Raw genomic sequence first — 72,089 nt, 5'->3', positions numbered from 1 at the left:
CTCATGAATATTCTCCAGGATAGACCATATCTTGGTATATCTTGGTCACAAATCAAGCTTTGGTAAATTTAAGAAAATTGAAATCATATCTAGTATCTTGTCCGACCACAACACTGTGAGACTAGATATCAATCACAGGAAAAATAAACTGTAAAAAATACAAACACATGGAGGCAGAACAATACGATACTATATAACCAAGAGATCACTGAAGAAATCGAAGAGGAAACCAAAAAGTACCTAGAAACAAATGACAATGAAAACACAGTGACCCAAAACCTATGGAATGCAGCAAAAGCAGTTCTAAGATGGAAGTTTATAGCAATATAATTCTATCTCAAGAAACATCTCAAATAAACAACCTAACCTTACACCTAAAGCAAAAGAGAAAGAAGAACAAAAAAACCTCAAAGTTAGTAGAAGGAAAGAAATCATAAAGATCAGATCAGAAATAACTGAAAAAGAAATGAAGGAAATGATAGCAAAGATCAATAATATTAAGAGGTGGTTGTTTGAGAAGAAAAACAAAATTAATAGAGCATTAGCCAGACTCATCAAGAAAAAAAGGGAGAAGACTCAAATAAACAGAATTTGAAATGAAAAAGGAAAAGTAACAACTGACATTACAGAAATAAAAGAATCATGAGTAATTACTACAAGCAACTCTATGCCAATAAAATGGGCAACCTGGAAGAAATGGACAAATTCTTAGAAAAGCACAACCTTCTGAGACTGAACCAGGAAGAAATAGAAAATGTAAACAAACTGATCACAAGCACAGAAATTGAAAATGTGATAAAAAATCTTCCAACAAACAAAAGCCCAGCACCAGATGGCTTCACAGGCGAATTCTATCAAACATTTAGAGACGAGTAAACACCTATCATTCTCAAACTCTCCCTAAATATAGCAGAGAGAGGAACACTCCCAAACTCATTCTACGACGCCACCATCACCCTGATAACAAAACTAGACAAAGCTGTCACAAAAAAAGAAAATTACAGGCCAATATCACCGATGAATATAGACGGAAAAATCCTCAAGAAAATTCTAGGAAACAGGATCCAGCAGGACATTAAAAGAATCATACACCATGATCAAGTAGGGTTTATCCCAGGAATGCAAGGATTCTTCAATATATGCAAATCAATCAATGTGAAACACCATATTAATAAATTGAAGGATAAAAGCCGTATGATAATCTCAGTAAATGCAGAAAAATCTTTTGACAAAATTCAACACCCATTTATGATAAAAACACTCCAGAAAGTAGGCATAAAGGGAGCTTACCTCAACATAATAAAGGCCATACATGACAAACCCAAAGCCAATATCATTCTCAATGCTAAAAAACTGAAACCATTTCCACTAAAATCAGGAACAAGACAAGGTTGCCCACTCTCACCACTATTATTCAACATAGTTTTGGAAGTCCTAGCCACAGCAATCAGAGAAGAAAAGGAAATAAAAGGAATCTAAATCGGAAAAGAAGAAGTAAAGCTGTCACTGTTTGCAGATGACATGATACTATACATAGGGAATCCTAGAGATGCTACCAGAAAACTGCTAGAGCTAATCAATGAATTTGTTAGAGTAGCAGGATAGAAAATTAATGCACAGAAATCTCTTGCATTCCTATATACTAATGATGAAAAATCTGAAAGAGAAATTAAAGAAACACTCCCATTTACCATTGCAGCAAAAAGAATAAAATACCTAAGAATAAATCTACCTAAGAGAAAAAAGACCTCTATGCAGAAAACTCTAAGGCAGTGATGAAAGAAATTAAAGATGATACAAACAGATGGAGAGATATACCATGTTCTTGGATTGGAAAAATCAACATTGTGACAATGACTATACTACTCAAAGCAATGTACAAATTCAGTGCAATCCCTATCAAACTACCACTGGCATTTTTCACAGAACTAGAACAAAAAATTTCACAATTTGTATTGAAACAGAAAAGACCCCGATTAGCCAAAGCAACCTTGAGAAAGAAAAATGGAGCTGGAGGTATCAGGCTACTGGACCTCAGACCATACTACAAAGCTACAGTAATCAAGACAGTATGGTACTGGCACAAAAACAGAAATATAGACCAATGGAACAGGATAGAAAGCCAAGAGATAAACCCACACACATATGGTCACCTTATCTTTAATAATGGAGGCAAGATAATACAATGGAGAAAAGACAACCTCTTCAATAAGTGGTGCTGGGAGAACTGGATGTCTACATGTAAAAGAAATTAGAACACTCCCTAACACTGTATACAAAAATAAACTCAAAATGGATTAAAGACCTAAATGTAAGGCTGGACACTATAAAACTATTAGAGGAAAAAATAGGAAGAATACTCTTTGACATAAATCACAGCAAAATCCTTTTTGACCCATCTCCTAGAGAAATGGAAATAAAAACAAATACAGCCCTCAGAATGGGAGAATATATTTGCAAATGAAGCAACTGACAAAGGATTAACCTCCAAAATTTACAAGCAGTTCATGCAGCTCAATATCAAAAAAAAAAACAATCCAATCCAAAAATGGGCAGAAGATCTAAATAGACATTTCTCCAAAGAAGATATACAGATTGCCAAGAACCACATGAAAGGGTGCTCAACATCACTAATGATTAGAGAAATGCAAATCAAAACTACAATGAGGTATCACCTCACACCAGTCGTAATGGCTGTCATCAAAAAATCTACAAACAATAAATGCTGGAAAGGGTGTGGAGAAAAGGGAACCCTCTTGCACTGTTGGTGGGAATGTAAATTGATACAGCCACTATGGAGAACAACATGGAGGGTCCTTAAAAAACTAAAACTAGAATTACCATATGAGCCAGCAATCCCACTACTGGACATATACCCTGAGAAAATGATAATTGAAAAAGAGTCATGTACCACAATGTTCATTGCAGCACTGTTTACAATAGCCAGGACATGGAAGCAACCTAAGTGTCCCTCGACAGCTGAATGGGTAAAGAAGATGTGGCAGATATATACAATGGAATATTACTCAGCCATAAAAAGAAACGAAATTGAATTATTTGTAGTGAGGGTATGGATCTACAGTCTGTAATACAGAGTGAAGTAAGTCAGAAAGAGAAAAACAAATACCGTATGCTAATACATATATATGGAATCTAAAAAAAAAAAAAGGTTCTCATGAACCTGGGGGCAAGACAGGAATAAAGACGCAGATGTAGCAAATGGACTTGAGGTCATGGGGAGGAGGAAGTGTAAAGTGGAACGAAATGAGAGGGTAACATTGGCAGTGAGTGTGTGTTCTAATTTCATTGATTTTCATGCAGCTGTCCAACTTACCCAGCTACTTGCTGAAGAGACTGTCTTTTCCCCATCACATATTCTTGCCTCCTTTGTCAAAGATTAATTGACCGTAGCTGTGTGGGTTTATTTCTGGGCTCTCTATTCTGTTCCATTGATCCGTATGTTTGTTTTTGTGTCAATACCACACTGTTTTGATTACTGTAGCTTTGTAGTATTGTCTGAAGTTTGGCAGGCTTATGCCTCCTTCTTTGTTCTTTTTGTTCAGCACTGCTTTGGCAATTCTGGCTCTCTTATGGTTCCATAAAATTTTAGGATTATTTGTTCTAGTCCTGTGAAAAATGTCCTGGGAAATTTGACAGGGATTGCATTAAATCTGTAGATTGCTTTCTGTAGTATGGCCATTTTAACAATATTAATTCTTCCAATCCTAGAACATGGGATAGCTTTCCATTTCTTTGAATTATCTTTAATTTTCTTCATTAATGTTACATAGTTTTCAGCCTGTAAGTTTTTCACCTCCTTGTTCAGGTTTAGTATTTTTTTTGGGTGCGATTTTGAAAAGTATTGTTTTTTTACATTCCCTTATGGATATTTAATTGTTAGTGTAAAGAAATACAGCTGATTTCCATAGCTTAATCTTGTATACTTCTACCTTGCTGAATTTACTTATCAGTTCCAGTAGTTTTTGTGTGGAGTCTTTACGGTTTTCTATATATAGGTTGGTTATATGACTGTTCTTGTGCAAATACCGCACTGTCTTGATTACTGTATCTTCTGAGTAAGATTTGAAACTGAGTAGTGTAAGTCCTTCAACTTTGTTCTTTGTAAACATTATCATGGCAATTTCGTATGAATTTTAGGATCAGCTTGTCCATTTCTGACAAATGCCTGCTCTATTTTCAGGATTATGCTGAATGTACAGACCAATTTGGGAAGAATTGCTGTGTTGACAACATTGAATCTTTTAATCATGAGCATGATTTCAGTCATGAATCATAAATGTCTCCCCATTTATTTAGATCTTCTTTAATTAATCTCCTCAATGTTTTGTTGTTGTCACTATATAACCCTTACACTTGTTTTGTTAGATTTATTCTTTTTTTCCCACATCTTTATTCGAGTGTAAATGCTTTACAATATTGTGCTAGTTTCTGCTGTACAACAAAGTGAGTCAGCTATACATATACATATATCCCCATATCCCCTCCCTCTTGAGCCTCCCTCCCACCCTCCCTCTCCCATCCCTTTAGGTCGTCACAAAGCACCGAACTGATCTCTCTGTGCTATGCAGCAGCTTGGTAGCGTATATATGTCCATGCTACTCTCACTAGATCCCAGGTTCCCTTCCCCGCAGGCCCTCAAGTCCATTCTCTACATCAGTGTATTTATTCCTGCACTGCCACTAGGTTCACCAGTACCATTTTTTAAAATTCCATATATGTGCGTTAGCATATGGTATTGGTTTTTCTCTTTCTGACTTACTTCACTCTGTATGACAGACTCTAGGTCCATCCACCTCACTGCAAATAACTCAATTTTGTTAATTTTTATGGCTGAGTAATATTCCATTGTATATATGTGCCACATCTTCTTTATCCATTCATCTGTTGATGGACATTTAGGTTGCTTCCGTATCCTGGCTATAGTAAATAGTGCTGCAATGAATATTGTGGTACATGACTCGTTTTGAATTATCGTTTACTCGGGGTATATGCCCAGTAGTGGGATTGCTGGGTCATATGGTAGTTCTATTTTTAGCTTTTAAAGGAACCTCCATATTGTTCTCCATAGTGGTTGTATCAATTTAAATTCCGACTAACAGTGCAGGAGGGTTCCCTTTTCTCCACACCATCTCCAGCATTTATTGTTTGTAGATTTTTTTTTTACAACTGTATTGGAGTATAATTGCTTTACAATGGTGTGTTAGTTTCTGCTTTATAACAAAGTGAATCAGTTATACATATACATATGTTCCCATATCTCTTCCCTCTTGTGTCTCTCTCCCTCCCAATCTCCCTATCCCACCCCTTTAGGTGGTCACAAAATACCGAGCTGATCTCCATGTGCTATGTGGCTGCTTCCCACTAGCTAGCTATTTTACGTTTGGTAGTGTATATATGTCCATGCCACTTTCTCACTTTGTCACAGCTTACCCTTCCCCCTTCCCATATCCTCAAGTCCATTCTCTAGTAGGTCTGTTCTTTATTCCTGTCTTACCCCTAGGTTCTTCATGACATTTTTTCCCTTAAATTCCATATATATGTGATAGCATACGGTGTTTGTCTTTCTCTTTCTGACTTACTTCACTCTGTATGACAGACTCTAGGTCCATCCACTTCATTACAAATGGCTCAATTTCGTTTCTTTTTATGGCTGAGTAATATTCCATTGAGTACATGTGCCACATCTTCTGCATCCATTCATCCGATGATGGACACTTAGGTTGTTTCCATCTCCTGGCTATTGTAAATAGAGCTGCAATGAACATTTTGGTACATGACTCTTTTTGAATTATGGTTTTCTCAGGGTATATGACAAGTACTGGGATTGCTGGGTCATATGGTAGTTCTATATGTAGTTTTTTAAGGAACCTCCATACTGTTCTCCATAGTGGCTGTACCAGTTCACATTCCCACCAGCAGTGCAAGAGTGTTCCCTTTTCTCCACACACTCTCCAGCATTTATTGTTTCTAGATTTTTTGATAATGGCCATTCTGAATGGTGTGAGATGATATCTCATTGTAGTTTTGATTTGCATTTCTCTAATGATTAATGATGTTGAGCATTCTTTCATGTGTTTGTTGGCAGTCTGTATATCTTCTTTGGAGAAATGTGTATTTAGGTGTTCTGCCCATTTTTGGATTGGGTTGTTTGTTTTTTGTTATTGAGCTGCATGAGCTGCTTATAAATTTTGGAGATTAATCCTTTGTCAGTTGCTTCATTTGCAAATATTTTCTCCCATTCTGAGGGTTGTCTTTTGGTCTTGTTTATGGTTTCTTTTGCTGTGCAAAAGATTTGAAGTTTCATTAGGTCCCATTTGTTTATTTTTGTTTTTATTTCCATTTCTCTAGGAGGTGGGTCAAAAAGGATCTTGCTGTGATTTATGTCATAGAGTGTTCTGCCAATGTTTTCCTCTAGGAGTTTGATAGTTTCTGGCCTTACATTTAGATCTTTAATCCATTTTGAGCTTATTTTTGTGTATGGTGTTAGGGAGTGATCTAACCTCATACTTTTACAAGTACCTGTCCAGATTTCCCAGCACCACTTATTGAAGAGGCTGTCCTTTCTCCACTGTACATTCCTGCCTCCTTTATCAAAGATAAGGTGACCATATATGCGTGGGTTTATCTCTGGGTTTTCTACCCTGTTCCATTGATCTATCTTTCTGTTTTTGTGCCAGTACCATACTGTCTTGATTACTGTAGCTTTGTAGTATAGTCTGAAGTCAGGGAGCCTGATTCCTCCAGTTCCTTTTTCCGTTCTCAAGATTGCTTTGGCTATTCAGGGTCTTTTGTGTTTCCATACAATTTGTGAAATTTTTTGTTCTAGTTCTATGAAAAATGCCATTGGTTGTTTGATAGGGATTGCATTGAATCTGTAGGTTGCTTTGGGTAGTAGAGTCATTTTCACAATGTTGATTCTTCCAGTCCAAGAACATGGTATATCTCTCCATCTATTTGTATCATCTTTAATTTCTTTCATCAGTGTCTTATAATTTTCTGCATACAGGTCTTTTGTCTCCTTAGGTAGGTTTATTCCTAGATATTTTATTCTTTTTGTTGCAGTGGTAAATGGGAGTGTTTTCTTGATTTCACTTTCAGATTTTTCATCATTAGTGTATAGGAATGCCAGAGATTTCTGTGCATTAATTTTGTATCTTGCTACTTTACCAAATTCATTGATTAGCTCTAGTAGTTTTCTGGTAGCATCTTTAGGATTCTCTATGTATAGGATCGTGTCATCTGCAAACAGTGACAGCTTTACTTCTTCTTTTCCGATTTGGATTCCTTTTATTTCCTTTTCTTCTCTGATTGCTGTGGCTAAAACATCCAAAACTATGTTGAATAAGAGTGGTGAGAGTGGGCAACCTTGTCTTATTCCTGATCTTAGTGGAAATGCTTTCAGTTTTTCACCATTGAGGATGATGTTGGCTGTGCGCTTGTCATATATGGCCTTTATTATGTTGAGGAACATTCCCTCTATGCCTACTTTCTGCAGGGTTTTTATCATAAATTGGTGTTGAATTTTGTCAAAAGCTTTCTCTGCATCAATTGAGATGTTCATATGGTTTTTCTCCTTCAATTTGTTAATATGGTGTATCACATTGATAGATTTGCGTGTATTGAAGATTCCTTGCATTCCTGGAATAAACCCCACTTGATCATGGTGTATGATCCTTTTAATGTGCTGTTGGATTCTGTTTGCTAGTATTTTGTTGTGGATTTTTGCATCTATGTTCATCAGTGATATTGGTCTGTAGTTTTCTTTCTTTGTGACATCGTTGTCTGGTTTTGGTATCAAGGTGATGGTGGCCTCGTAGAAGGAATTTGGGAGTGTTCCTCCCTCTGCTATATTTTGGAAGAGTTTGAGAAGGATAGGTGTTAGCTCTTCTCTAAATGTGTGATAGAATTCATCTGTGAAGCCATCTGGTCCTGGGCTTTTGTTTGTTGGAAGATTTTTAATCACAGTTTCAATTTCAGTGCTTGTGATTGGTCTGTTCATATTTTCTATTTCTTCCTGATTCAGTCTTGGCAGTTTGTTCATTTCTAAGAATTTGTCCATTTCTTCCAGGTTGTCCATTTTATTGGCATAGAGTTGCTTATAGTAATCTCTCATGATCTTTTTTATTTCTGCAGTGTCAGTAGTTACTTCTCCTTTTTCATTTCTATTTCTATTGATTTGAGTCTTCTCCCTTTTTTTTTTGATGAGTCTGGCTAATGCTTTATCAATTTTGTTTATCTTCTCAAAGAACCAGCTTTTAGTTCTATTGATCTTTGCTATCGTTTCCTTCATTTCTTTTTCATTCATTTCTGATCTGATTTTTATGATTTCTTTCCTTCTGCTAACTTTGGGGATTTTTGTTCTTCTTTTTCTAATTGCTTTAGGTGCAAGTTTAGGTTGTTTATTCGAGATGTTTCCTGTTCCTTAAGGTAGGTTTGTATTGCTATAAACTTCCCTCTTAGAACTGCTTTTGCTGCATCCCTTAGGTTTTGGGTCATCGTGTCTCCATTGTCATTTGTTTCTAGGTATTTTTTGATTTCCTCTTTGATTTCTTTAGTGATCACTTCGTTATTAAGTAGTGTATTCTTTAGCCTCCATGTGTTTGTATTTTTTTACAAATATTTTCCTGTAATATTTCCCTGTAATTGACTGGAGTCTCATAGCGTTGTGGTCAGAAAAGATACTTGCTACAATTTCAATTTTCTTAAATTTACCAAGGATTGATTTGTGACCCGAGATATGATCTGTCCTGGAGAATGTTCCATGAGCACTTGAGAAGAAGGTGTATTCTGTTGTTTTTGGATGGAATTTCCTATAAATATCAGTTAAGTCCATCTTCTTTAATGTATCATTTAAAGCTTGTGTTTCCTTATTTATTTTCATTTTGGATGATCTGTCCTTTGGCGAAAGTGGGGTGTTAAATTCCCCTACTATGAATGTGTTACTGTCGGTTTCCCCTTTCATGGCTGTTAGTTTGCCTTATGTATTGAGGTGCTCCTATGTTGGGTGCATAAATATTTACAATTGTCATATCTTTTTCTTGGATGGATCCCTTGATCATTATGTAGTGTCCTTCTTTGTCTCTTTAATAGTCTTTATTTTAAAGTCTATTTTGTCTGATATGAGAATTGCTACTCCAGCTTTCTTTTGGTTTCCATTTGCATGGAAAATCTTTCTCCATACCCTTACTTTCAGTCTGTATGTGTCTCTAGGTCTGAAGTGGGTCTCTTGTAGACAGCATGTATATGGCACTTGGTTCTGTATCTGTTCAGTCAATCTGTGTCTTTTGGTGGGAGCATTTAGTCCATTTACATTTAAGGTAATTATCGATATGTATGTTCCTATTCCCATTTTCTTAATTGTTTTGGGTTCGTTATTGTAGGTCTTTTCCTTCTCCTGTGTTTTTTGCCTAGAGAAGTTCCTTTAGCATATGTTGTAAAGCTGGTTTGGTGGTGCTGAACTCTCTCAGCTTTTGCTTGTCTGTAAAGGTTTTTACTTCTCCATCAAATCTGAATAAGATCTTTGCTGGGTAGAATAATCTTGGTTGCAGGTTTTTCTCCTTCATCACTTTAAATATGTCCTGCCAGTCCCTTCTGGCTTGCAGAGTCTCTGCTGAAAGATCAGCTGTTAACCTTATGGGGATTCCCTTGTGTGTTATTTGTTGTTTTCCCTTGCTTCTTTAAATATGTTTTCTTTGTATTTAATTTTTCATAGTGTGATTAATATGTGTCTTGGCGTTTTTCTCTTTGAATTTATCCTGTATGGGACTCTCTGTGCTTCCTGGACTTGATTAACTATTTGCTTTCCCATATTAGGGAAGTTTTCAACTATAATCTCTTCAAATATTTTCTCAGTCCCTTTCTTTTTCTATTCTTCTTCTGGAACCCTTATAATTCTAATGTTGGTGCGTTTAATGTTGTCCCAGAGGTCTCTGAGACATTCCTCAGTTCTTTTCATTCTTTTTTCTTTATTCTGCTCTGCAGTAGTTATTTCCTCTATTTTATCTTCCAGGTCACTTATCCGTTCTTCTGCCTCAGTTATTCTGCTATTGATCCCTTCTAGAGTATTTTTAATTTCACTTATTTTGTTGTTCATCGTTGCTTGTTTCATCTTTTGTTCTAGGTCCTTGTTAAATGTTTCTTGCATTTTGTGTATTCTATTTCCAAGATATTGGATCATCTTTACTATCATTATTCTGAATTCTTTTTCAGGTTGACTGCCTATTTCCTCTTCATTTGTGAGGTCTGGTGGGTTTTTATCTTGCTCTTCATCTGCTGTGTGTTTTTCTGTCTTCTCATTTTGCTTATCTTACTGTGTTTGGGGTCTCCTTTTTGCAGGCTGCAGGTTCGTAGTTCCCGTTGTTTTTGGTGTCTGTCCCCAGTGGCTAAGTTTGGTTCAGTGGGTTGTGTAGGCTTCCTGGTGGAGGGGACTAGTGCCTGTGTTCTGGTGGATGAGACTGGATCTTGTCTTTTTGGTGGGCAGCCGCGTCTGGTGGTGTGTTTTGGGGTGTCTGTGGACTTATTATGATTTTAGGCATCCTTTCTGCTAATGGGTGGGGTTGTGTTCCTGTCTTGCTAGTTGTTTGGCATAGGGTGTCCAGCACTGTAGCTTGCTGGTCGTTGAGTGAAGCTGGGTGTTGGTGTTGAGATGGAGATCTCTGGGAGATTTTCCCCATTTGAAATTACGTGGAGCTGGGAGGTGTCTTGTGGACCAGTGTCCTGAAGTTGGCTCTCCCACCTCAGAGGCACAACACTGACTCCTGGCTGCAGCACCAAACGCCTTTCATACACACGGCTCAGAATAAAAGGGAGAAAAAGTAGAAAGAAAGAAAGAAAGAGGATAAAAGAAAAGAAAATAAAGTAAGGTAAAATAAAATAAAGTTTTTAAAATAAAAAAATAATTATTAAGAAAATTTTTTTTAAAAAAATGTAACAAAACAAACAAAAAAACAAGACGGATAGAACCCTAGGACAAATGGTGAAAGCAAAGCTATAGAGAGAAAAATCTCACACAGAAGCATACACATACAGACTCACCAAAAGAGGAAAAGGGGAAAAAATAATAAATCTTGCTCTCAAAGTCCACCTCCTGAATTTGGGATGATTCGTTGTCTATTCAGGTATTCCACAGATGCAGGGTACATCATGTTGATTTTGGAGATTTAATCCGCTGTTCCTGAGGCTGCTGGGCGAGATTTTCCTTTCTCTTCTTTGTTCGCGCAGCTCCTGGGGTTCAGCTTTGGATTTGGCCCCGCCTCTGCGTGTAGGTCGCCGGAGGGCGTCTGTTCTTCGTTCAGACAGGACGCGGTTAAAGGAGCTGCTGATTCGGGAGCTCTGGCTCACTCAGGCCGGGGGGAGGGAGGGGTACGGAGTGCGGGGCGAGCCTGCGGCAGCAGAGGCCGGCAGGACGTTGCACCAGCCTGAGGCGCGCCGTGCGTTCTCCCGGGGAAGTTGTCCCTGGATCCCGGGACCCTGGCAGCGGCGGGCTGCACAGGTTCCCCGGAAGGGAGGTGTGGAGAGTGACCTGTGCTCACACACAGGCTTCTTGGTGGCGGCAGCAGCAGCCTTAGCGTCTGATGCCCGTCTCTGGGGTCCGCGCTGATAGCCGCGGCTCGCGCCCGTCTCTGGAGCTCCTTTAAGCAGCGCTCTTAAATCCCCTCTCCTTGTGCACCAGGAAACAGAGGGAAGAAAAAGTTTCTTGCCTCTTTGGCAGGTGCAGACTTTTTCCCGGCCTCCCTCCCGGCTAGCCGTGGTGCACTAACCCCTGCAGGCTGTGTTCACGTAGCCAACCCCAGTCCTCTCCCTGCGCTCCGACCGAAGCCTGAGCCTCAGCTCCCAGCCCCGCCCGCCCCGGCGGGTGAGCAGAGAAGCCTCTTGGGCTGGTGAGTGCTGGTGGCAGGCAGATTCTTAGCTACTGTGCCACCAGGGAAAGTCCCCAAATTCTTGAGGACAGAGTTTGTCAACTTCACTCAGCCATAGCCAGAGGTCTGCTGGTGATACTAGTTTTGATTGTTTGGTTAAGGTGTTGTATTTAAACAAATTGTTTCTTCACTGTACAGTTACTATTTTTTTTCTGTTGTAGTTAAGTAATTTGTGTATAGATACTCTGAGAATATATAAATGTTCTGTTCCTCATCAAACCTCTCCTCCCATATTTAGTATTCATTGATGTTTCCTGACTGATACAATTTTACTATTGTAAAATGGTAACTTTTCTACTTGGTACTGTGCTGTGAGGACGCAGTTTCGCTATCACTTCATCCATCCATATGTCCATCCATTAGGTTATAATTTATTGCTATTCTTTTTATTTTGATGCTAAAATTTATGCAGATTTGTCCAGTGAGAGCTTCTTCAAGTTGACTCTTTTGTCTTTTTGATATATTTCCATCATTTTCTTTTGAGCATTTCCTTACTTTCTGACATTCCAAGATGTCCTATGCTCATCAGTACCTTACCTACCACAGTTCTATCTTTTGCCTACCTTTCTATTATATGAACTTTTTTCCAGTGATTTGTAGAACTTTTATTTATTAATGATATTAATCCTTGCTAATATTTTCTCAAATCTGTTGTTTTCCTTAATTAATGTATCTTTTGTCATGCGGAGGTTTTATATTTTGATCTCACTTCACTTGATAAAACATTTTCCATACCAACTTTATAAATATACATTTAATTATTTTCTTCTAATGGCTTAGTAAATCCCCTCCTCCCTTTACCTTTAGGTCTTTGATTTGCTAGAAATTCTTAAAAATTAATATTCTGCATGAAGATTTTGTTTTTATTTTTTCAGTAAATAGCCAATCGTCTCTGCACCATTGTTGAATAGTTAAATATTTATCTATTTATTTGAATTGCCATCTTTATTTTACACAAAACTTTCCCCACATTTGTTGGTTTATTTCTAGACTTTTTGTTATGTTCATTAATCTGTGATATACTTTTTTCCTAATTACCAAACTATTTTTATTACTAACTTTTTGATTTCTAGTAGGCAAGTTTGCTCATTAGTCTTCTCTTTCAAAATTGTCTTGGCTATTCTGCACATGCTTTTTTTCCAGACGAATTTATTCTCAGTTAATTAACTTCCTTTTAAAGGCTATTATGATTTTGGGTTGGATTGAATTGAGTTACAGATTTATTTGAGGGTACTGATATCTTTATAATCTCATATCTTCCTGTCTGAGAACAGTACATCTAACAATTTATTCAGAATTTTTTAACATAGAAGTATTAATGCTTTCTCCATATAGGTCTTGTGAGCTTCTTCCTAGATTCATTCTTGTGGATGAATCAAAACAATATTGTTTTGTTGCTCCCATGAATAGGATGTTTCCTTTTTCTATTACATTCTAAAAATCGCTTGTTGTTGGTGTAAAGGAAAGCTACCCTTTGCATTTCCTTCCTTTCCTTTTCTCTTTCCCTTTTCTGAGGCTAAGTTAACCTGTGGATGCAGTTTTGTAACTGCACTCTGTGGTTGTGCAAGGGGAGGGAGCTGTTCAGGAGATGTGTCACTCGTTAGTCTCTGGCTATCGGAGCTCCTTGTTCTTTCTCAGAGTCTCCAGAACCTCTGTGCTGCCCTCCCTCTGTGGTCTCCCTCACTGACTCTACCTGGGCCAGGTATCACTGCCTGGTACTAGCAGGTAAGGGATGAAGGAGAGGATGACCCATCCAGCTACTCTTCCTGTGGTCTCCCTGACCATTTACCCAGTTGATTGCCTCAAGGCCTCTCTGTCAAGAACCGGGAAGTTCTGAGGTTCTGCGTGACCCTCAAGCTCACAAGTGAGCCTGCCACCATCTCATGGAAGCTGGCCGAAGACGTGAGACTCCTGGATTAGAGACAAATGACTTTATTACTTGGGGCTCAGTAAGCTGTGTAAGCTTCATTGTCATGTCAGTCCCCCTTGTCTTTCCTCTCCAAGTGCCATGGGGATGGCATAGTTGGCTCAGGGGGATGCTGCCCTTGCAAGAGGTTTGTATCAAAACTACAGGACCCTGTGCTTAGGAAACCACAGTCTTTTATAATGGGCTGTGAGTAAAGTTTTTCATCCTTTGTCCCTGAGGGTGACATTATTTTTATTGCACTGGACAGCAACCAAACTTGCTTTCTGCTCCTGGAGATAGCCTGTCTTCCAAGGCTATTCTTATAGCCTGTCTTCTAAGGCTGTTCTCTAGTTGAACATCCTTTAAAGGATAGTCTGGAACGAAAGCTTCCGGTACCTCTGTTTATAAGCCATGCAGAAACATGGGAAACCCATAGGGGAGTCCTCTTTCAATATTCTCCTGCTCTTGGAATCTACTACTTCTGAAGTTTGAGTAATCCTGGGGTCCTGCCTGCTTTTATGCACCAAGTCCTTTTGAGCTTGAGTTTTGGCTGTGATTTTCTCTTTCAAACCAAATCCTGTCTTTCATCTTTCAGATATTTCTGAAATTTTTAGTTTATAAAGAGCACTTTGTACAATTTAACAGTGCTTTTATGGTTGGTAACAGTAACCCTGGAGGTCAGAGGGGGTGACAGTAAGAATTATCGTGGGACCCTGGGAGAAAATGATCTGACATCCCTCCTGTTCCAGTTGGCCAGCTAACCATATTGATGGTTGCTTCAGAGCCTCTCTTAAATTCATCCACTCCTCCCTATAGTGCCATTAATTTATTAAGACCCTCATGATCTCTCACAAGGATTATTCCATTGGAAGGTCAGCTCCACGAGAGCAGGAATTGTGTCAGTTCTGTTCACGGTTTCCTTGCTGCCTAGAACAGTGCTTGGACTTATTTATTGAAAGAATGTGTTTTATTTTTAAATAACAGCTTCATTGAGATATAATTCACATACCATATAGTTTATCCACCCTTTTAGGGTATATGATTGTTTTCATTATATTCACAAGGCCATGAATCAACTACCAGAACATTTTTATCCCCCAGCAAAAGACCCCATCCCCATGAGTAGTCATTCCATATTCCCTCTTCCCCAAGCCCCCGGCAACCACTAATCTGCTTTCTGTCTCTATGGGTTTGCCTATTCTGGACATTCACATAAATGAGATCATACAATATGTGTTCTTTTGTGATTGGCTTCTTCCACTTAGCATTATGTTTTCAACATTCATACATGTTGTAGCATGTATCAATATTTCATCCTTTTAAAAATAATGGAATAATATTCTATTATATGAATATGCCACATATTGTTTACCATTCATCAGTTGATATACATTTGAATTATTTCCACTTTGAAGCTATTATGAATAATGCTGTTGTGAACATTTGTGTATAGGTTTTTTATGAAAATATGCTTTCAGTTCTCTTGGGTGGAACGGAGTGGAATTACTGGATTATATGGTAACTCTATGTTTACCTTTTTGAGGACCTGCCAAACTGCTTTTCAAAGTGGCTGCACCATTTAACATTCCTACCTGTAATATATGAGGGTACTAATTACTCCGTATGTATCCTCACCAACACTTGTTATTGTCTATCTTTTTGAATATAGCCATGTTAGTGGTGTGAAGTGGAATCTTATAGTGGTTTTGATTTGCATTTCCCTAATGACTAATGATGTTCAACGTCTTTTCATGTGCTTAGTGATCATTTGTATATCTTCTTTAGAGAAATGACTACCTAAATCCTTTGCCCAGTTTTTAATCAGGTTATTTGCCATTTTGTTGTTGAGTTGTAAGAGTTCTTTGTATATTCTTAAAGAAATTCTCTTATCAGATATATTATTTGCAAATATTTTCTTCCATTCCATGGGTTGTCTTTTTATTTTCTTTATGTTGTCCTTTTTTTAAAAAACATCTTTATTGGAGTATAATTGCTTTACAGTGTTGTGTTAGTTTCTGCTGTATCATGTTGTCCTTTGAAGCACAAAAGCTTTTAATTTTGATGAAGTTTATTTCCCTATTTTTTCTTTTATCACTTGTATTTTTTGGGTGTCTTATCTAAATTGAGCAAACATTTGAAAAGTTTCTTTTTATGTTTAAACATTTATTATAAAATATTAGAAAATATTTTGAAAACACAATCTGAAACACTTCATTTACACAAGCTCTTTGTTTTTAAATTTAAATTAAAAAGTTTTTTTCTTTCCAAATTTTTTGGGATAAATTTGACATGACATGTAACACTGTGTAAATTCAAGGTGTACAGCATGTTACTCTGATCCATTTATATATTGTAATAGGGTTGCCATTGTAATGATATTTATCACATTATGTACTTACAGTACAATATTGTTATGTACTGTTGAGTAGCTTCTTAACTACTCTTCCCTACCCCCCACCTCCACATCTATCTTTTTCATTATAACCAGAGTGAGCATTCTAAAAGGAAAATTTATCAGTCACTTCCTTTTTTTTTTTTTTTTTTTTCTTCAGTGCGCGGGCCTCTCCCGTTGTGGAGCACAGGCTCCGGACGCGCAGGCTCAGTGGCCATGGCTCACGGGCCCAGCCGCTCCGCGGCATGTGGGATCTTCCCTGACCGGGCCACGAACCCGTGTCCCCTGCATCGGCAGGCGGACTCTCAACCACTGCGCCACCATGGAAGCCCAGTCACTTCCTATTTTAAAAGCTGAGTTGGCTTTCAATGGCTTCCTATTGCTTTCAGGAAAAGTCCAAAAACTGTTTCATGGCTAGAAAGCTCTCAGTGATGTGGACTTGCCTGTCCTATGCACGGCAGCCCTGCTTCTAGCTCTAGTTGGATCATGACTCTTGTTCATTTTCTCTCTTTTCCTTTTTCATCAGGGCCTGTGGCTCTATATATGTGAAAGAGAGTAACATTGTGGAGAGATGAAATTACATAGAACCCTGGCAGCATGAAAAAATGTCTTCAAAATGGGCTTTGTGTAATGGAAATAATATTCAGTCCTGGAAATCCCAAGTGTGTGCTAATAAGGAATGAGTTTATTTCAAAGGCTAAAGCTGACTTAGATGGTGATCCGAATGACTTCTTATCAACTTGAATGCCTTTTCCTGTGCAGTGTACAGTTACTCTCAGGGTGAACACTTCTGAACTCCCTGGGAGAGCTGAAGGCTTCTCTGGTTTCTGTGTAATTCAATTTAAGCAACGCTGTCATAGCATCTGCAGCCTGAAGCTGTTTCCCACCCAGATATCACAGTTCAGGGTAGACATAGAGGATGCAGGGAGAGGGAACATACAGCATATGTCCCCAGTCTTTCTCCTTGGGAGGTGGGGGAATGGAAAGAGGGAATTAAGAACATCTAATGTATTCCCGGTAAGGTGCTAGCTGCTTTCTGTATAGTACAGCATTTAATCCTTGCAACAATCTAGTGAGGTAGGTGTTATACCCATTTATGTAGAAGCCTGTCTCTTTTAGCTACCCAGATTCTGCTCTCTCTGACAACTAGTAGCTCCATTTGAGAGCAGGAGAACATTAACCATGCTCCCATCTTGGCCTCACACTCCTCTGGCCCATGGTGCCATCGTAACTGTGGACTTGCAGATGGTCAGGTCAGGGGTTCTCTCCTGGAGCTGACATCCAGGGCATCTCTCTACCTTCCTGGAAAGTTTCTTTTTCCAGCCTTCGGTTTTCGTGCCTGCTGTGTGATGCTGGCCTCCATTCCCTTTGGTGAGGGACAAGGTAACCTACAGGGCCTGATCTCTACCTTTGCTTTTCTGTACCCTCTTCTCTAGTTTTCTTTCTTGTTTGACAATGTCTAGAATTTGGGATCTGGTGCTGGACAGGTGCAAATTCTGATCCCCACTCTGTCTCTTCCTTGCTTTATGACCTCTCCAGCACCATTTACTGAAAAGATTTTCTTTCTCTATCCAATTACCTTGGCATCTTTGTCAAAAGCCAACTGGCCATATATTTGTGCATCTATCTCTGAACTTTCTATTCTGTTTTCGATCTATATGTCTATATTCCAATGCCATTCTGCCTTGATTACTGTAGTTTCCTAGTGAGTCTTGAAGTCAGGGAGTGTATATCTTCCAACTTTGTTCTTCTTTTTCAGAGTTGTTTGACTATTCTAGGTCATTCTGCATTTCCATATAAATTTTAGAATCAGCTTGGCAAATTATTTTTTCAAATCTTGCTTTGGTTTTGATTGAGATTCTTTTGAATCTATAAACCAATATGGGGACATTTGCCATCTTAACAAGATTGAGAATTCTGATCCATGAACATGGGATATCTCTTCATTTATTTGGGTCTTATCTATTTTTGTTTTAAGTATTATATATAGGTTTCTGGTTTTGCTAACTAAACGCTTCCTATTTTATATGGAAGGGGAAGATTAAAAAACGATGCTCTTACCACTGCTGCCATCTTCCCCAAATCTGTTTTACTAACTTTTGGGGACAATGCTTAGTTCATTAATTTTCATTACAAGCATAGCCGTTTGTGGCTATAAGTTTTCCTCTAAGCACTGCTTTAGCTGTATTTGACAAATTTTGATGCATAGTATTTTTGTTATCATTCAGTTCAAAATATTGTTTATTTTCTCTTGGGATTTTTTAAATCCACTGGTTATTTCAAAATACATTCTTTAATTTCCAAACATATAAGTAGTTTTTAGGGTTTATGTTTGTTCTGATTATAACTTAATTACATATAATTAGAGAACATGCTGTTATGATTTCAATACTTTTCAATTTGTTGAGACTTATTTCATGGTCCAATGTGTTAATTTTGTCATTGTTTTGTGTGTACTTGAAAATGATTTTTATTCTGAAGTTGTTGGGTGCAGTGTTCTATAATTGTCCATTAGTTAAATGTTGTTAAGATATTCTTTTTTTTCCCCAAATCTCCTTTCCACGGATTTATTTACATAAACTTATACTTTCAAGAATTTATATACTAATTTATATGGGGAAATGTTCTGCAGAGATTTTTGTTATCAATTCTTGTCAGAGTCCTTAGACTTTGGCCAAATTTATGAATTTTGTTTTACATATGTTAAAAAGGAGACAGGAGGATAGTGATTTCCTGAAAGTGACAAATCAAGATACTGGAAGCTTGAGTGGAAAACATTCTCTATTTCCACTTGAAAAGAGGACATCTGAATATCAGTGTTATTGAAGCCAGCAGTGTTATCAATAAGAATGGTTCAGAGAAAGAAGTGATATGGTCCATGGGGTCTTGGGGTCCTAGGGTCCTGGGATGATACATAGACATGAGCAGTGTTTAATGGAAGGATAGTCTGGCTATTATTTTACAAAATTTGCTCCATGGAATAAATATTTATTTACCTATTTCTGATTTTTTTAAACATCTCTATTAGAGTATAATTCCTTTACAATAGTGTGTTAGTTTCTGCTTTATAACAAAGTGAAACAGCTATACATATACATATATCCTCATATCTCCTCCCTCTTGTGCCTCCCTCCCACCCTCCCTATCCCACCCCTCTAGGTGGTCACAAAGCACTGAACTGATCTCCCTGTGCTATGTGGCTTCCCACTAGCTAGCTATTTTACATTTGGTAGTGTATATATGTCCATGCCACTCTCTCACTTCGTCCCAGCTTACCCTTCCTCCTCCCCATGTCCTCAAGTCCATTCTCTACATCTGCGTCTTTATTTCTGTCCTGCCCCTAGGTTCTTCAGAACCTTTTTTTTTTTTTAGCATATATGTGTTAGCATACAGTATTTGTTTTTCTTTTTCTGACTTACTTCACTCTGTATAGTGAAGTCTGTATGACAGACTCTATGTCCATCCACCTCACTACAAATAACTCAATTTAGTTTCTTTTTATGGCTGAGTAATATTCCATTGTATAAATGTGCCACATCTTCTTTATCCATTCATCTGTCGATGGACACTTAGGTTGCTTCCATGTCCTGGCTATTGTAAATAGAGCTGCAATGAACATTGTGGTACATGACTCTTTTTGAATTATGGTTTTCTCAGGGTATATGCCCAGTAGTGGGATTGCTGTGTTGTATGATAGTTTTATTTTAAGTTTTTCAAGGAACCTGCATACTGTTCTCCATAGTGGCTGTATCAGTTTACATTCCCACCAACAGTGCAAGAGGATTCCCTTTTCTCCACACCATCTCCAGCATTTATTGTTTGCAGATTTTTTGATGATGGCCATTCTGACCAGTGTGAGGTGATACCTCATTGTAGTTTTGATTTCCATTTCTCTAGTGATTAATGATGTGGAGGATCCTTTCATGTGTTTGTTGGCAATCTGTATATCTTCTTTGGAGAAATGTCTATTTAGGTCTTCTGCCAACATACTCTTTATCCTTACTAATTTTTAAAATCTGCTTCTTTTAACAGCCTCCAATTATTAAATCTCTCATTTTGAGAATTTGTCTCTTTCTCTTGTAGATTTGTCCATATTTGTTTTGTATTTTTGAAGGCATATTGTTAAGTGTGTACAAATTTAGAATTATTTTATCTTCCTGATGAACTAAACCTTTTGTCGTCATGAGCTGGCTCTCTTATTATCTAGTAATGCTTTTTGTCTTATAGTTTTCACTGACTAATAGACACACTTCTTTAGGTTATTGATTGTATGATATATCTTTTTATATACTTTTACTTCTTTAGGTTATTGATTGTATGATATATCTTTTTATATACTTTTACTTATAAACTTTCTTAGTTTACGTGGGCTGCTATAAGAAAATATCATAGACTGGCTGGCTTATAAACCGCAGAAATTTATTTCTCACGGTTCTGGAAGCTGGGAAGCCCAAGATCATGGCACCGACAGATTTGATGTTTGCTGAGGGCCTGCTTCCTCATAGATGGTTATCTTCTTATTGTATCCTCACATGGTAGAAGGGGCGAGCAATATCTGTGGGGCCTTTCTTTTAACATCTTTATTGGAGTATAATTGCTTGACAATGGTGTGTTAGTTTCTGCTTTATAACAAAGTGAATCAGCTATACATATACGTATGTGGGGCCTTTATAAAAAATTTAATTTATTTTTTTATACAGCACGTTCTTATTAGTCATCCATTTTATACATATTAGTGTATATATATCAATCCCAGTTTCCCAATTCATCACAGCACCACCACCACCCCCGCCACTTTCCCCCCTTGGTGTCCATATGTTTGTTATCTGCATCTGTGTCTCAATTTCTGCCCTGCAAACTGGTTCATCTGTACCATTTCTCTAGGTTCCACATATATGTGTTAATATATGGTATTTGTTTTCCTCTTTCTGACTTACTTCACCCTGTATGACAGTCTCTAGATTCATCCACGTCTCTACAAATGACCCAATTTTGTTCCTTTTTATGGCTGAGTAATATTCCACTGCATATGTGTACCACATATTCTTTATCCATTCATCTGTCGATGAGCATTTAGGTTGCTTCCATGACTTGGCTATTGTAAATAGTGCTGCAATGAATGTTGGGGTGCATGTGTCTTTTTGAATTATGGTTTTCTCTGGGTGTGTGCCCAGTAGTGGGATTGCTGGGTCATATGGTAATTCTATTTTTAGTTTTTTAAGGAACCTCCTTATTGTTCTCCATAGTGGCTGTATCAATTTACATTCCCACCAACCGTGCAAGAGGGTTCCCTTTTCTCCACACCCTCTCCAGCGTTTGTTATTTGTAGATTTTCTGATGATGCCCATTCTAACTGGTGTGAAGTGATACCTCATTGTAGTTTTGATTTGCATTTCTCTAATAATTAGTGATGTTGAGCAGCTCTTCATATGCTTCTTGGCCATCTGTATGTCTTCTTTGGAGAAATGTCTCCTTAGGTCTTCTGCCCAATTTTGGATTGGGTTTTTGTTTTTTTTTAATATTGAGCTGCCTGAGCTGTTTATATATTTTGGAGAATAATCCTTTGTCCATTGATTCATTTGCAAATATTTTCCCCATTCTGAGAGTTGTCTTGTTTGTAGTTTCCTTTGCTGTGCAAAAGTTTTTAAGTTTCAATAGGTCTCATTGGTATATTTTTGTTTTTATTTCTGTTACTCTAGGAGGTGGATCAAAAAAGATCTTGCAGTGATTTATGTCAAAGAGTGTTCTTCCTGTTTTCCTCTAAGAGTTTTATTGTGTCCGGTTTTACATTTAGGTCTTTAATCCATTTGGAGTTTATTTTTGTGTGTGGTGTTAGGGAGTGTTCTAATTTCATTCTTTTACATGTAGCTGTCCAGTTTTTCCAGCCCCACTTGTTGAAGAGACTGTCTTTTCTCCATTGTATATCCTTGCCTCCTTTCTCATAGATTAGTTGACCATAGGTGCGTGGGTTTATCTCTGGGCTTTCTATCCTGTTCCATTTATCTATATCTCTGCTTTTGTGACAGTACCATATTGTCTTGATTACTGTAGCTTTGTAGTATAGTCTGAAGTCAGGGAGTGTGATTCCTCCAGCTCCGTTTTTCGTTCTCAAGACTGCTTTAGCTATTCGGGGTCTTTTGTGTCTCCATACAATTTAAGATTTTTTGTTCTAGTTCTGTAAAAAAATGCCATTGGTAATTTGATAGGGATGGCATTGAATCTGTAGATTGCTCTGGGTAATATAGTCATTTTCACAATATTGATTCTTCCAATCTAAGAACATGGTATATCTCTCCACCTGTTTGTATCATCTTTAATTTCTTTCATCAGTGTCTTATAATTTTCTGCATACAGGTCTTTTGTCTCCCTAGGTAGGTTTATTCCTAGGTATTTTATTCTTTTTGTTGCAATGGTAAATGGGAGTGTTTCCTTAATTTCTCTTTCAGATTTTTCATCATAAGTGTAGAGGAATGCAAGAGATTTCTGTGCATTAATTTTGTATCCTGCAAATTTATCAGATTCATTGATTAGCTCTAGTAGTTTTCTGGTGGCATCTTTAGGATTCTCTATGTATGGTATCATGTCATCTGCAAACAGTGACAGTTTTACTTCTTCTTTTCCAATTTGTATTCCTTTTATTTCTTTTTCTTCTCTGATTGCCATGGCTAGGACTTCCAAAACTATGTTGAATAATAGTGGTGAGAGTGGACATCCTTGTCTTGTTCTTGATCTTAGAGGAAATGCTTTCAGTTTTTCAGCATTGAGAATGATGTTTGCTGTGGGTTTGTCATATATGGCCTTTATTATGTTGAGGTAGGTTCCCTCTATCCCCACTTTCTGGAGAGTTTTTATCATAAATTGGTGTTGAATTTTGTGAAAAGCTTTTTCTGCATCTATTGAGATCATCATATGGTTTGCATTCTTCAATTTGTTAATACGGTGTATCACATTGATTGATTGGCGTATACTGAAGAATCCTTGCATCTCTGGGATAAATCCTACTTGATCATGGTGTATGATCCTTTTAATGTGTTGTTGGATCCTGTTTGCTACTATTTTGTTGAGGATTTTTGCATCTATATTCATTAGTGATATGGGCCTGTAATTTTCTTTTTTTGTAGTATCTTTGTCTGGTTTTGGTACCAGGGTGATGTTGCCCTCATAGAATGAGTTTGGGAGTCTTCCTTCCTGTCCAATTTTTGGAAGAGTTTGAGAAGGATGGGTGTTAGCTCTTCTGTAAATGTTTGATATTATTCACCTGTGAAGCCATCTGGTCCTGGGTTTTTTTGTTGGAAGATTTTTAATCACAGTTTCAATTTCATTACTTGTATTGGTTTTTTCATATTTTCTTTTTCTCCCTGGTTCGGCCTTGGAAGGTTAAACCTTTCTAAGAATTTGTCCATTTCTTCCAGGTTGTCCATTTTATTGACATTGAGTTGCTTGTAGTAGTCTCTTAGGATGCTTTGTATTTCTGTGGTGTCTGTTGTAACTTCTCCTTTATCATTTCTAATTTTATTGATTTGAGTCCTCCCCTCTTTCTCTGGATGAGTCTGGCTAATGGTTTATCAATTTTATTTATCTTCTCAAAGAACCAGCTTTCAGTTTTGTTGATCTTTGCTATTGTTTTCTTTGTTTCTATTTCATTTATTTCTGCTCTGATCTTTATGTTGTCTTTCCTTCTACTAACTTTTGGTTTTGTTTGTTCTTCTTTCTCTAGTTCCTTTAGGTGTAAGGTTAGTTAGTTTATTTGAGATTTTTCTTGTTTCTTGAGGTAGGCTTGTATTGCTATAAACTTCCCTCTTAGAACTGCTTTTGCTGCATCCCATAGGTTTTGGATCGTCGTGTTTTCATTGTCATTTGTTTGTAGGTATTTTTTGATTTCCTCTTTCATTTCTTCAGTGATCTCTTGGTTATTTAATAACGTATTGTTTAGCTTCCATGTATTTGTGTTTTTTACGTTTTTTTCCCCATGTAATTTATTTCTAATCTCATAGCGTTGTGGTCTGAAAACATGCTTGATATGATTTCAATTTTCTTAAATTTACTGAGGCTTGGTTTGTGACCCAAGATGTGATCTATCTTGGAGAATGTTCTGTGCGCACTTGAGAAGAAAGTGTAATCTGCTGTTTTTGGATGGAATGTCCTATAAATATCAATATCAATCTGGTCTATTGTGTCATTTAAAGCTTGTGTTTCCTTATTTATTTTCTGTTTGGATTATCTGTCCATTGGTGTAAGTGAGGTGTTAAAGTCCTCCACTACTATTGTGTTGCTGTCAGTTTCCTCTTTTATAGCTGTTAGCAGTTGCCTTATGTATTGAGGTGCTCCTATGTTGGGAGCATATATGTTTATAATTGTTATATCTTCTTGGATTGATCCCTTGATCATTATGTAGTGTCCTTCTTTGTGTCTTGTAACCTTCTTTATTTTAAAGTCTATTTTATCTGATATGAGTATTGCTACTTCAGCTTTCTTTTCATTTCCATTTGCATGGAATATCTTTCTCCATCCCCTCACTTTCAGTCTGTATGTGTCCCTAGGTCTGAAGTGGGTCTCTTGTAGACAGCATATTTATCGGTCTTGTTTTTGTATCCAGTCAGCAAGCCTGTGTCTTTTGGTTGGAGCATTTAATCCATTCACGTTTAAGGTGATATTCAATATGTATGTTCCTGTTACCTTTTCTTACTTGTTTTAGGTTTGTTTTTGTAGGTCCTTTTCTTCTCTTGTGTTTCCCACTTAGAGAAGTTCCTGTAGCATTAGTTGTAGAGCTGGTTTGGCAGTGCTGAATTCTCTTAGCTTTTGCTTGTCTGTAAAGCTTTTGATTTCTCCCTCGAATCTGAATGAGATCCTTGCTGGGTAGAGTAATCTTGGTTGTAGGTTCTTCCCTTTCATCACTTTAAATATGTCAAGCCACTTCCTTTTGGCTTGTAGAGTTTCTGCTGAGAAATCAGATGTTAACCTTATGAGAGTTCCCTTGTATGTTATTTGTCATTTTTCCCTTGCTGCATTCAGTAATGTTTCTTTGTCTTTAATTTTTGCCAATTTGATTACTATGTGTCTCGGCATGTTTCTCCTTGGGTTTATCCTGTATGGGACTCTCTGCACTTCCTGGACTTAGGTGGCTATTTCCTTTCCCATGTTAGGGAAGTTTTCTACTATAATCTCTTCAAATATTTTCTCTGGTCCTTTCTCTCTCTCTTCTCCCTCTGGGACCCCTATAATGCGAATGTTGTTGCGTTTAATGTCCCAGTGGTGTCTTAGGCTGTCTTCATTTCTTTTCATTCTTTTTTCTTTATTCTGTTCTGCAGCAGTGTATTCTACCATTTTGTCTTCCAGGTCACTTATCCGTTCTTCTACCTCAGTTATTCTGCTATTGATTCTTTCTAGTGTAGTTTTCAATTCAGTTATTGTATTGTTCATCTCTGTTTGTTTGTTCTTTAATTCTTCTAGGTCTTTGTTAAACATTTCTTGCATCCTCTCGATCTTTGCCTCCATTCTTTTTCCAAGGTCTTGGATCATCTTCTCTATCATTATTCCGAATTCTTTTTCTGGAAGGTTGCCTATCTCCACTTCATTTAGTTGTTTTTCTGGGGTTTTATCTTGTTGCTTCATCTGGTGCATACCCCTCTGCCTTTTCATCTTGTCTATCTTTCTGTGAATGTGGTTTTTGTTCCACAGGCTGCAGGATTGTAGTTCTTCTTGCTTCTGCTGTCTGCCCTCTGGTGGATGAGGCTGTCTCTGGAGGCTTTTTTTTAAGGGCATTAATTTTTATAAAAGCAGAGTGCTCACGACCCAATCACGTCCCAAAGGCCCCACCTCCTAATACCATCATTTGTCAACATATGAATCTTAGGGGTACATAGATATTCAGACAATAGCTCCTTTCTATATACTCCTGTTTTTATATGTTTCTCTTTTTATTTTTTTTAAATTGAAGTATAGTTCATTTACAATGTTGTGTTAGTTTCAGGTGTATGACAAAATGATTCAGTTATACATATGTATTTTTGATTCAGTGATTCAGTTATAATGATTAAGTTATAATACATATGTATTTTTTTCAGATTCTTTTCACTTATAGGTTATTACGAAATATTGAGTATAGTTCCCTTTGCTAGACAGTACATCCTTGTTGGTTATCTGTTTTATATATAGTAGTGTGTATATGTTAATTCTAAACTCCTAATTTATCCCTCCACCTCTATGTGTCTCTTTTTAAACAGATATGTTTAAGTTTAAAAAAAATGCTTCTTATAATCTTTTAGTTGGAGTCTTTTAATTGGAGCATTTAGTCCTTTTATATTCAGTGTATTTAAATCTACCATTTTACTGTATGGTTTCTATTTGTCCCACATGAGGTTTCTCTTTTCTTTCTTTCTTTCTTTTTATTTTTCTCTTGTCTTCCTCTTTTGGATTTATTTAATTATGCCATTTTCCCCCTGTTCCTTTAATGGTTATCCTGTAGATTATAATGTGTAGTGTGCATTTCTCTGGCCCCTAGTGCTTGCTGCAGCGGAGTGCTCTGTGTTTTGCTTGCTGTGTGTGTGTCTTTTCTTCCTCATGTCAATATGATGGACACTGCTCCAGGCATTTCACCCCCTACAGCACTACCCATCCAAGGCTGTCTGTGTGGCAGATTTTGTTAAAAGATTTAGGCAGCGGCATAGCACAGGGGTATCAGCTCGGTGCTTTGTGACCACCTGGAGGGGTGGGATAGGGAGGGTGGGAGGGAGGAAGATGCAAGAGGGAAGAGATATGGGAACATATGTATATGTATAACTGATTTACTTTGTTATAAAGCAGAAACTAACACACCATTGTAAAGCAATTATACCCCAATAAAGATGTTAAAAAAAAGAGATTTAGGCAGCGGAGTAGAATTATATCTTGAGGAAGCAGAACAAACAGCTTAAAGGGAATTTTTTTTTTTTCCGTATGGGGGCCTCTCACTGTTGTGGCCCCTCCCGTTGTGGAGCACAGGCTCGGGATGCGCAGGCCCAGCAGCCATGGCTCACGGGCCCAGCCGCTCCGCAGCATGTGGGATCCTCCCGGACCGGGGCACGAAGCCGTGTCTCCTGCATCGGCAGGCGGACTCTCAACCACTATGCCCCCAGGGAAGCCCTTAAAGGGAAATTTTAGACACCTTTATTCTTGAAAGTCCCTTAATCATTTTAACCTCAGGAGAATTTTCTGTGGTTGCCTCAACTATTGTTTTTGTCTCATTACAAACACAGAAACCATGTCCAGAGAGTCTCATCTTCATTATCAAACATGCCCATTTGTGAGTATTCCTAAACAAATGATAAAAATTACAATTATTACTAAGTGCTTACTACGTGCAACTCAATCAATCAGCCAATCCACAAATATATGCTGGGTTTGTACTTTCTGTTTGGTACTTTCTAGGCACTAGAAAAATAGCTTTGCCTCAACACTGTGCTTCATGGATCCCACGTATTATCTTAATGCCTCACAACAGCCACATGGGATAAGTATGATTATGATCCCTTTTGTGCTGAGGAAGCTGAGGAAATGAGACTTAGGGAGGTTAAGTCATTTGGCCAACGCAGTTCTCTTCCTAAAAGATATTCTGCCATATGTTTTGAAGTAACATATTTTCTTTCCACTGTATCCTGGTATCAAATGAGATATTGTCTGTAAATTATCTAGTTTGTCAATCAAATTGCTCAGTTAATGTTAATTCCATGTCAACTGAAGCAACAACAGCAATAAAAGAAACCAAACACAAAGACAGGTAATTGCCTGATCCTAAGAGGTATTGGTTTCAACTAATTGTTTTTAGAACAAGGCAGGAAATAAACAAACAAAGGAATATCTTAGTAGGGGAGTAAAGGTGCTTCACTGATGCATGAGCTCCACAAACCTTTGGGGGTGAAGATACGAAGTAGAAGGGGACACAGCTCCTGGTCTGGAGGACTGTGCTGCCAGCCCAGCCCTCTAATGCAGTAGGGCACTTACTGGGCGTTTGACCCTGAACTGAGCTCTACCTGTGTGCTCTCATTTAATCCTTAGACCAAGCTCATGGAGCAGGTTGTTTTTCCTTGCAGATTAATAATTCAAGGCCCAAGAGTACCGATCAGTTTTCTCTCCCATAGGCCCTGTGAAGATGGTCTGATTGGTTTTTCTGAATGCTCACTGACCCCTGTGCCTGCCATCAGAGTGGGGGCTGGAGCTGGGCTGGTTGGAGGAGCTTCCCTGGCTTCTGCCACATGAATGGGTGGCAGAGTGTCTTTTTGCTCTAAACCTACTGCCCCGGGAATGGGCACGACAAGGGGACAGTCAGCCTTTTGTCGTTGCTTGGGGCTGGAACAAACCAGTTATGTGAGTGCATCCCTGGGCTTTCCCGTGCAGGCAGAGCCATTTATTACCCATGTAGAATTGCTCCGTTGTCTTGGTAGCTTTGGATTTGGAGATGAATTTCCCTTTGGAAAACAGGGTGGGTCACGTGTCTGACACAAGTTCCTGCAGCCTCCTGGGATTCCTTCTCTCACAGCAGGGCTTCTCCTGTGCTGCTGTCATGCTGTGGGCTCCCTAGGGGCACAGACCAAGTCACTGTCATCCTGGCATGGGTCCTGGAAGTGGGTCGGTAAATGTTTCTTGGATGGACTGAGTGAGATTTGAGCCCCGAACCTGTGTCCTAAAGATGCTTTAAGTTCCCAGTCTGGTCTCACACGTGCTGAGGTTGAAACAGCCTTCTGGGCAGCCTTCCTTGCCCACTCTAGCCCCTCTGATCATAGAGTTGGCACTGTCTGGCCTGCCGTGTCTCCAAGCCCAGCCTTTGCAGAGTTTCTGCTGCCTCAGCTTGTGGGTGGTTGTCAAGGCCTTTCTGGCCCCCAACCCTGCCATGTGGCCCTTCCCAGTGCAACTCACTTGCTTTTGAAACTCCAGTTCTCCAAAGCCAGACTCGTCGTGGCCCTCTTCATATTTTCACTAGCCAACTCATAGACTGGCCACTCTTGGGCCACTGTCCACCTGGTCTTATCACCTGGGACTGGGCTGGTGGAGTCACATGGCCCACATCATGGTGGCCCAGGCAGCAGAGGGAGCGGACAAGCTCAATGACCTGCGTCTCTTACCCACTGACAGCCTCAGTATGCAGACTTGAGGCTGTTCACCCCACCATCCTCCCTCACCAGCCTGAGGTCTGTGGAAATGGGATCCACATCTTATTTACATCTGGATCTTCAGTGCTTGGTACTGGCCTGGCGTGTACCAACCGGTGGCTTGAGAACCACGGCAGCAGTGCTGGTCCCTGGGGCCACAGGTTCTCTTGCTGGCTTCCCAAAGACCCAGATTGCTCCCTGGCATTAGAGTCTGCTTTTGACTGGTCTACCTGACTGTAAGCAGTCAGAGGCCCAGCTCTGGTCCACAGGGCCTGGGCCTGGGAAGTTTTTAGAAGTGGCAACTGTTGCTCAGGAAAATCTCATTGCTTGGACATTGCACCATTTCTCAACCTGCAGGGAGGATAAACAGTAGAGCCTCCCAGCCTGGGATCCCAGGAACACAGCATGTATGGTGGAAGTGGCTGACTTTCTCATAAACACTCTCCCTTTTGCCCTGAGAATGTTGCTCAGCAACTGTGAATTTTTCTGTCCACCACCTGCAGGGAGTGGAAAGGAGTGCCTGTCCTGAAACTGGATGGGCTGCTTCCATTCCTGCCCTCATCATCACCCCACCCCCAGACGTCATGTGGGAAGATTTGGGGGAGATCTTCCCAAGCACTTGCACCTGTTCTTGGGCAGCTCTATTGTGAGAGGATCCCTCCGATGTATACCCGGTTGGAACTGGCTGTCTCCTCCTCAGGCCCAGAGGAGGATCTGAAACTGGCAGTCCCTGTGATGAGGGTTTATTGTAATTCCCTCCCAGGGGATTTGGATGGAGAGGGATGGCCTGGGGTAGTGGAAAGGGGCAGAACAACAGAGCTTGAGCCTGGGCCCTGGGTGACTGGAGCACATCCCTCTTGGAGTCTCAGTTTCTTCACTTAGGATTCTCCATCCTGAGGACATGGAGGTGTTTTAAGTCCTGTAAGGCTCTGCCCCAAGGTGGAGTAGGGATGGACCACCCCATGCCCTCTGGCCTCTGAGGTCAGTGCATAAGGCTGGGGAAAGTTGTGGTGGGGTGAATGGAAGGTCTTTTCTGAGTCCCTTCAGCCAAACCATGCAATCTCCTTAGCCAGGGCACTGTGAGAGTCCTGCTTGGAAGATGCAGACCCAGGGTGGGCCTGCTGTGGGCCTGGCCCCAGCTGGGATCACAGACTCCAGGAGCTCTGGGTGAAATCTGGAAGCAAAAGGGGATCCTAGTGACATAAATCAGACTACTGTGAAAAAGTATGTAGCATCAGCGTGCATCTATTGAGCACCTCATGCATGCAGCCAGGGAGAAGGCAGCTCCAGAAACAGGCACATATGAAAAGCTGGGAACTGTATGAGGTCAATGGCGGGGTAGAAGGATTCAAAGTCAGGATGGAGGTGTGGGTGGAAGGGCAGGGGTTAAGTATATTGGTGTTCCTCAGAAGCTGATTGCCATGGGGGCATTTGGGAGGGGTGAAAATCTAGAATGTGCAAGGTCAGGAGGATGCTTGCTGTAACCCAAGGATCAGGTGAGGAAAGTTGGACGAGGCTGGCAACAGTTGTGAAGGGAAAGTGATGGCGCTAGGCAGGGAATCTAAGAATAGGACACCGGTCATGGTTGCTTGAGCAGAGAGGAGCAAGGGTGAGGACAGATGGAAAGAAAATTCCCACATGTTGTGTCTGGGTGTGGGGAGAGGAGTAGGGCTGCTGGGACCAGGCGACTGGCCCTCCGTGAGAGGGTGGGGCGGGAGTGCTAAGAGTGCTTACTTGGGCCAGAGGGCATCTGGGTTACATCAGCTCCATCACGGAGCCTGACTGAATGAACACAGAAGCCCCCAGAACGGGGAGGAAGTGTGGCAGAGTGGGACCAGGTGGGCTTTGGTCCAGCCTCACCATGCCACTCTTTGCTGTGTGACCTCAGGAGCAATTGCTAGCCTTTCTGAACCTGACTATAACAAATCAGCTCCTTCCCCGGACCTTGAGTAGGAATTAGAGCTGCTGCAGTCTAGATTACCAAAAGCAGGCTGACAGAGAGGAGCCATGGACGAATGGATGAAGAGATGATGGTATATATACAATGGAATATTATTCAGCCTTAGAAAAGGAGATCCTGCCATTTGCAACATGAATGAACCTGGAAGACATTTTGCTACGCGAAATAAACCAGTCACAGAAGGAAAAATACTGCATGATCTCCCTTATACATAGAATATATTTTTCAACATCTTTATTGGAGTATAATTGCTCTACAATGGTGCATTAGCTTCTGCTGTATAACAAAGTGAATCAACCACACATATACACATATATCCCCATAACTCCTCCCTCTTGCGTCTCCCTCCCACAATCCCTATCCCACCCCTCTAGGTGGTCACAAAGCACGGAGCTGATCTCCCTGTGCTATGCGGCTGCTTTCCACCAGCCATCCATTCTACATATGGTAGTGTATGTATGTCCATGCCACTCTCTCACCTTGTCCAGGTCCCTCTGTACCCCTCCCTGTGTCCTCAAGTCCACTGTCTACGTCTGCATCTTTATTCCTGTCTTGCCCCTGGGTTCTTCAGAACATTTTTTTTTTTTTTTTAGATTCCATATACATGTGTTAGCATACGGTATTTGTTTTCCTCTTTCTGACTTACTTCACTCTGTATGACAGACTCTAGGTCCATCCACCTCACTACAAATAACTTAATTTCATTTCTTTTTATGGCTGAGTAATATTCCATTGTGTACATGTGCCACATCTTCTGTATCCATTCATCTGTTGATGGACACTTAGGTTGCTTCCATGTCCTGGCTATTGTAGATAGTGCTGCAATGAACACTGTGATACATGACTCTTTTTGAATTATGGTTTTCTCAGGGTATATGCCCAGTAGTGGGATTGCTGGGTCATATGGTAGTTCTGTTTTTAGTTTTTTAAGGAACCTCCATACTGTTTTCCATAGTGGCTGAACCAATTCACATTCCCACCAACAGTGCAAGAGTGTTCCCTTTTCTCCACACCCTCTCCAGCGTTTATTGCTTCTAGATTTTTTGATGATGGCCATTCTGACTGGTGTGAGATGATATCTCATTGTAGTTTTGATTTGCATTTCTCTAATGAATAATGATGTTGAGCATCCTTTCATGTGTTCGTTGGCAATCTGTATATCTTCTTTGGAGAAATGTCTATTAGGTCTTCTGCCCATTTTTGGATTGGGTCGTTTGTTTTTTTTGATATTGAGCTGCATGAGCTGCTTGTATATTTTGGAGATTAATCCTTTGTCAGTTGCTTCATTTGCAAATAGTTTCTTCCATTCTGAGGGTAGTCTTTTTGTCTTGTTTATGGCTTCCTCTGCTGTGCAAAATCTTTTAAGTTTCATTAGGTTCCATTTGTTTATTTTTGTTTTTATTTCCCTTTCTCTGAGAGGTGAGTCAAAAAGGATCTTGCTGTGATTTATGTCATAGAGTGTTCTGCTATGTTTTCCTGTAAGAGTTTGATAGTGTCTGGCCTTATATTTAGGTCATTAATCCATTTTGAGTTTATTTTTGTGTATGGTATTAGGGAGTGTTCTAATTTTATTCTTTTACATGTAGCTGTCCAGTTTTCCCGGCACCACTTAATGAAGAGGCTGTCTTTGCTCCATTGTATATTCTTGCCTCCCTTATCAAAGATAAGGTGACCATATGTGCATGGGTTTATCTCTGGGCTTTTTATCCTGTTCCACTGATCTATATTTCTGTTTTTGTGCCAGTACCATACTGTCTTGATTACTGTAGCTTTGTAGTATAGTCTGAAGTTGGGAGCCTGATTCCTCCAGTTCCATTTTTCTTTCTCAAGATTGCTTTAGCTATTCGGGGTCTTTTGTGTTTCCATACAAATGGTGAATTTTTTTTCTAGTTCTGTGAAAAATGTCATTGGTAGTTTGATAGGGATTGCACTGAATCTATAGATTGATTTGGGTAGTATAATCATTTTCACAATGTTGATTATTCCAATCCAAGAACATGGTATATCTCTCCACTTGTTTGTATCATATTTAATTTTTTCATCAGTGTCTTATAGTTTTCTGCATACAAGACTTTTGTCTCCTTAGGTAAGTTTACTCCTAGGTATTTTATTCTTTTTGTTGCAATGGTAAATGAGAGTGTTTATTAATTTCTCTTTCAGGTTTTTCATCATTAGTGCATAACAATGCAAGAGATTTCTGTGCATTAATTTTGTATCCTGCTACTTTACCAAATTCATTGATTAGCTCTAGAACTTTTCTGGTAGCATCTTTAGGATTCTTTATGTATAGTATCATGTCATCTGCAAACAGTGACAGCTTTACTTTTCTTTTCATATTTGGATTCCTTTTATTTCTTTTTCTTCTCTGATTGCTGTGGCTAAAACTTCCAAAACTATGTTGAATAATAGTGGTGAGAGTGGGCAACCGTGACTTGTTCCTGATCTTAGTGGAAATGCTTTCAGTTTTTCACCATTGAGGACGATGTTGGTTGTGGGTTTGTCTTATATGGCCTTTATTATGTTGAGGTAAGTTCCCTCTATTCCTACTTTCTGGAGGATTTTTGTCATAAATGGGTATTGAATTTTGTCAGAAGCTTTTTCTGCATCTATTGGGATGATCATATGGTTTTTCTCCTTCAGTTTGTTAATATGGTGTATCACACTGATTGATTTGTGTATATTGAAGAATCCTTGCATTCCTGGGATAAACACCAGTTGATCATCGTGTATGATCCTTTTAATGTGCTGTTGGATTCTGTTTGCTAGTATTTTGTTGAGGAGTTTTGCATCTATATTCATCAGTGATATTGGACTGTAGTTTTCTTTTTTGTGACATCTTTGTCTGGTTTTGGTATCAGGGTGATGGTGGCCTCGTAGAATGAGTTTTGGAGTATTCCTCCCTCTGCTATATTTTGAGAGAGTTTGAGAATGATAGGCGTTTGCTCTTCTCTAAATGTTTGATAGAATTCGCCTGTGAAGCCATCTGGTGCTGGGATTTTGTTTGTTGGAAGACTTTTAATCACAGTTTCAATTTCTGTGATTGTGATTGTCTGATTATATTTTCTATTTCTTCCTGGTTCAGTCTCGGAAGGTTGTGCATTTCTAAGAATTTGTCCATTTCTTCCAGGTTGTCCATTTTATTGGTATATAGTTGCTTGTAGTAATCTCTCATGATCCTTTGAATTTCTGCAGTGTCAGTTGTTACTTCTCCTTTTTCATTTCTAATACTATTGATTTGGGTCTTCTCCCTTTTTTTCTTGATGAGTCTGGCTAATGGTTTATGAATTTTATCTTCTCAAAGAACCAGCTTTTAGTTTTATCGATCTTTGCTATTGTTTCCTTCATTTCTTTTTCATTTATTTCTGATCTGATTTTTATGATTTCTTTCCTTCTGCTAACTTCGAGGTTTTTTTGTTCTTCTAATTGATTTAGGTGTGAGGTTAGTTTGTTTATTTGAGGTGTTTCTTATTTCTTGAGGTAGTATCGTATTGCTGTAAACTTCCGTTTTAGAACTGCTTTTGCTGCGTCCCATAGGTTTTGGGTTGTCGTGTTTCATTGTCATTTTTTTCTAGTTATTTTTTGATTTCCTCTTTGGTTTCTTCAGTGATCTCTTGGTTGTTTAGTAGCGTATTGTTTAGCCTCCATGTGTTTGTATTTTTTACAGTTTTTTTTTTTCGGTAATTGATATCTAGTCTTACAGTGTTGTGGTCGGAAAAGATACTTGATACGATTTCGATTTTCTTAAATTTACCAAGGCTTGATTTGTGACCCAAGATATGGTCTATCCTGGAGAATGTTCGATGGACACTTGAGAAGAAAGTGTATTCTGTTGTTTTTGGATGGAATGTCCTGTAAGTATCAATTAAGTCCATCTTTTTAATGTGTCATTTAAAGCTTGTGTTTCCTTATTTATTTTCCTTTTGGATGCTCTGTCCAGTGGTGAAAGTGGGGTTTTAAGTCACCTACTATGATTGTGTTACTGTCAATTTCGCCTTTATGGCTGTCAGCATTTTCCTTATGTATTGAGGTGCTCCTATGTTGGATGCATAAATATTTACAATTGTTATATCTTCTTCTTGGATTGACCCCTTGATCATTATGTAGTGTCCTTCTTTGTCTCTTTTAGTAGTCTTTATTTTAAAGTCTATTATGTCTGATATGAGAATTGTTACTCCAGCTTTCTTTTGATTTCCATTTGCGTGGAATATCTTTTTCCATCCCCTCACTTTCAGTCTGTATGTGTCCCTAGGTCTGAAGTGGTCTCTTGTAGACCGCATATATATGAGTCTTGTTTTTGTATCCATTCAGCAAGTTTATGTCTTTTGGTTGGAGCACTTGATCCATTTACATTTAAGATAGTTATCAACATGTATGTTCCTATTACCATTTTCTTAATTGTTTTGGGTTTGTTATTATAGGTTTTTCCCTCCTCTTGTGTTCCCTGCCTAGAGAAGTTCCTTTAGCTTTTGTTGTAAAGTTGGTTTGGTGGTGCTGAAATCTCTTAGCTTTTGCTTGTCTGTAAAGTTTTTAATTTCTCCGTCGAATCTGAATGAGATCCTTGCTGGGTAGAGTAATCTTGGTTGTAGGTTTTTCCCTTTCATCACTTTAAATACATCCTGTCATACCCTTCTGGCTTATAGAGTTTCTGCTGAAAGATCAGTTGTTAACCTTGTGGGGATTCCCTTGTATGTTATTTTTTGCTTTTCCCTTGCTGCTTTTAATATTTTTTCTTTGTATTTAAATTTTGATAGTGTCTTGGCATATTTCTCCTTGGATTTATCCTGTATGGGGCTCTCTGTGCTTCCTGGACTTGACTGACTATTTCCCTTCCCATGTTAGCGAAGTTTTCAACTATAATGTCTTCAAATATTTTCTCAGTCCCTTTCCTTTTCTCTTCTTCTAGGACTACTATAATTTGAATGTTGGTGTGTTTAATGTCGTCCCAGAAGTCTCTGAGACTCAATTTTTTTCATTCTTTTTTCTTTTTTCTGCTCTGCAGTAGTTATTTCTACTGTTTTATCTTCCAGGTCACTTACCCGTCTTCTGCCTCAGTTATTCTGCTATTGATTCTTTCTAGTGAATTTTTAATTTCATTTATTGTGTTGTTCATCACTGTATGTTTGCTCTTTAGTTCTTCTAGGTCCTTGTTAAACGTTTCTTGTATTTTCTCCATTGTATTTCCAAGATATTGGATCATCTTTACTCTCATTACTCTGAATTCTTTTTCAGGTGACGACCTTTTTCCTCTTCATTTGTTTGGTCTGGTGGGTTTTTACCTTGCTCCTTCATCTGCTGTGTATTTCTCTGTGTTCTTATTTTTTTAACTTACTGTGTTTGCGGTCTCCTTTTCACAGGCTGCAGTTTCATATTTCCCATGTTTTTGGTGTCTGCCCCCAATGGCTAAGGTTTTTTCAGTGGGTTGTGTTGGGTTCCTGGTGGAAGGGACTGGTACCTGTGTTCTGGTGGATGAGGCTGGATCTTATCTTTCTGGTGGGCAGAACCATGTCTGGTGGTGTGTTTTGGGGTATCTTTGACCTTATTATGATTTTAGGCAGCCTCTGTGCTAATGGGTGGGGTTGTGTTCCTTTCCTGCTACTTGTTTTGCATGGAGCGTCCAGCACTGGAGGTTGGTGGTCATTGAGTGGAGCTGGGTCTTAGCGTTGAGACGGAGATCTCTGGGAGAGCTCCCTCCGATTGGTATTACGTGGCGCCAGGAGGTCTCTGTTGGACCAGTGCCCTGAATTCTGCTCTCCCACCTCAGAAGCTCAGTGCTGAGAACCAGCCGGAGGACTAAGACCCTGTCAGCCACACAGCCGGAGAAGATGGGCCATGCGTTGGGTGTCAGCCACTGCCCTGTAGCTCTGTCTCAGCTCTCTCCACAGGTCACACAGATATGTGGGGTTACTCCACCATTCCTCAGAACTTGCACATGCCTGTCTGGGATTTGTAGATGTTCTATGCTCTTCATTGAAATTCCTTGCATTCCTGGTGGTGAGAGACATGCTAATAGTGTTGGTTCTCTTCAGTTCAGAGACTGGGACAGTCTGAGCCTTCATGTGGCCAAGTCAGGAGCAGCTGGCCAACGGTCCCAAGTGATAACATGTCAGATTCCAAGAAGGCTTTCTGCAGTGCCCGAGCAGCAGTCCCTAGCAGCCGCTCCACTCAGCTGCAGCCCTCTGACCAGGGAACTCGGTGGGGCCCTCAAATGAGGATTTCTGCCAGCCCTAGAGCCTGACTTGCCCACCCAGGCATGGAACTGAGGAGAGCGTCTCCCAGCCCCGTCTCACCAGAAGAGCGGACACCTGGAAGCTGCATGGCCAACGGCATGGGAGCTGAGAGGTGGCTCATATGTAGAATTTTTAAAAGTCGACTTCATAGGAGCATAGAGTGAAACAGTGCTTATTAAGGGTGGGAACATAAAGGAAATGGGGAGGTGCAGGTCAAAGGGTATAAACCTGCAGTTCTGAAGGATGAATAAGTCTAGAGATCTAATGTACAGCATGATGACTATAGTTAATGATACTGTATTGAATACTGGAAATTTGCTGAGAGAATAGATTTCTGGCGCTCTCACAGACACACACAAAGAAGAAGTGATGTGAGGAAATGATACGTTAATTAGCTTGACTCTAGTAATCATTTTACTATGTACATGTATGTCAAATCATCATGTTATATATCCTACACATATATAGTTTTTATTTAAAAAAGAAAAGAAGGGAGCCATTGCCAGACTGAGCCTAGACTGGGCAATCCCATTTCACAGGCTGGAGAACTGAGGCCCTGGAAAGGCCTCCATTCCCTGCTGTGCAACTGGGGCCCACTCCATCTCTGCTGGTGGATCCTCACGTGGTGCTGTTGGCAGGGCCTGGCGGCCTTGTGGTGGCTGCTCCCACCCCCTATCAGCTGTTGACATACAAATACCCTGGTAAGGAAAATATTTTCATTCTTTTATTACAGCATTCTTGGGCTTAATCATATTTTTCTTTGTCTTTAAAAACAAGCTTCTGTGTGGTTTTCTATCTTCTTATTGCTCTTCTAAGGGCATTCTAGAACTGAGCCTCATTGGAACTTAATGCCTTTCATCGTGTTACTGCCCCATGGCTATTTTAGAAGGGCTTAGGGTGGGCAGGTGCTGAGTCCTTCCCAGTGCCTATACCACACTCGACACTTTACATCCAGAGATCTCTTACCAACCTTGCTTCTACTCTGAGAGAAAGGTGTCACCTCATTTAGCAGAAGAAACTGATGTTCAGAGAGGTTTAGTATCCTGCCCAAGGTCACACAGCCTTAAGTGGTAAAGCCAGAGCTTGAAATGGGCTTCAAGCTAATTTGTTTTTCAAGTCAGGGATTATTCTGTGAATAAATCTGCTCTACTGGCACCCTGGCCAGGTCTCTGGCACTGGCTGGCTGTGGTGAGCTAAAACAAGTCCCTGAAAGTCTCTGCATTCTCATCACATCCTTTGGGTGCGACAGCCCATTGTGAAAATGGGAGAATGAGGATGACAGTGATTGTTGACTGACTGTATGAGCTGTTTGTCAGTTCTTTGGGCAGCTGTTTATTGAGGGCTTACTATGTGCCTGCTGAAGCTATAGTCTCCCCTGCCAGATTATGAGCCCTACACCTCCCACCCACAGTGTCCCCACTGACTCGGCACACAGAGGGGCTCTACAAAGATGCCAGATTTTGGGTCTCAACCCCATATGCTGGAGCCAAGTTGTAAAGGAAGGAAGAATCCATAGAGGTGTTTGCTGGAAGCCAAGGGATTGTGTGGCAGGGGAGGGGGAAGAGGAGGACCTCATCCCAAATGAAGCCTTGCTGTGTGCTGGTTGCATATGGGCCTGTTTGATCCTCTCCACAGTCCTCTGAGGCCCTGGTACCGCTCCCATCTTATAGAAGAGAAAACAGAGCTGAGGTGTCTGAAGGCCAGAGAGCTAGCAGGTACGGAGTGTGGAGTTTAAATACAGCAGGTCTGCACACCACTAGAACCTGGCTTTCTCCACCCCTCCTGCGGCCCCCGACTTGTTCTCTGTCATTACCTGAGAAACAGGGGGTGGCCCCTCCAGAGGGACTCAGGGAGCTCAGCTTCTGGTCCATGACCACATCCATGAGGGGTACGAGGAGATCAAATACAGGCTCACCAGGGTGAGGGAGAAGCACACCTGGGGGTTCTCAAGTTCCCCAGGTCCCTGAATACCCACTTCAGCCCAGTTCTGCTCAGTTAATTCTATCCAATAGGGGGCTTGGTGTATCATCAGCCACAGAGACATATGGTTTTCAGAGTTGTGTGGAAGAATCCAGGCCTGGAAACCCAGCTCCAGAGCAGCCCTCCCTCACTCTGTGGCCCGGAGCAAAGCCCTCCCCTCTCTGGCCTCGATTTCCCTGGCAGTACACTGTGAGGTCACATGGCCCAGTCCCTGGGTTGACTTCACTGAGCTCCATCTTCTTCCCCGAGCATCCCTCCTGCTGCCCGTGCTTCCAGACAGCCCCCATCTGGGAACCCAGGCCTGGCCTTTCTCCCTACTCCCTGTGCGCCACTCCTGTCTGGAGACAGGGCCACCCCTGTCTCCAGTGGTAGAGTGGTAGAGAGTTACCCTGTGCAGCTGTTGCCCTGCCCACTGGAGCCCCCTCCGCATGGCTGGTGAGGATGCTGGGGAGAGGCAGGTGTTCCGGGGAGGCGTGGAGGGGCAGGGGCTCTTATTTGCTGCACGTAGTTCCTCTAGGCTACCTTCCCTCTCTGACCAGGGGCGCGCCCATGCCCTGCCCTCTACTTTGGGGTCTCCCCCTGCCCCCAGTCCTTTGGTTTTGACATGGCTGACGATCAGCGCTGGCCCCCGTCCCAAGCTGGGGAGAACCGTTGGTGGAAAGTGTGTGAACTCTCTACTATCTTCAGCCCTGCCTCTTTATTCTCAAGGTCCTTGGGTTGTGAAGCAAGGCCTGGGGCCTTGACGGGAAAGATTAGCGTGGGAGATTAGGGCTCCCTCCCGCTCTCTGTGGTGAAAGCCAAGCGTGCTTTCCTTTGGCCAGCGTCAGAGCTGTACTGCAGCCTGTAATTACTGACACAAAAATGCCCACACGGACAGGGTCTGGACGGGGCCTGCCGTAGAAGCAGCCCTGGGCTGACAAAGAGTTGGGAGTCAACAGGCCTGCATTTGAATCCAGGTTTCTGTCTCTCAATACCCTGTGTGTCCTTTGGCAGGTTACTTGGCCCCTCTGGCCCCAGCTGTATCTTCTTTAAAATGGGATAACACTGCTTACCTCTTGGTGTTGCTATGAGGGTTAATTGGACTGACATGTATAAAACATATAATACAGGGTCTATTATGTAAAGGCAAAGTGGATCTTCTGTGCATGGTCTCCGTTTGTGCATCCACGCCCAGCCTCTGGCACTCACCCATTCCACAGGCACCTAAGCTCTCACCTTCACCTGGAGCCTCAGTCAGGCTTTTCTCTGTCTGCCCAGATCCACAGTCTTCTTTCTTCCTGCTGCTAGGGTCCGCCTCCAAGACCTTCTCTGAACAACTGTCACCCTGGAAACGAACTGGCCAATCAAATTCCCACCAGTATGTGAATAACTGATAATACCCTAGAGTTTAACTCTCCCATGGGTATTTGTATTTTAAAAGAATTTTTTTTAAACCCCACTTTTCCCAACTTTGGGTCTGACACACAGTAGATGCTCAGTAAAAGTTGGTTGACTGAATAAGTGAAAGGACCTGAATGATGTTCTAATGATGGAATTTCAGTCGTGTGTTCATGCGTCAAGCCTCTCTACAAACATTTATTTTGTGTGCTAGACATTGGGGAGGTAATGGTGGATAAAACAGCCATAGTCTTACCCCCGTGGAACTTTCAGTGTAGTGGGGATAATCAGATAATAAGCAGACACATTTCTATTTACGAATTGTGATAAATTCCTTGTCAGAAATAATATTTTAGAGTCTATGATATGGTATAACAGGGGATCCTAATTAAACTGAGGGGATCCTGTTCCCACTTAGGGGTGGAATTTGGCAAGACCTTTCAGAGGAGCTAAACTTTAAGATGAGAAGGAGTCAGGGCCAGAAAGGGAAGATGTCTGAACATGTGGGCCTTCCTGGCTCTGTGACTGTCCATCACAGGCCAAGGCCGGTGGCCTGCGCTGGGTCCAGCCCGCGTGGTGCCTCTGTCTGCAAGGAACCTTCCTGGTTTACACCTCGGTCCAAGTCGGCAGGGCTCCGGGGGTTAATGCCCAAACTGCTGGTGCCGCTGGTAACTGTCACCCAGAGACGGTACAGGAGAACTCCTCACGTCTCCAGGCTGCACATCCTGCCCTGGCCTGCCCGTGACCTGGCCCAGCAGATGGCCTTGATGCTTCAGAGGAAGAACGAGTCGTCCTCCACCCACCCAGGGATTTTTTTAAGCACTTGTCTGGTCTGACATTGGACGCCTGGCTTTGATTGCTGTCCCAGATAGCCAGATTCCATTTGGAGATCAAACCTCTTCATTCAAGCCAAATGCAATATTTTAGACAACAGACCCTCACTTGAAAATCCATGCTTTCTTCACAGCCATCTTCGTGTTTAACAGGGATCGTGGGCAGAGCCATGTCTCCCAGCCCTCAGGGTCAAGCTGGCTGTCACCTTCGCACACACTCATCTTTTTTCTGCTCACGCGTCACAGCCTGTGGCCCCGTTACCTCCTCTAGGAGATCTTCCGGGATCGTCTCTCTACTGGTTTCTGCTGCCTGTGGGTGCTCCTTATGACAGCAGCACCCCTCAAGCCTTTGTTAGTCCTAATGCCTGTGGGGATGAAAGCGTGGTAGCTGGAGTCAGGTCTGAGTTCCAGTCCTGTCTTGACCACTCACTAGCCTCGGACGTGGTGAAACAGGGTGGCCATATCATTTATCATCTCAACCGGGAGACTTTTGAGAGCGAATTAAGTGGGGATGACAAGTGTCAACCAGACGGTCCCAGGAAGTAGGAAATCTGTTCACCCTCGGTTATACGCACGAAGGGGCAGCAGCTCTCCAGGATAGGCCGTGTTGGGGGAGGAGCTGACCTGGTCTAGTGTAGCTCATGGCACTTCTCAGCTCCCTGTCGAGCGGAGTGAGACTGGGCGCCAGCCCTCTTCTGCTTCACTCCATGCCGTGGGATCTGGGGCAGGCGGAGTTGCTGGCCTGAGCAGGCTCCACTTGGGAAGGTAGCGTGTGAGGCAGCATCCAGGGGGGCTCCCCAAGCGCCTCTTCCTACTGAAAGGGGAGGAGGTCGGAGAAAGTGAGCAGAAGAACACGAGCTGAGTTAACAGACGTGCCAGTGGAGGCTGGTGAAGGGAGACCAACGCTGCCGAGAAAGCCTGGAGGCCTGGCAGAGCCGAGAAGCTGGATGGCTGACGGCCCCGCAGCGGGCCCTTCAGATAAGAAAAGCCTGTGATCTTTTCTACTTCCAGAGGTCAGCTGAAAGCCAGGCTGGGGGTCCAAAGCTCCCTGCCCCCATCCTCTAATGCAGGGAGGCTCCTTGAGTTTCCTGTCCTATGGAGTGATAGTCCCAAGGCCGAGGGCAGGCAGGGGCTGGGCCCCAGTCTGGATTTCAACCTGCGCAGCATCTGGGGGCTGTGCCCAAGGCCCAGAGCTCACTCTGACCCCCGCACCCAAGGCAGGGCAGACAGAGCCTGATCTTGGGGAGTTATCAATGGTAGAAGCTGCCGCTTGAGATTGGGGGGGGCAGATATGGGGGAGGGGGCAACAGGACCAATGCACTCTCCCAAGCGTTCGGACGTTGGGCAGACCTTCAGCCTGGGGAGGCTCGGCACTCCCCCGGGCAGCCCTGCCTGCTTTCCCTTGGTCAGGTGGCATTTTAGATCTGAAGAGCCACCTCAGAGGACTTGTAGAGAGGAGGACACGCCAGGGAATAAACTTGGGAGGATGCAACTTTACTTATTCCTGCTGCTCCACAAGGCAAGTCCTTTGTCCTGTTTTGGCCATTTCTGAACACACTGTGTTTGTTCCCACCTCTACGTCTTAGCGCTGGTTGTACCACCTGCCTTAAATGCCTGCCGCTCTTCTGCACGTCCTTCAAGGCCCAACTGCAGGCCTGTCTCTCTGGAAAGCCTTTATGCCTTTTCCATTCCAGCAACACCTTTTCACTCAGAGTTCCTCCTGTAATGTGTGCCCAAGGGACACACCATCCACGCCCATGGCCCGTGCAGCCCCTCACCATTCCACATGAAGCTCAGCCTCTTCCTCTCGGCAGGAATGCAGCACCAAGGTCACTTCCTCCCCAGCTCACCATGCTGAGCAGGGACCAGACCCGGCACTGGGTGCAGGTGTGTAGGAAGCCTCAGCCGCAGAGGGACCACAGGCAGGGCTGAGAGCTGGGGTTGTCTTCAAATGGGGGCGAGGTGCCTCATGCAACCTCAGGTCTCAAAGCGTGGAGAAGCCAGTTGTTTTTATTCTCCTTGGCGTTTGTCACTCAACCTAGCTGGCTTCTGAGGATAGATAACAAACACAATCCCATCCCTACCCAGTGCACTGAGGAATGAACACACCCTTCCCCAGTTCTCCGAAGGGGTGATGTGTCCTCCTGGTCCTGTGCTTACATTGCCCCTGTTGTGGTGACGGTGACATCAAACTGGCCAGCTGCTCTGGCCTCGAGATGGCGGTCAGATCACAGGGACGTAGAGCAGCCTTGGAAAGTGATGCTCTGGTTTTTAGATTTTAGGGTTTTCTAGCACAACTCAAGGAAATTAGATTATCCCATAGAGGACAAATATATGCATATTCTCATGATTGCCCTATTTTTTTTCTGGCATTTATCGCTGCCTTTTATTCATTGCCTTGATTTCTTACCAAAAAAACAACTAGATTTATTCCAAAATTCTAAGTAGGGCCCAAAGTGTCAAAGGATCGGGGTCTGCCATGTGCCAAGCCATAGCCTGAGTCTTTGGTCATTCAACTGGACATTCTTACAGTGTCCATCAGGGGTGCAGCCAGAGTGCAAAGGAGCTCCTGATGTGAGCTCAGAGTGAGAAATGTGCTCACTGGAGGAGTACTCAGTGGAGGAGCTGTTCTCAGCACGGCTGCCAGAAGCGCTTTCTAGCTTGAGGACTTTTAGGCCCCCTGGAGCTCAGACCATCTGTGCCTTGGTCTCTAACACCCCCTCCTCTCATGAGGAGGTATAATGGTCCCCTTTACAACTTGCCTCAAGTGTCTAAGTACACCAGGCAAGCTAGGAGTCTTGGCCTGATCCACCTGGAGCACAGCCTTGTCTCTAGGCCTCTCTGTATAGTAAGAGATGGTGGTGAAGGACGTACCCATTTAAACAGCCAGGCGTAGTAGTGATTTCGTTCCATCTCTGCAGCCCATCTCTGCAGCTGGTCCTTCTGGGAATGCCCCCAGAGTATCTTTACTTTCAACACTCATACGCCCCAGACTAATTAGAGGAGCATTGTTGAGTGCTTTGGAAAAGAGGGAGGAAAGCACATTCCAGAGGACACATGCTACTCTTGATGTCAAAGTCTCTCTGGTGGAAGGTTACCTTGGTTAGATTTCTGTTGCAGAGTTGAAGACATTTCACTCTGCAATGTTGTTAAAAAGCTTCAAAAAAATCCTCCTGTGGTATGTTTCTAATTTAAGATTAAAAAAATATTTCTATTGTGCCATATATAGAGTAACCTAAAACCCAATAAAAGCTCCGAATTAGGGGCGCACAGAATGGTTTGAATTAAGCTCAGGTAGGGGCAAGGACACCGTATCTGTCAGCTGAGGCTGCTGACTCTTGGGCCAAAAGGCAAGTTCAACCCGGGAGACTGGACCTGCCAAGTCTGGAGAGGAACCATCTCTTCTGCCAGATTCTGACGCTCTTGGCCACTGACCCGTAGGGCTCTGATTCTGTTGTCATCTGCCTCCAGTCCAGGAAGGACCTGACTATTGCCCTTGGCAAGATGACTTCATGCCATCTTGGTTGTTTTGCAGGTTTCTCATTGGAGCTTAGTTTATTTGATTTGTTGGCTCTTATTATGTTTCTTCTTTTCTGGAGGTAGGCTTTGCTTGGCACCTTCCTTTGAGAAGCTGCCTGTGTCTTCATCCTCTGCCCGTATAGAGATTGTGCTTTTTTCTGAGCAGAGGCCACATTTCCTTGTCTCAGTGTCCAGTGTTCCATTCAGAGTCTGGAAAGCAGCACACGCTCAGGAAATGCACAGTGAATTAATAAATTTGGGTGAACCAGTGAGTGAGAAGCTTGATTTTCGGTTATTATAAACAATGCCGCATGAAACATCTTTACATCTGTATATTATATATATATGTTATATATATATATATATGTTATATATATATATATATATACACACACACACACACATACACATACATACATACATATATATCATATTCCTCCTGCCCCCATCCCTTCTCACATCACATACTCCGGTTGCTTTCTTTGCGCCATGTGACCGAACCCTAAACACCCTCCCTATCGCAAGCCCCTGGGACCAGCTCATAGTTGATTGGGTAAGGAAGGTCACCTGACTCCAGAGGGCCCAAATCATAGACTAGATTAAACTAATCAGATAGTCTCCTGAGGTTTGAACTGAGAAGCAGAGAAAGGTGTGGAGGAGCTTAAACTGGTAGGACAGTGGACTCAAGAGCCCAGGCTAGATTCTGGGGGGCCATGATGGGGCCATGTACAAGCAGGTGAGTGAGCAGAAGGAGACAGACAGACAGATGCTCACGGCCCCAGGGATGTGGCAGCTATAACTTTAGTTCCTGTGAGGGCTGCCTACACTTTCTACTTTCAGATGCCATGAGATATCCCTGAATCCTTCCAAAACACAAAACAAAAATCCTTCCTCTCTGTGCCGTTTCCTACAATACGGACTTCCTCCTCCCACTGTGCAGTTTCCCAGTGGGCTGGGTGATGCTGGGGGTTCTGATATTCTCTTGGAACCAGAGGTGGTCCAGTGTGGGCCTGGGGAGGGGGAGATTGGGGGTCATTCTGCGCTCACTCCTGCCCCCTCCACCCCACCCAGCTTCATAGATCAATGAAGGTACCGTGGTCCACTTCGCTCTGTTTATCTCTGGGGCCAGGGAAGATCTCCAATCCATGTGCCCCACCCCATAGGCCAGAGTTGGTCAGTGATTGTTCTCCTCTGCTTCTGGGCACCTCACTACTGTGACCGTGGCCTCCAACTCATACCACTCCCCATGACCACGCCCACAGCACTGGCAATATGTGAAGTGGCACAGGGCCACACCCACCTGGGTCCCAGGCCAGGTTCCTCTACCTTGGTGGCCTCAGGCGAGGTGAGTCCCCTAATCTTAGGTAGGCATCTCAGAACCTGATTCACAGCCCCTTGTGCCATTTAAAAGAGACAGTGGGTAGGCAAAGTGGCCAGCACCTTACAGGCCTTGCCACCACCCACTCTTGCCTTCTCTCCACCCTGAGGGATGCTCGTGTGACTCTTTTCTTCAGTGGAGCCTTGTGCCCTTCCTCAGCCTGGCCAGTGCTGTTCTGGTGACCTCTCACCTGGACCCCTGGTTTGGTCTTGGCCTTCCCGTGGCTGCAGTCTGGGCCCAAGGAAGGTGGGAATGCGGGGAGACAAGTGCATGGGAGCTATAGAAGCAGGAGGCTGGGTGGGTCAGGGAGGAGGCCCCAAGGGAACCACCCCTGCTGTCTGGGCTGCACATCCCTGAGGAGACGCTCAGAAGGGGCCCTTACATTTTAGCAAAGTGCAAGGAATAGGAGAGTGGGGGATTCGAATGAAGCTTGATGGCTAGGGGAAAGGCTCGGCTGACAGAGCAGCTGCAGGTCTGGAGGCCGGGGAGAGAGAGGTAGCCATTCGAGAGCGGGGTCACTGAATGAGGTGGTGGGTCCAGGATGCCATCAGACCCGACCTCCAAGCCCTCCTCAGCCCAGTGCACTGCAGGCGGGGAGACCCGGAGAAGGGAAAGGCCGTGCCCCGGGTCGTGCAGCTCTTCCAGACACCATGTGGGGCTTCCTCCCTCCCACAGGCATGAAGGGTGGCCAGGCCTTCCTGCCTTCTGCAGCAGGCTGAGTGTCTGGGTGCTCCCTCTGGGCCCTGGTGCCATCCTCCCCTGGCTGGGGCCGCAGCCGTGTCCTTCCACTTCTCCTGCTCAGCCTCAGCAGCGTCCTGGCTTCCAGGGCCTCCTTCTCCCTTGGCTTCCTTACGAAAGCCCTCCATTCCAGCCCCTGGGAGAGCCCCTCCTTGCTGAGAGGGGATTAGTAACCCTCCTGCCCATCTCAGAGTCTCCTGACATGATCAATGACAATACTTCTGTTGGGTTACACTGGCTGGAACATCCAAACCAGAGATTGTTAAGCTACAACCACTCTTCCTACAGATTCTAAAAAGAAAGAGTGGTCCAGGAGTCTGTGCCAGATTTACTTATTTAAAATGTGGTGTCCTACTCCTCGCGGAAGAGGGGCAGGGCAGAATCCCCGGTGGGCGGAGGCGGGGGAGAGAGACAGTCCAGGTGTTCCCAGCCCCTCTAGGAGTGAGTCCTGCCCTGGCCTCTAGCAGATGGCCTTGCCGACCACCCAGGGCCACGACCTCGCTGGGTGCCGCTGGGCAGCGTGGCGACAGCAGTCCGGTCAGGAAGGCATGATTGTTCTTCCATGACACAGAGGAGTCAACTGAGGTTCAGATGCAGGAGACTGCAAAACTGGGGAGTCACTGAGCCAGAATCTGGCTCAGAGCCTTGCCCACATTTGTCAGAAATGTGTGTCTGGGTTGGAGACAGTGTGCTGGGGTCGAAGGGCCTGCAGCAGGGCCCAGGGGGCAGGAGTAGACAGGGCTGCGGGCATTTGGGTGTGCAGGGGCGAGGGTCAGTTAGCACCGTGCGGAGGTGGTGAGGGGTGATGAGAAATCTCGAGGTAGACAGATTCTCATGTTACCTCTTATTTTGTATCCTTCCCCATGAAACACAGCCGTGACCTTCAGGGCTCTGACCTCAAGACCATCTCTCTGGGGATCAGCTGGGAAACCTCTGAGGGCAGGACGGCCCTGGCTCCCACTAGATGGCACTGTTGCAGGTCGTTTCCACGCAGGAGCCCTTCTCAGGGCGCCCGTGTGAGAGTGTGCACGCAGGGAGTGTGTGTGTGTGTGTGTGTGTGTGTGTGTGTGTGTGTGTGTGTGTGTGTGTGTGTGTGTGTGTGTGTGTGTGTGTGTGTGTGTGTGTGTGTGTGTGTGTTGGGCATCCCTGGCTTGGGTCTTCCAATATCCCCAGGCCTCTGCTTTTTTCCCTCTGCTTCTCTGGAATACTCCTTAGGATAGAAGTTAGTGCTTCCGAGATGTTTTCCAGGACTCCTGTGGTCCCTGGAAGGCAGGCACCTGACCCCGGGGAGTTCCAGGGTGCCGAGGACAGTCCAGCTCTCCTCATGGCCCACCCATCTGTGGGAGGCTGGTGAGTTCTCCTGAAATCCAAGCCCAGAGACAGTGCAGAGTCCCAGCAGTCCCCACGCTCTGGGTGGGCAGTGTTGGGGGTTCGGAGTGGGACAAACTTTCAGGGCCTTGAATGTTTCTAATGCAAATAAATTTCATCTCGTGTATTAACTTGGAGTGGTTGGCACTAGTTACTGGAGTGTTATGTTGAGGAGGCTTCTGTGGCTGGGTCTGGCTCAGGAGGAAAGAAGGCTGTTGTCAATCAACGATGTCTGCCAGAGGCTTGGGGCAAGAGTAGCACTTATGACATTTTTTTCTGGATGTAAGCGGACACTTATCTATGAGGATGCACCTGTATGTCAGTGAATCCTAGATATTTAGGACTTTAGAAATTATCCAACTCACTCATTTATTTCATAGGGGGAGAGACTGAGGCATACATAGATAAAATGGGTTGCCCACAGACACATGGCTAGTGCAGGGAGAAGACTGCAAGGCGGGTCTCTGGTCACAAGTGCCAGTGTCTTGCTGGATACACCCTGCCTTTCCGGTTGATCCAGTTCTGTGTTCAAACAAGGTCCGCAACAGCACATCAACCTCTTTTGTCTGGTGTTTCAGGGTCTTTAGACATTGCTGCCAAGGGAAAGCTCCAAGTTAAAGCTCCTTTTCGTGTCTTTGTTGTATTCCAGGTAGATTCTGTCTAGGGCAGATTGTAAGGCTGAATTTTGGGGAAAAAACCTTAAGAGAGAGAAGGAAGGAAAGAAACTGGGGTTCTGTGTATTTGACAGAGAACACAGGGCATCAGATCAGACATGGCTTTGGCCACAGGTGGTGACTGCTGTGAAACCCAAAGGGGCAGGTTGGAAGAGAACAAGAGTGTCTCAGGTGAGATGTGAGGAAGGATTTCCTGATGGAGGGAGGTCCTGCCAGTCACCGCCTCACCAGCTCTGCTCGACAGAACCAGCAGGAACCAGCAGAGCCCTGCAGAGTAGAGCAGGCACTCAGGAGCTGGGGCCACAAGCTGCGGATTCTAGGCCCAGCTCCATCACCAAATTAAGTGTACCGCGTGCTGTCCTTTTGCTTCACTTTTCCCACCTGGCATATGGGGTTAGCTACCCAGTACTCCACGATGCGGTGAGAATCAAGAGAGAGAATTGTTGGCAGTCTGTGTGGGTATAAGGAGTTGACGTAAAAGCAAGGGCGGCGTCTTCTCCTGAGGCCTCCATGAAGAGAACCACACTTACTGCTTCATAATTTGTGTGTGTATAAATGGAACATGTGTTCATACTCTAAGTGAGAGTAATATTAAATTACAGTTGATCCTTGAACAACATGGGCTTGAACTGCATGGGTCCACTTATATGCAGACTGCTTTCAGTACTAAATACTACAGTAGTACACTGACTCTTGGTTGGTTGAATCTGTGGATGCAGAACCGCAGATACAGAGGAACCACAGATTGGGAGGGTTGACTATAAATTATACCCACATTTAAAAAAAAATTGAAGTAGAGTTGATTTGCAGTGTTTCAGGCTTATAGCAAAGTGATTCAGTTATATGTGTCTATTCTTTTTCAGCTCCTTTTCCATTATAGACTATTACAAGATATTGAATATAATTCTCTGTGTTATACAGTAGGTCCTTGTTGTTTATATATTTTCTATATAGTAGTGTGTATCTATTAATCCTCAGTTCCCAATTTATCCCTCCCTCCACTTTCCCCTTTGGTAACCATAAGTTTGTTTTCTATGTCTGTGAGTCTATTTCTGTTGTATAAATAAGTTCATTTGTATCATTGGTTTTTAGATTCCACATATAAGTGATATCATATGATTTTGTCTTTGTCTGACTTATGTCATTCAGCATGATAATCTCTGGGTCCATCCATGTTGCTGCAAATGGCATTATTTCATTCTTTTTTTATGACTAACGTTCCATTGTGTGCGTGTGTGTGTGTGTGTATAAAATACATCTTCTTTATCCAGTCATCTGTTGATGGACACTTAGGTTGTTTCCATGTCTTGGCAATTGCAAATAGTGCTGCTGTGAACATTAGGGTGCATGTATCTTTTTGAATTAGAGTTTTCATCTTTTCCAGATATATGCCCAGTAGTGGGATTGCTGGGTCGTATGGTAGTTCTATTTTTAGTTTTTTAAGGAACCTCCATACTGTTTTCCATAGTGGCTGTATCAATTTACATTCCCACCAACAGTGCAAGAGGGTTCCCTTTTCTCCATACCCTCTCCAGCACTTATTCTTTGTAGACTTTTTGATGATGGCCATTCTGATTGGTGTGAGGTGATTCTTCATTGTCGTTTTGATTTGCATTTCTCTAATAATTAGTGATGTTCAGCATCTTTTCATGTGCCTGTTGGCCATCTGTCTTCTTTGGAGAAATGTCTATTTAGGTCTCTGCCCACTTTTTTTTTTTTTTTTTGCGGTACGCGGGCCTCTCACTGTTGTGGCCCCTCCTGTTGCGGAGCACAGGCTCCGGACGCGCAGGCTCAGCAGCCATGGCTCACGGGCCCAGCCGCTCCACGGCATGTGGTATCTTCCCGGACTGGGGCACGAACCCGTGTCCCTTTTATCAGCAGGCGGACTCTCAACCACTGCACCATCAGGGAAGCCCTCTGCCCACTTTTTTGATTGAGTTGTGGTTATTGTTGTTTTTTTATATGGAGCTGTATAAGCTGTTTATACATTTGGAAAATTAATCTCTTGTTGGTCATGTCGTTTGCAAATAATTTCTCCCATTACGTAGGTTGTCTTTTTTTTTTTTTTTTTATCATGCCTGCATTTTTGACTGCATGGAGGGTCGGTGCCTCTCACCCCCATGTTGTTCAAGGGTCAAGTGTATTGGGAATATCCTATTGGGAGTAATCAGGCTCTGTGCCAGGCACTCTATCTTTTTGAATTCTTCCTATAATCCTATGAGATGCATATTATAATTATTCAGATTTTCCAGAAGAAGAAACTGAGTCCAGAGAGGTCAAATCACATGTCTAAGAATATACACTCAGTAAGTGGCAGGGAGCTTAATCAACCACCTGCCTGCCCTCAAGGAGGCTGCCACCTGTAAATTACCCTGAGGGAGAGCTAGCTTGGGGCACCCATTTCCAATTGTATATATTGTCTGGACTTATCACAGGTGTCTTGGAGTGAATTAGGGCTTAAAGTTTACCCTGGTAGGATTGGGGGGGTGTCATGTGCATGTGCGCACATGTGCACATGTGTTTTAGAAAATGATGCCCAAGGTAGAATCCAGAAGGTAGTGGCCCTTCCCTGAAAGCAGGACTATCCCTGCATGGTACCCAAGCTGGAGACCAGACCTCCATCACCCCTGATGGACTGTATTAGTCAGGGTTCTCCAGAGAAACCAACAGGAGGTGGATATATGTAGATAGACAGATATATAGAGAGATAGACGATAGAGTTTTTTTTTTTTTTTTTAAGGAATTGGCATGTAATTTTGGAGGCTGGCAAGTCCAAAATTTGCAGGATAGGTTGGCAGAGTAGAGACCAGGGGAAGAGGTTTCAATTTGCTTCTGAAAGCATTCTGCTCGCAGAATTTCCTTTTCCTCACGGGAGGTTAGTCTTTTTATTAAGGCCGTCAACTGATTGGATAAGACTCACCCACATTCTGGAAGATAACTTGCTTCACTCAAAGTCTACTGATGCAAATGTTAACCTCACCTAAAAAACGTCTTCACAGTAACATTCAGACATGTTTGACCAAACATCTGAGTACTATAGCCCAGCCAGGTTGACACATAAAACTAACCGTCACAGGGACTAACTGGCCTCTCTCCATCCTGGTCATTGGAAGACTTAGGAAACCTTTTCTTTGTGAGGGGGTTCCCTCCACAGAAAAAAACCCAGCAGGCAAAACAATATGGCTGACTCCCCACTGCCAAGAGAGAGCTGGGCTGTAACCAAGGGTCAGGAGGAAGAGCCTCTCCCAGGACCATGCATGCTGTAAAGTCCCCGGACCTGGGGCTGCTTCCTTTTTGGTGAGCTGGGTAGTGGGTTTGGTGGAATAGTCCCTCTAGATCAGCCGAGCAGCAGATGTGTTCCTAGGGAGCCCTGCTCTATTAATGGAAAGCCTGATGAGACTGCTGGGTGTTGGCAATACCTGCAGCCCTTTCTTCTTCACACAGAGGGTTAATGGCACATGGGATTTCTAGCCCTGGAATGTCTTCTTTCCAATATATTCTCCAGACTTTCCTATTGGTGGCTGCGAGTCTGCTACACTTCCTGGTGGGCACTACCTTGCAGGCTCTGATATACTCTTGTGGCGACTAGCTGGAACCACTACAGGAACCTGGCCAGAGCCCTCTCGGCAGGAGGGGATGGCCTAAGTAGTGGGGAAAAGCTTTGGCTATGGTGCCTGACTCCAGAGAGTGGGGGATGCCTACAACCTTGCCTGCACAGCCCAGCCCAGCATCTTTGGTTCTCTGAGCCCAGTGAAGACTGGACATGCCACACAGATGCCGTGCCTTTGACGAAAGGCTCAATTGTGTCCTTATCTGGTGGAGACCATCACAGCCTACTAGTCATGTGTTCCAGGGAGGGGTCTGCTCCTATAAGCTCAACTCTTGAGGGCAGGTTTTGGAAGAACGGGGGACCCTGAAAGCATAGAAGGGAGGCACCTAGTGCAACCTGGGGATTCAGGGAAGGACATTTGAGAGGAAGACGCAGAGACAGTCATAGTCAGGTGAAGTTGTGCATATCTGAATGTCTGTGCGTCCTTTGCAAAGGCCCTGAAGCAAAATGGAGGAAGCATGGCCCAATCAAAGCCCTGTGTGCGGCTCAATGTGGTGGGCGCCTAGAGTTGTAGGGGAGAGAGGCAGAGGGGGCAGGACAGAGAGCAGGCTCTTAGGCATGCGGGGTACAAGCCAAGGGAGTTTAGACCCCATTTATTGGCAGCAGTACTGGCAGCTTTAAGTTTTTGAGAGATCGCAGTGTGGAGTGAATGGGGTGATGCTGGGGGCCAGCAGCCGTGAGGCAGCTGTGGTGGTCACCCAGGTGACTGAGAAGAGGACTGTGGCCACAGAGGTGTGGTTGAGGGGACAGAGCAGGGTGTCATGGATAGGTTATACTGGTTGACTGATGGAGCACGTGCAGCACGATAAGACGTCAAGGGTGATGGAGGCCTGGCCTCTAGCTTGGGTACCAGTGGGCTGTTGGCACTGTTTTCTTGGCAGGGCCACTGCCTTCTTCAAGGGTGTTAGGCCCCCCTTTCCCAGGGACACCCATCCTGCTCCCATGAGTCCCCTTACTTCAATGGCTCATCTCATGAACATGAGCTTGACTGGGGTTGTGGGATGCCATTGTCAGCTCCTTGACACACAGCCCCAAAGTCCGTCTGGGCTTGGGGGCCTGACTGAGGGGTGAGTGGTTTGGAATGCGGCTCTGGGCAAGTCTAGCTGCAGCTCCACAGCTCTGCTAGGACACTGGGGCCACACACGGGCTGCCCTTCCGAGGCACTTAGAGCCCTTTCTTGCCCCCGGCTCTGGTGCCCCAAGAGCTGTTGCATCTTCCAGGAAGATGCTGGAGTGCCTCTGTCTAGGCTGTTCTCAGAGCTTTTCCAAATTGTTACCTGGTGGCTGGAGAGTCTTGGGGTTGACGGTTGCATGTCAGGAAAATTTACATGGAGCGCCTCCTCTGTGTCTGTTCCTATGCTGGGTTCTGAGGGAAAGGAGGAACTGCAATGAGTTTAGAGTGAACAGGGAGACCAGCTCTCAAGCGGGACACATTAGGAGACCAACAGCTGGCACCCAATTATTAGCAATTGGTTTGGTTGGCAGCTTAGGGAAGGGACAGGGCAGTGTGGACTAAAGGGTTAAGGATGCCTCAGGTAGGAGGGACAGCCTGAGGTGCTTTGTCCAATGCTCATATAAAGGAAAGGGGTGGAGGAAGTGTTGTCCATGATGGGGGAAGGGCAGAAGCCAAGGAGTGGGCCACGAGTGAGGGGTAGGGAGAGACAGGCTTTGGGCGTGAATGTGCATATGTTTGAGTGTGTAAATTGCCCAAATAAAGTATAGCTTCTTTATATATTCTCCTAAGTCGACAATGTACAAATTATACATTTCTGGTTCTAAAGGGGTCCGGGTGAGGGCACAGTTGGGCGCACTTTTTCTTTTGAATCACAAGTTGAGGCCGACGGCTTCGCTTCCCCCAGAGGCCTCAGCATAGCTCTTCTCGTGGTGCCACAGACGAGAGCAGGGATGAAGAGTGTCAAGGACTCCTCGGCCCAGTGACAGAGCTGCCTCTACCGGCACCATCTCCAACTGGGCTCCGTAACCCGACACTCCCCACAAGGCCTCTCACCCCAGGCCAGGCCTGGAGCACTCCCGTGTCATCATGGCAACCATCCAAGATCTGGGTATATTTAGGGGCACCCGCGGGAACCTCAGAGGGGCTGAAGTCATTAGCTGGCCAGTCACGAAGACTGACACCAGGGAACTGCTCTCCAGCCCCGAGTCCACAGCTGGAGAGTTTATGGCCCAGATGGCTGTGGACGGCAGTTCTGTCATCAGGCAGGTGTGGGGCTGACACCCGGGGAGAGGCTTGCGGCTCATTCAGCCCACGGTAGTGGCAGGTGGGAGGAGAGCAGCGAGGAAGGTCCTGGGTCACTTCTGAGATGGGAGAAGCTCTGGTCTGGTCCCGACAGGGTGGAAGGCCCAGCTGGCAGAGGCGCTGTGCTGGGTCAGATGTGGCCCACACTTTGCTGTCTCCTGAGGCCCGTCTGCAGCTGCTGCCCAGTGTGATGGCCTGTAGCCAGGGCCTGTGTAGTTGGGTCAGCCCAGGGCTGGGCTCACGGGGCCTCAGAGGGAAGCTGCCTCAGGAAGGAGGCCAGGGCTGTGGCTTATCCGACTCGCCTCTTAGGTAACTTGATTCCTGGACGTGAGACTTTTTCCATTTGTCATATTGGTGTTCCCCTCTGGTTCCAGAGTGAATAAAAGCCTGGCCCAGCTGTCAGCAGGCCGCCAGGCTGCCCCCCTCCGTTGAACGGCTGCCTCCACCTCCCCCTGGTCATCAGAGTCCTGGCTCTCACCTGTGTGGTCCCTCTTCCTCACCCTGGCTGGAGTCATCTTCCTAAACTAAATCCACTCCAGAAGCATGAGCTCCTTAATGCTGCCCTGGAGACTTGGTCCTGCCCACAGCTCCTGTCTCATCACCTCTGAGCCTTTGCTCATCCCATCCCATCCGCCCAGAAACTGCCCCCTCACTTCTCTGTCTCCTCCTCCAGGAAGCTGTCCCTGGTCTCTCCTCTGTGCTCCCCAAAGCATCTGGACACACGTCTCTCATTGTCCTGCTTAGGAGGTGCTGGGTTTACCTGTCTATTGTCTCCCTTCAGAGTGAGCACCTTAAGAACGGGGGCTTGTGAAGGGTTTTCTGAACCAAACCCGTCACGAATGGCACCAAGGAGGGGTGGGGGAAGCCCTCTGCAGCTGGTGATTGCTGAGTGGTCTGAGGAGAGGAGTGTTCTACATCTCAGCCTTCACATCTCCTGGGACCCCTGGGCAGACCAGGCCGCTGAAGGGCCAGTAGACTCAAGACTCACACTAGAGTGGGAAGGCAGATGGCGATACCACTAGCCTTCCATATGGAGCGCGTACTCTGTGCCAGCGCTGGTTTCCAGTGTTTACACATCTTCTCTCTAACCCTCACAGAGCCCTGTGAGGTAGGTAGTATAAAAACATCCCTCTGAAGAAGAAACTGAGGTTCAGAGAGGTGAAGTGACTTGCCAGAGTCCTGATAACTGTTGGGGCAGGGATTAGAATTCACGTTGGTCTCATCTCAGAGTCCATTTCTTTCCATGGCTCCACCCAGGGCTTTGTAAGTCTGGCCCGTGGGAACAAGCCTACACCAGAAAGGTCCATTCCAGCCTGAAGAGCATGTGCTGTTTGTTTCTTACCCAGCATTCTGTCAGGGTCCCTGGCACGAGCATCTGACAAGTCCTGTAAACTCTTACGGGCATGAGCCCTGACGTCAGGGCCAGCTCTTCCTCTGTTAGTGTTTCCTAATTGGTATTATCTCAGCAGTTGCTTTAGAAATTGACTTTGATGAAAAAAATTTAATTACATAATGAATTACTCTCTGAAGAGCAGGCCATTGTGTCATGGCTCAGCCACTTGTGGGGCAGGGAGGAGACTGAAGTGGAGTGTTTGGGATGAGTTGTCATGCGTCCCCCCCACAGTGTGTGCCTCTGCATTTTTCCGTGGTGACTACAAGATGGATCTGGGGACTTGAATGGCCCGTGGGGATAACACACAAGTGTATGGGTCACAGGGAAACATCTGCACCATTTTGCTTCGAATGGACCAGAGAAAGTTGAGTGCGTAAGACGCCTTGTTTTGAAATGTGTTTTCAAAATAAAGGGTTTCATAACAACCACAATTGCAGAAACAACTGCTGATGGGAATAACTTCCTGGAAAGCAGAGGCCTCCATGAGAGTGAGGATTTAAAAGGCCAGGCCAAGTTACAAAACAGGTTTACCTAATCGAAGCTTAGCATTGCTCTTTGCATGTGAGACACACACACACACACACACACACACACACAAACACTCAGACATGCGGTTGCCTGCCTCAGGCTACAGGCTTTGTTGTTAGTCTCTGATGCTCTGCCCAGGACCATGAAACCTCAGTTTCAAGGTCCGGGGCAACATGGGGGGCTGAGGTGGACTCCCTACTCTCTCCTGCCCCCAAGTCCCTGGTCTAAACAGAGTGTCTGGAGGCAGCTCCTTTTGCATTGGTTGCCTAGAGCTGAGTTGTATGTCCCTGCCCTCTGGCCGCATGATTGGACCAGGGATTGAAGCTCTGCCAAAGACAGCATCTCATAGGCTAGCAAGTGGCCTGTGGGATGGCCTTCTACAGGATACTGACCAATAGAGATTCAGGATTTGGGATCATGGCTACTGGGCCCAATCAGATCCTATCCTCTGTGGGTACCAGAGAGGAGTGATAGATGCCAGCAGGCAGGAAGAAAAAAGGTGGGAGTCAAGAGATTCTTGGAAACCCTGGGACAGTGGGACAGCAGGGACTATTGAGAGGGCAGTTCGTGGCAACAGGAGGAGACAAAAGATGACTGAGTCACGAGAATGTCAGAGCCCTGGAGCCACAGTGGCCTCCTGAAGGTAACGCCTGCTCCTCACGGCTGAGCACTTGAGTGTCTCCACATAACCTTGCCACAAACACGAATCCCTGGGGGTTCCTTGAATCTGTTTATTTTCTTGCTCCCTAATGGAGCCCGGCTGGCCAAGGGCCCACCCACGTTCTTGCTGGTGGAAATGGTTCTGCTGAGCACCACAAACAAGCAGAAAGAGAAGATTCTGCCCAGGACAACTGCCAGCCTTGGCATGGTATCCATTCAGCCCTTCACTGGGCTTTTGGGTGGGGGAGGATGGCCGAGGGAGCTCCTGCTTTCCGGTCAAAAGGAAGTGGGTAGGGGGTGCTCTGCTGAGGCTGGGGGACTCTTGGCAACCCCAGGAGACCTGGTTTCCAGACCAGAAGAGTTTCCCACAGAGGTGGAAAGACACGGTTCTGCTTTTGATTTGGAAAGGGTCTTGCTGCATTTTTCCAATGTTGGTTCAACAAAACTCAAAACCGTTTTCCCTAACACTTTCCCCCCTTCATTCTTAAGTCACTCTGTATACACAAAGGCAGTACATGTGCTTTTGATTCATTTACCCTGAAATCATCACCCCGTCTCCCTTGAGAGATCCCATGTCTCAAAAGCCTTCGGAGACATTTAAGCCCTTTCACCCCCCTCTTAAAACCGGGACCTGCGTGTGCTAAAGCAAAGGGATGGAGGGTTTCAACCAAGGCAAGAGACAGTCCTCCCTGCCTGGTCCCAGTGAGGTCAAGGCCGACCTCAGCAGCAGACACGTTCTCAGGAAGCAAGTCCTAGGAGAAATCAGCACCTTGTGTGAAGACACTGCAGGCTGAAAAGAAGAGCACTGGGGTGTCAAGTTGTAAATGATTGTCAAGCGTTGACTTGTGTATGGTGTCCTTCAGCTGCAACACGCCGTGTTCTCTCTCCCCAACTCCAGGGACCGGAGGCTCGCACCCTGCACACTGGCCCTACATTCTGCCCTCAGCAGAGGCTCCAGGGGGACGGTAGGGCTCACCCTTCCTGCCTTGTGGACAGCAGCGCCTCTTAGGTAACCTGGTGGTGATGGTGCTTTAAAGTAACGTGGACATTGGGAAGTGGGTTGGGGTACAGAAGAAGCAGGACTAATCATGAGCTGACAGTTGTTAAAACTGGGTGACAGTCGTTAAAACACAGGTGTTCATTATATTATTCTTTCTACTTTTGTTTTGAAATTTTTCATGATAAAAAGTAAGAAAAAAATTTATAATGGAAAGTTATGGGCATGTGTATATATATATATATATATATTACTCTCTTTATATATATAAAAGAGTAATGTCTATAGCAGGGCTTCATTAGATATGTTATGTGGTATGCAGTGCACAAGCTGATTTTAAGTGATATGGCAATGAACTTTTAAATTCAATCATTGTGTATTTAAAATTTAATTAATTATGGGCTGCGATAGTGCCAAGTGTTTCCTTTTAAGATAAAGTTAAGGAGAAAAATCAAGTTGATTTGATGAAAGGAATTAAGAAGATAATGTGAGAGGAAGAGATATGTGGATATGGCAAACATAATGGAGGTGGAAACTGAATTGCTGAAGTTTTGGAAAAGGGCTCATGTTCATTACTCTGAGTACACACTGTGTCAGCCTTATGGGATCATTTATCTAGAAGTTTCAGCATGAGGGGCACAACAGCAAGAGGCAGAAGTGGGCTTTTGAGGCACACAGACCGTGTTTCAATTCCTGACTCTGTCACATAATGGCTGTGTGACATCTGGCAAATGGCTTACCTGCTCTGGGCCTTGTCTCCTCATCTGCAGAACTGGGATGTTATTGTACATCTTGAAGTGTCCTTGTGAGTGCCCAGCATATACCAGGTGCCTAACAAATGGCAGTGCACTCGAGAAAGAAGTAGAAAAGGCGGGTGGACCCAGAGTCCACATCCAAGGTCTGGGCACCATCCTCACAGGTTCAGACTTTCATCCAGAACAACTTTACTCCTACTTTAGACACAATTCTATGAGCATGTTTCCTGTTTGTTTTGCTGTTTGCCTAGTCTGTGTGCCTCCTGAGAAATGGACAGGAGACAGGTGGGGACACGCTGAGCAGACGGAAGAGGGAACCCGTCAGTTGACACGGTCAACACGTCATTAGCCCCAGTCGTATGTATGGCTTCTTGGCTTGTTCTGATAACACTGTTGGCAGTTTAGCAACTTTGTTGCTTGAAACAGCTCCCCCAAGTCAAGCTAAACTTTACTGCCTGTAATTCACTAATAACAGCTTTTATTGAGTGTATACTGTGTGCCAGGGACTGTGCTAAGCACTCCACATTCATTGTCTGACTTAACTGCCCTGACAGCCCTCCAAGGGAGGTGTTGCTGGTCCCCCCATCAGATGAGGAAGCTGAGGCTGAAAGGATGTAGTGACTTCCTGAGGGCACCGTGGCAAGCAAGTGGCTGGGTCAGGATGGGACCAGCTGTTATGCTGAAGCCTATGTACTTGGTCACAGGACTCCATCGGCCCTCTCTTGGAGGGGTCCTGTGCACTTCTGAAAAGTCCCTTGGATCCTCAGGAAGTGCACATCCTCCTGCCCCCAGTATGTGGACCCAGTCCTGGTGTGGTGGCATGAGGCAGGTCAGCTTGTGGGAAGAGCTGCCTGGTGGTGAGTGTGCCAGCCTGAGTGTGCCTGCAGCCTGGCAGAGATGTGACTCTTCCCAGCCTGGAGACCCGTTAGACATTTGCATTTAAAAGTACCAGCTCTGGACATCTTCAGGGGAGAATTAATGACAAGCAGGCTTTGAACATTTGCAAACTGTATTTTTAGGTCACAAGGACCTTCCCTTTTTGTGTGTGATTGGGGTAGGGATGGAAAACATATGCCTTGGTTTCTGCCACTTGTGCCCAGAATCCCAAAGATAATGGCTCTTTGAGCTTCATGGTAGTCTAACAGATTTTCAAACAATTTTCCATGAATCCAACAGTTCTCTGAAGATACTCATAGGCCTCTAGCATTTCCAAAGAGAAAAACAGTAGCCCATGGTTTAGAAATGGTAATATCCATTCACTGAATTGACCAGACTTCTAAACGGGACCATCTCCTGTACAGAAAATAATATTGTTGTTTCTAGCAGTCACACTAGGAGATACTCAGCAAATATGAAGTTATGACAACAGGTAAAGGGGTAAGTATGCCAACATTTACACGTCCACATGCGTGTTGCCTTTTTAAAAGCAACTCCCCAGAGGGCTCTTCAGTTATTCCAAAGATACTATCATTGCTCCATGCTTTTGGATAGTTTCTCCTAAGTGACTGCCTTCAGAACCGATTACACGTTCATTCAGTGTCTCTAAGGCAATTCTTTGTTCTTAGGGGAAGATGTGGCCTTTAGAAAATCCCCAAATCAATCCAAGCTCAGATCAATGAAGTGTGTGGGTAATTGTATAGGTTATCAATTGCCCAGTATTGCTGCAAAGGAACCAGACACAAAAACCTCAGGGACCCACAACAATGAATATGATTTAGCTCATGGCTCTGCAGAGGTTCTGCTGATCTGGGCTGGGTTTGGCTGATCTTGGCTTGCTCATGTGTCTGTGGTCAAGTGATCTCAGATGAGCTTACTCAGATATCTAGAGAGCAGCTGGATGATGACTAATCTATAATGGCCTCATCTGGAATTCCTGGGGGACTCAGTTCTGACTTGTCTTTCATCCTCCAGCAGGCTAGCTGGGGCATAGTCTCACGGTGATGGCAGAGGCATAAAGAGAAGGAAACCTCAGTGGGCAAGTCTGTTTCAAGACTGTGCATCATTTCTGCAAACATCTTTTTGGCCAAAGCAAGTCATAAATCAAATGATATGGATACAAGGAGGAATGCAGAACTGTGACTTTCTTTTATTTATTTTTTGCCATCTATTACGGTGATTAAATTGGAATGTGTTTTTTTCCCGAAGGGAGCTGTGGCATCAAAATCCTGACAATGATTTCTTGGGTAGTAAGTGAACTGCCCCAGATAAGCATTCCAGACAATTGCCTGAGGGAACAATTCCAAATGATCTATGACAACCATGGCATCTTTAGAAGGAAGGGTATGGCCCCTGAGGTGACTACTGGGGAGGACACTGCACTTTTGGATGAAGTGCTGAGAGTTTCACCTTGGGCTTGTTGAATTGAACTGAATTTGCATTGAAGATCTTACCTTGCAATCCCCAGGTGATAAACCGGCCTCTCCTGTGTATATTGCCTTTTACTTCTCTCTGCAACAGCCAGGCCTTCAACAGTGAAGACTTAATCTCTCAATAACTCTTATTTCCTTGGCAATTTGAGGTTACTAGACTGCAGCAGCTAAACCATATCTTTTTCCACTTTGGCTGCCCAATGTAACCTGCAAAGAGTGAAGTTAAATAGGATTCACTATAAATTTGTCACCCATCTCCCACACCCAGCTACATTTCCTGAGCATCCTTTGTGCTCTGTGTTTTTGCTAGGCTCTGGGCATGCAGAGAGACACAGGAGGAGGAGGGGAAAGGGAGTGGGGATGGAAATAAAAGGGAGAGGGGCCTTTGTGGACCAGTGATGATGAAGTTCCATGAAACTGAGAAGCACATGAAGCCCTCTGCACCTGAGGTTAAGCACACATTCACACACACTCACATACATGCTTACACACACAAAACAAAATGCCAAAGACAGATAAGAGGCAGTCCCTTCTTCCAAGAAACTCATGATTAGTGGGGGAGAAACAGGCACATACTAAACTATTGAACTAGTGAGTGACAAAGGACATGAGAGAGGGCTCTAGGATTCTGTGAGAGGTCAAAGGACAGGCACCTATCCCTGCCTGGGAGGATGAGGGAGGGCTTCTTAGCAGAGGTGACATTTAAACTGAGTCTTTAAGGATGACCAGGAACTCACAGGCAGAGGCTGGGGGCAGCAGTGTAGGCATATGTGGCGTTGCGAGGAAGCAGGGCTCACTTAGGAAGGGGCAAGACTATGACAGACAAGCAGGTTGGGATTTTGTGGGGAGGGGATAAAGAGGTGACAAGACTGGAAGGACACTGAACCAACCTTAGCCACTGGGGGCAGACACCAAAAATAATGGGAACTATGAACCTGCAGCCTGTGAAAAGGAGACCCCAAACACAGTAAGTTAAGCAAAATGAGAAGACAGAAAAACACACAGCAGATGAAGGAGCAAGGTAAAAACCCACCAGATGTAACAAATGAAGAGGAAATAGGCAGTCTACCTGAAAAAGAATTCAGAATAATGATAGTAAAAATGATCCAAAATCTTGGAAATAGAATGGAGAAAATACAAGAAACGTTTAACAAGGACCTAGAAGAACTAAAGAGCAAACAAACAATCATGAACAACACAATAAATGAAATAAAAAATTCCCTAGAAGGAATCAATAGCAGAATAACTGAGGTAGAAGAATGGATAAGTGACCTGGAAGATAAAATAGTGGAAATAACTACTGCAGAGCAGAATAAAGAAACAAGAATGAAGAGAATTGAGGACAGTCTCAGAGACCACTGGGACAATATTAAACACACCAACATTCGAATTATAGTGGTCTCAGAAGAAGAGAAAAAGAAAGGGACTGAGAAAATATTTGAAGATTTATAGTTGAAAACTTCCCTAATATGGGAAAGGAAATAGTTAATCAAGTCCAAGAAGCACAAAGAGTCCCATACAAGATAAATCCAAGGAGAAACACACCAAGACACATATTAGTCAAACTATCAAAAATTAAATACAAAGAAAAAATATTAAAAGCAGCAAGGGAAAAACAACAAATAACATACAAGGGAATCCCCTTAAGGGTAACAGCTGATCTTTCAGCAGTAACTCTGCAAGCCAGAAGGCAGTGGCAGGACATATTTAAGGTGATGAAAGGGAAGAACCTACAACCAAGATTACCTAGCAAGGATCTCATTCAATTTTGATGGAGAAATTAAAACCTTTACAGACAAGCAGAAGCTAAGAGAATTCAGCACAACCAAACCAGCTTTACAACAAATGCTAAAGGAACTTCTCTAGGCAGGAAACACAAGAGAAGGAAAAGACCTACAATAACAAAACCAAGACAATTAAGAAAATAGTAATAGGAAAATGCATATCAATAACTACCTTAAATGTAAATAGATTAAATGCTCCAACCAAAAGACATAGACTGGCTGAATGCATACAAAAACAAGACCCGTATATATGCTGTCTTCAAGAGAACCACTTCAGACCTAGAGACACATACAGACTGAAAGTGAGGGGATGGAAAAAGATATTCCATGCAAATGGAAACCAAAAGAAAGCTGGAGTAGCAATTCTCATATCAGACAAAATAGACTTTAAAAACAAGACTATCACAAGAGACAAAGAAGGACACTACGTAATGAACAACGGATCGATCCAAGAAGAAGATACAAGAATTGTAAATATTTATGCACCCAACATAGGAGCACCTCAATACATAAGGCAAGTACTAACAGCCATAAAAGGGGAAATCGACAGTAACACAATCATAGTAGGGGACTTTAACACCCCACTTTCACCAACGGATAGATCATCCAAAATGAAAATAAATAAGGAAACACAAGCTTTAAATGATACATTAAACAAGATGGACTTAATTGATATTTATAGGACATTCCATCCCAAAACAGCAGAATACACTTTCTTCTCAAGTGCTCATGGAACATTCTCCAGGGTAGATCATATCCTGGGTCACAAATCAAGCCTTGGTAAATTTAAGAAAATTGAAATCATATCAAGTATCTTTTCTGACCAAATGCTATGAGACTAGATATCCATTACAGCAAAAAATCTGTAAAAAATACAAACACATGGAGGCAAAACAATACACTACTTAATAACCAAGAGATCATTGAAGAAATCAAAGAGGAAATTACAAAATACCTAGAAACAAATGACAATGAAAACACAACAACCCAAAACCTACGGGATGCAGCAAAAGCAGTTCTAAGAGGGAAGTTTATAGCAATACAATCCTACCTGAAGAAATAGGAAACATCTCAAATAAACAACCTAATCTTACACCTAAAGCAATTAGAGAAAGAAGAACAAAAAAACCCAAAAGTTCGCAGAAGGGAAGAAGTCATAAAGATCAGATCAGAAATAAGTGAAAAAGAAATGAAGGAAACGATAGCAAAGGTCAATAAAACTAAAAGCTGGTTCTTTGAGAAGATAAACAAAATTGATAAACCATTAGCCAGACTCATCAAGAACAAAAGGGAGAAGACTCAAAACAATAGAATTAGAAATAAAAAAGGAGAGGTAACAACTGACACTACAGAAATACAAAGGATCATTAGAGATTACTACAAGCAACTATATGCCAATAAAATGGACAACCTGGAAGAAATGGACAAACTCTTAGAAATGCACAACCTTCTGAGACTGAACCAGGAAGAAATAGAAACTATGAACGGACCGATCAGAAGCACTGAAATTGAAACAGTGATTAAAAATCTTCCAACAAACAAAAGCCCAGGACTAGATGGCTTCAAAGGCGAATTCTATCAAACATTTAGAGAAGAGCTAACACCTATCCTTCTCAAACTCTTCCAAAATATAGCAGAGGGAGGAACACTCCCAAACTCATTCTGTGAGGCCACCATCACCCTGATACCAAAAGCAGACCAAGATGTCACAAAGAAAGAAAACTACAGACCAATATCACTGATGAACATACATGCAAAAATCCTCAACAAAATACTAGCATACAGAATCCAACAGCACATTGAAAGGATCATACACCATGATCAAGTGGGGTTTATCCCAGGAATGCAAGGATTCTTCAATATACGCAAATCAATCAATGTGATACACCATATTAACAAATTGAAGGAGAAAAACCATATGATCATCTCAAAAGATGCAGAGAAAGCTTTTGACAAAATTCGACACCAATTTATTATAAATACCCTCCAGAAAGTAGGCATAGATGGAACTTACCTCAACATAATAAAGTCCGTATATGACAAACCCACAGCCTACCTGGTCCTCAGTGGTCAAAAAGTGAAACCATTGCTACTAAGTTCAGGAGCAAGACAAGGTTTCCCACTCTCACTTCTATTATTCAACATAGTTTTGGAAGTTTTAGCCACAGCAATCAGAGAAGAAAAAGAAATAAAAAGAATCCAAATCGGAAAAGAAGAAGTAAAGCTGTCACTGTTTGCAGATGACATGATCCTATACATAGAGAATCCTAAAGATGCTACCAGAAAACTACTAGAGCTAATCAATGAATCTGGTAAAGTAGCAGGATACAAAATTAATGCACAGAAATCTCTGGCATTCCTATACACTAATGATGAAAAATCTGAAAGTGAAATCAGGAAAACACTCCCATATACCATTGCAACAAAAAGAATAAAATATCTAGGAATAAACCTACCTAAGGAGATAAAAGACCTGTATGCAGAAAATTATAAGACACTAATGAAAGAAATTAAAGATGATACAAACAAATGGAGAGTTATACCATGTTCTTGGATTGGAAGAATCAACATTGTGAAAATGACTCTACTACCCAAAGCAATTACAGATTCATGCAATCCCTATCAAACTACCACTGGCATTTTTCACAGAACTACAACAAAAAATTCCACAGTTTGTATGGAAACACAAAAGACCCCGAATAGCCAAAGCAATCTTGAGAACGAAAAACGGAGCTGGAGGAATCAGGCTCCCTGACTTCAGACTATACTACAAAGCTACAGTAATCAAGACAGTATGGTACTGGCACAAAAACAGAAAGATAGATCAGTAGAACAGGATAGAAGGCTCAGAGGTAAACCCATGCACATATGGTTACCTTTCCTTTGATAAAGGAGGCAAGAATATACAATGGAGAAAAGATAACCTCTTCAATAAGTGATGCTGGGAAAACTCGACAGCTACAGGTAAAAGAATGAATTTAGAACACTCCCTAACACCATACACAAAGTAAACTCAAATTGGATTAAAGACCTAAGTATAAGGCCAGACACTATCAAACTCTTAGAGGAAAACATAGGCAGAACACTCTATGACGTAAATCACAGCAAGATCCTTTTTGACCCAGCTCCTAGAGAAATGGAAATAAAAAGAAAAATAAAGAAATGGGACCTAATGAAACTTCAAAGCTTTTGCACAGCAAAGGAAACCATAAAGAAGACGAAAAGATAACCCTCAGAATGGGAGAAAATATTTGCAAATGAAGCAACTGACAAAGGATTAATCTCCAAAATCTACAAGCAGCTCATGCAGCTCAATATCAAAAAAACAAACAACCCCATCCAAAAATGGGCAGAAGACCTAAGCAGACATTTCTCTAAAGAAGATATACAGATTGCCAACAAACCCATGAAAGAATGCTCAACATCATATACCCTGAGAATACCATAATTCAAAAAGAGTCATGTACCAAAGTGTTCATTGCAGCTCTATTTACAATAGCCAGGACATGGAAACAACCTAAGTGTCCATCATTGGATGAATGGATAAAGAAGATGTGGCACATATATACAATGGAATATTACTCAGCCATAAAAAGAAATGAAACTGAGCTATTTGTAATGAGGTGGATGGACCTAGAGTCTGTCATACAGAGTGAAGTAAGTCAGAAAGAGAAAGACAAATACCGTATGCTAACACATATGTATGGAATTTAAGAAAAAAAATGTCGTGATGAACCTAGGGTTAAGACAGGAATAAAGACACAGACCTACTAGAGAATGGACTTGAGGATATGGGGAGGGGGAAGGGTAAGCTGTGACAAAGTGAGAGAGTGGCATGGACATATATACACTACCAAACGTAAAATAGATAGCTAGTGGGAAGCAGCTGCATAGCACAGGGAGATCAGGTCGGTGCTTTGTGACCGCCTGGAGGGGTGGGATAGGGAGGGTGGGAGGGAGGGAGACGCAAGAGGGAAGAGATATGGGAACATATGTATAACTGATTCACCTTGTTATAAAGCAGAAACTAACATACCATTGTCAAACAATTATACTCCAATAAAGATGTAAGAAAAAAAAGAATGCTCAACATCATTAATCGTTAGAGAAATGCAAATCAAAACTACAATGAGGTATCACTTCACACTGGTCAGAATGGCCATCACCAAAAAATGTAGAAACAATAAATGCTGGAGAGGGTGTGGAGAAAAGGGAACCCTTATACACTGTTGGTGGGAACGTAAATTGATACAGCCACTGTGGAGAACAGTATGGAGATTCCTTAAGAAAGTGAAAATAGAACTACCATACGACCCAGCAATCCCACTACTGGGCCTATACCCTGAGAAAACAATAATTCAAAAAGAGTCACGTACCACAATGTTCATTGCAGCTCTATTTACAATGGCCAGGACATGGAAGCAACCTAGTGTCCATCGACAGATGAATGGATAAAGAATATGTGGCACATATATACAATGGAATATTACTCAGCCATAAAAAGAAACGAAATTGAGTTATTTGTAGTGAGGTGGATGGACCTAGAGTCTGTCATACAGAGTGAAGTAAGTCAGAGAGAGAAAAGGAAATACTGTATGCTAACACATACATATGGAATAAAAAAAAAAGATCGTGAAGGACCTAGGGGCAAGACGGGATAAAGACGCAGACCTACTAGAGAATGGACTTGAGGACGTGGGGAGGGGGATGGGTAAGCTGTGGCAAAGTGAGACAGTGGTAGTGTATATATGGCCATATATACACTATCAAATGTATAATAGGTAGCTAGTGGGGAGCAGTTGCATAGCACAGGGAGATCAGCTGAGTGCTTTGTGACCAGCTAGAAGGGTGGGATAGGGAGGGTGGGAGGGAGGGAGAGGCAAGAGGGAAGATATGTGGGGATATATTTATATGTATAACTGATTCACTTTTTTATAAAGCAGAAACTGACACACCATTGTAAAACAATTATACTCCAATAAAAATGGTAAAAAAAAAATACTGGAAGGGTGAGTGGAGGGTTGGTTGGGATGGGAATCCAGTGAGAGATGATGAGGACTCTCCCGGGCAGGGCAGGGGGGCTGGGAATAGAGAGAAGGGAATTGATGGGAGAGGAACTGGGGAGGTGGTGGGAAAGGACTCGGGGGGCTGACCAAGGTGTGGGAAATGTCAAGGTCAAGGCTTCCACCTGGCTTTGGATAACTGGGGGGGAAATGAAAGAGATGTGAATGGAGAAGGTCTCATGGACAAGAAGGCAGTGATGGTTAGTTATGTGCAAAGATTAATGTAATTAGGGCAGTGGACCAGGAATAGCGGACGTTGGAATCAGGAGGACCTGGTTTGAATCCTGGTTTCACCAGTGTGTGCCTTTGGGTGAGTCACTTAACCTCTGTGAGGCTCAACTTCCTTATCTGTAAAATGGAGCTAATACACAGAGGACTCTTTTGAGCGTGGGCTTAAATTACATTGTGGGTTTAAAGCTCTTGGCATGGTGCCTGGCCCATTTCAGGTGCTCGAGCCAACTGAGAGAGGCAGACAGGCAAGGGAGGAGCAATTTGGGGAGACAGGGCTTCCTATTGGGAACCATGGTCATAGCCAGGGGATCACCTGTGAATGCCCTGAGCTGCACCCTCAGCTTCGGCATGGGTAAGATGCGCCGAAGGCTGACTGGGTGGAGAAGACAGGTTGGAGGAGTGTGGGGTGGGAGGTATGACTTGTGCCAGAGTAGACAGAAGCACAGATGACACAGCCTCCGGAGGTGGTGACACTTGAGTTGAACCTTCAAGGCACAGCAGGATTTGGGGCAGGCTGCGGAGAGGGAGGGTGTTGGAGGGAGAGCCGTGAAGGGCGCAGGGGTCAGTGGTCTTGATGGTCAAGGCCAACCCCATCCGTGATCACTGACATACCGCCTCCCTCTTTCTCCTGAGAACAGAAGCAAATGTGGGAAGAGAGTAGGGTGAGATCCCAGGAAAACTCCTCAGTCCTGAGGAGGTAACTGAGGTGGCCACCATGGCAGGGACTCCTGGGCGGCTCCTAAACCATGCCCCAGGGCTCTGCTGAGATTCACAGCTGGCCAGCCCAGATCCCACAGAGATGGAAGGGACAGGGCCTCAGCCCCTGGGAGCTCACAGTCTGACCAGGCGGTTTTCAGAAGGGAGAGGGGAGAAAAGAGCAGGGTTGAAATGCTGCTTCCGCAGCTTACTACCTTGGGAGCAGTAGGCAAGTCGCCTCACCTCTCTGAACCTCAGTGTCTTTATCTCTAAAATGGGAACAATAATAACTGTCTTCAGAGTTCTCTGAAAAGATTGTTACAAGAGTTGAATGAGGTCACGTGTGTAGGACACTTACCCTGGGGTCTGTGGCGAGGCGGACGCTCACTGCCTGGTGAATAGCAGGACTCAGGTGCCATGGGAAGGGCAGGACCTGTCCTGTGGCAGGAGACAGTGAAGGGAGAGCCAGCCAGAGTCTGCAGTGGGAGGGGTCCTTAGCCTGGATCTTCTTCAGGGAGGGGTTAATCAGGCAGCTTCTGCTTGCCCTCAGGTAATGGACAGAGGGGAGCCAGAGACTTGTAGTCCTTGCCCTCAGCGCTGCTCTCCACGGTGATTCGACTTGGAGAGCAGTGGGCGTTGGTATCCCTGCTTAGGGATCAGTTCCCGAAGCCCCATCCATCCTCAAAGCCAAGTTTGCAGTTACAGTGTTGTAGGTGGGCCAAGGCCTCAGGGGGCAGGAGACCACAGTGAGGGTGGGGCCTCTAGGGAACGGGATAAGGGAGAACTGTGGGTACCCTGGTGCTCTGCTCAGATCTCCTCTCCGAGGAGGACATCCCTATGTTCCAGCTGCTGGGAATATTGGCTGATGGCTCACAGCCATGTCCCTCACTGGGCTCTGCCCTCTGCAGTAGAAAACGGCTCCACCTAAGGTGATAACCCCTCTTAGGGACAGCCCATGGGCCAGTGACTGGCCAGTGCAGGGATACCAGGGACACGCCAGCAGGATCAGCTGAGGTGTCAGTTGCAAAGTGTACTGTGGGTCAGCTTCTTCCTCTGCCCTGTCCTGTCTTCCTTACTTCCTACTCATGTCTCTCTCGGGAGCAACCCTAGTAGAATTTCTGCACACAGATCTCTGTCTCAGAGTCTGTTTTTAGGGAGCCCAGTCTAAGTTGGTACCTAGAATGGTCTTGAGAATCGGGCTTTAAAATGTGACCCCCTTGCCAGCTGGCTGATAATGAGAACCCCATTACTGGTGGGAGGCGAGCACAGATGGCCCCTGGTGTGCTGTAGAGGTGCAGTTGCTAAGACTTTTACCTCGGTGAACTGCGTTGGGATACTGATGGCAGGCAGTGCAGGCTGATATATCATCTCTGGCAGTGAGGGGAAGGAAGAGGGAAATGGTAACTATAGGATTAGGTGACTGTTGCCGAGTGTCACCGCTCTGTTGAGGAGAGATAATGGCGGGCTCTGGGTAATTAATCACCAATTTAAGGCAAAACGGGAAGGCAAGAGAGCCTCGCTGGCATCATTTAAGGGAACACTGATCTTATGCATCCAGAGGACAGAGAGAGCAGAAGGCTAGACTTAACTGTCGGAGCAGTAGAGGCTCGGAGGCTGAATTCTCGCTCCAGAGAGCTGGGCACAGCAAGTTGAGGGCACCGGAGAGAGGGATATCTGGGTAGATACAATTGAGAACCTTGAACTCCCAGGTTCTCCTGAAGATCATGTGAAGGGCTTGAAGAAAATAAGGCAGGTGCTTTATAAAATGATTCTTAACTCTCTTGGGATTTATCCCCCTTTCTCTTCCTGGCAACCAGACCAACAGCAAGGATCAAATCCCAGAGCGCGTGACTGGGGAGGGGCTGGGCCTGCTGAGGGGCAGGATCTGGCCAATCTGTTGTCTGAGTGGAAGGAGTTGGGAGGGTACACGTGGGATTGGATCAAGATGCTGTATCAAGGGAGGCGGAATGGAAAGCTAGATAGACAAGAGTTTACTGATACGGTAACACAGACAGGATTGAACGTCCTGGCAAAGAACCTCAGGAGACTGTGCTAATATGCTGCTGGGTTGGCTTTGAGAACATTGGCAGATGTGACGGCCCCCACAAAGCGAATCGGGCACGACACATTGCCGTGGCAGACAGCATGGAAGGGACCAAAAAGCTTAGCGAATAGAGTGGATGTGCTGCATAAAGTTAGAGAAAGTCGGCTGTATTCCGCAGAGAGCTAGAAGGACATTCTGTTTCTCAAAGTGATAGGGAAGGCACTGAGAGGGGCACTGGCATCGCTGAGAAGCTCGGCGGACCCGGGCAGACACTAATAAGAGATGCTG

This window comes from Globicephala melas, chromosome 4, assembly GCF_963455315.2.
Source record: "Globicephala melas chromosome 4, mGloMel1.2, whole genome shotgun sequence".
In the NCBI taxonomy this organism is placed as follows: Eukaryota; Metazoa; Chordata; class Mammalia; order Artiodactyla; family Delphinidae; genus Globicephala; species Globicephala melas.
Note: the sequence above shows the minus strand (reverse complement) of the source record.